The sequence below is a fragment of the Myodes glareolus genome, chromosome 7, assembly GCF_982192425.1.
Source record: "Myodes glareolus chromosome 7, mMyoGla1.1, whole genome shotgun sequence".
Taxonomy (NCBI): domain Eukaryota; kingdom Metazoa; phylum Chordata; class Mammalia; order Rodentia; family Cricetidae; genus Myodes; species Myodes glareolus.
In genome coordinates this window covers 97,458,609-97,530,697 of record NC_142032.1, presented here as the reverse complement: position 1 = coordinate 97,530,697, position 72,089 = coordinate 97,458,609, and the positions used below count along the sequence as shown (strand labels likewise).

The 72,089-nt window shown below is 41.3% G+C and overlaps 2 protein-coding genes and 1 pseudogene across 2 annotated transcripts; 2 read left to right on the top strand and 1 right to left on the bottom strand.

Moving 5' to 3' along the window:
- The first annotated feature begins 25,923 nt into the window (after positions 1–25,923).
- On the top strand, positions 25,924–37,488 carry Nlrp14 (NLR family pyrin domain containing 14). Its single transcript, XM_087908704.1, is given in 10 exon segments — positions 25,924–25,999; positions 26,405–26,443; positions 26,446–27,102; positions 27,105–27,524; positions 27,527–27,981; positions 29,738–29,913; positions 32,459–32,623; positions 34,425–34,592; positions 35,750–35,920; positions 37,314–37,488. Coding segments are annotated over 10 exon segments (2,502 nt in total).
- A 1,288-nt stretch (positions 37,489–38,776) lies between these two features.
- Positions 38,777–40,612, bottom strand: LOC148121520 (NACHT, LRR and PYD domains-containing protein 14-like; annotated as a pseudogene).
- Positions 40,613–50,370: 9,758 nt separating this feature from the next.
- On the top strand, positions 50,371–51,860 carry Rbmxl2 (RBMX like 2). Its single transcript, XM_085692591.2, has one exon. The coding sequence runs from the start codon at positions 50,434–50,436 to the stop codon at positions 51,595–51,597; it is 1,164 nt and encodes a 387-aa protein (XP_085548717.2). The 5' UTR covers positions 50,371–50,433; the 3' UTR covers positions 51,598–51,860.
- The last annotated feature ends 20,229 nt before the right edge of the window (positions 51,861–72,089 follow it).

Genomic DNA, 72,089 nt, shown 5'->3' with positions numbered 1-72,089 from the left:
CCTGGCTGTCAACCCTGCTCCCCACTATTATAGCTCCCCTGGTTGTTTTTGCTGTCCTTCTTTCTTTTGGGCCTTGGGCCTTTAACCGCTTAACCCGTTTTATTAAGTCTTTAATGGATTTTGCCTTAAAGCCTGCTGAGGTTCATTATCACCAAGTGGTGGTTGAAGAAGAAACTTCCTGTGCTGAGATGCCGCCTGCCTCTGCGATTGAAATGCAGCCTGCGATTGCTGATCGACTGCCAGAAAATTCCCTTCCCCCTCCTCAATCCTTCCCCCATTCCCCTCTTAGATTTACAACACCCCCTAACCCAGGTCCAAGATGGAAATTTTGGAAAAATTTTTAAAATTCGGCTATGTTAGATCTGTCCCCATGATGCCTTAAATTTGCATACCCCATGAGTAGAAGGCTGGAAAATCAGAGACGGAAGAATTGTCTAAGCCTAGGGCCACCTAAGACAGGGGGTCCCAATGGGGAGGATAACCCAAAGACGGGTAAAGGTCTAGCATCACTCTTCTAACAGGCTCAGTCTCTCTCATGTTGAGACTTCGACGACAGCCACTGAACAGCAGAGCCCCTGTACCTTGAGGCCTTGCACGCTGAGGGCTTGCTCCCATTGCACCAGCTTAGGCTCAGACCAATGTTGGGTCTGCTCCGGCATTAAACTATCATCAGTCTCGGGTCAAGTACTAGCACCTAGATCCTAAATCCCAATTGGCCTTTTTTAATTTAAGAGAGGGGGAGATGTGAGGGACTAAAAGACCCCCTAGGCCAGAGGAGCTAGCCAACTTTTCACACCTCCTTCATATTTTCACACCTTTGTTACATAACCAGTCTGCTGCAGAAAAGTGCAGACAGCTGTGGCATAGTTTTCACAGCAATGTGACCACAAGATGTGCCATATAGATTATAGAAGCAAAACAGTTACTTCCTCTTTGACCTGGGCACCTGGGGCTTGGTAGTTTTCCATTCCCCTCTGCCCTCACCCCCTCCCTGCAAAAACTGCCTTATAAAAATGAAACTGTGCCTGCAATAAACGGAGCCTTGATGCATCTCAGACTGACTTTGTCTTTCTTTACGCACTTGGCTCCCTTTCCCTTTCGCCCCCCATTATTTTCAGGTGATGCCCCTTCGAGACCCATAAATAACCTGGCCTGCTGGACGGGTCATATTTTTGCTGTGCTAAGGGATTGAGCACAGGGTTTGGGGCATGCTGGGCAAGCACTCTATTAACTGAACTATACCACAGTATTACAGTTTAATACTGTTGGTTTTGCTATTAGAACTATTCTCCCTCATGAAGTTTAAATGCCAACATATAAAATGCAAGCATATCATCCTCAACCTCTTGGCCTGCTGCCTCCATGATCTGCATGAGGTACTTCATTGGTTTGTGCTTTTCAATTCTGGGTCCTTCCAGCTGTACACACATGCATGATTTTCACTCCCTGGATTTAATATCTAATCATCTCCATTTTGGTTAAAGATGGCTAAAACTTAGCCACTGCCAAATGAAGCTTAGTTTTTGATGTACAATGCTTTGTTGTATTTAACTTTCAGACATTTTACCACTGTTCCTTTGATTTTTTTTTTAAATGAGGTTTTCATTTGGGGAAGGAGCAAAATTTTACATTTCAAAGTAATTGTTTTAATGCTTAGTGTTCATGAGTTTTCATTAAGGTAACAAATGACCTCTACTCCACTATTTTGGCTCACGTTCTATGCATTGAGGGTTTTCTTTTTGATGGCCAATAAGAGCTTTTGTAGACATTTCCTGTAGAGAGCTGCATCTAAAACAAAAAGGGGGAACTGTAGAGAGCTGCGTAGTGTCGCTCCTTAAAGATGGCGCTGGATTCCGCCTTCCACCTCCCCAATGGCGAGTGCTCTTGGTCGTAAACAACTCCATATATGGCTAAGGCTAAGGATCTGGCTTGCTTCCACGTTTCTGGACCTATCTGCGTTTCCCGCGTGGCATGCTGGGGTTGGCTACATAGAGGCTATTTAAGCTGTGGGGGGACTTTCCCCAGGGTCAGAAGATTGTTAAAGGGTCCTAAATAAACCGCAGTAAGAGTCTGTGTTGCGTCTTCCTTGCTGGTTGAGGCGGGCATGACAATTCCCAAGGGTATTTGAATAGTAACTGCATTCTGTCTAATTTTAGATAGCTATTAAATGGAGCATATTACCTTTATTCTCTGTTATTAACTTTTCTGTTAAGGTTTTTGAAAGTTGCTTAGTCTCCCATTTCTGCTGGATCATTTCTTGCTTCAGGGACTACTATCATGTGTTTCAGGGGTGTTACTTGACATGTTTAACGGTAGCTGTGTTTCATTAGGTGTTACGCTCTCTGCCATTTAATCCTCTCTCTAATGCATTCATTCTGTGTCTTAGTCCACTTGCACCATCATATCATCTGTTCTGTCCTGTTGTTTTAGGATGATCCTTTTATTTTCAGTCTTGGGAGCTTGCTGGGGTCCCGTGCTAGCCCAGACCCTAAGTTATTTCTCTAGACCAGACCCCAACATAAACTATCTCTCTCTGGACTGGCATGGATGTGCAGAAATAAAGATACAACTCACATGGCTTTATCGGGAGGGAGATTCCCAGTGGTCCCTCATGAAGTCCTGAGTTCACATCCTAAAGAATTCCTGCTGTTTATTCTCCAAACCAGTCTTTATACCAAAACGTAACTGAGGGGGGAAATACATTTTACATTAGTATTCTGTTTCCTAGGTAACCAGGTGAATGGCTTTCAGTCATGTCTGTAATGGATTATTTAAAATTACAGGCAGCAGAAACACTGCAGGTCCCCAAGTGGTGGGCAGGCAGCAAGTCATGTGGTGGCAGGCAGGGAGCAGCAGGTCCCAAAAGCAGCCAGTCCCAGGCAGGGATGACACATAAGACCACGGCAGATCTCCGAAGGTGGCTGGTCCCCAGCGGCGAGCCATGTGGCTGCAGCAGGTGAGAGACAGACGGAGGCACACCATGCAGAGTGAGGTTGGATATTTATTTAGTGGTTATGGAAGGGAAGGGAGAGGGGAGAAGAACAAAGAGGAGGAAGGTGAGAGAGTGGGGAGAGAGAGAGAGAGAGAGAGAGAGAGAGAGAGAGAGAGACCAAAGCTGCCTCTCCCATAGGGAGCAAAAAAGAGAGAGAGAATTGTGGCTGGAAGCTGGAGATCAGCTTGCCTCAGTGGATTGGGAAGGGAGTGGACATGGCTTGTCTCTTAAAGAGACAGAACAATCATTGCAACATCCGCAACTACCTGTCTGCTGTGTATGCTAGCTGTCACGTAGGCTTGAATCAGCATCTCTATAAGGCATCCTCCAAATTACAAAGAAAGGAACGAAACAACATCCTGACCTTTTGTTAGGTTAGCTACAGCCTGTCTGGCAGGGCTACGTGACCACCTCAGGTGGGACCTATGGCTAGATAGCTTGGCTGCCATGCCATATAGAAATATGGGCCTACAGAAGCTCACTTACATTTTCTGTCTCTTTTTTTTAAGATTTTACTTATTTATTAAGTATACAGTGTTCTGCCAGAAGATGGCATCAGATCCCATTATAGATGGTTGTAAGCCACCATGTGGTTGCTGGAATTGAACTCAAGACCTCTGGAAGAGCAGCCAGTGCTCTTATCCTCTGAGCCATCTCTCCAGCCCCACATTTTCTGTCTCTTGATTTTTTTTTTGTATGCACTTGGGACTTAAATTTTGATCTAATTTACAATAGAGAATAAGTATCTTTGCTATTTCTTCCCAGTATAAAAGATCTTAGCTGAAGCAAAATAAAGGTTGCTGTTCTTCCACCTAAAAAGAAGCCTCTGTGTCTCAATCCCAGCACCCCACGGCCAGTCTAGGCATCCAGGCTGCGCTGACTGCGACAAGTATTTGGTACCATAGTTCATTTTTCCTGGTATTCAATTACACCTCTTAGGGGCTTTTCTGCCTACAGAATTTTAAATTGATAAGTCAAATCTTGTTCACTGATACTTTTTTCCCATGACATTATGCTTGCTTGTTTTTTTTTTTGTTTTTTTTTACGTGTGTGTGTGTGTGTGTGTGTGTGTTTCCAATTTATCTTCTATGCCAGCAGGGGTCATGAGCCTGCCCAGCGGGCCTTCCACTTGCTGGGCACCTTTTCCTTGTGCATCCTCACGCAGTGATGGCCTTGATGGTGGATCTTTAGAACGGGTAGAGCGGGTGTTTGTGAACGTTATTGGTGACTTGAGACGATATAATTACATAAAACGAAAGTAGCTTGACAAACCTGGATCAACTGGTGAGGCCAGGTCACAAAACGATGGGTATTCATCAAGTGTGGCAGATTTAAGATTCTTCAATATGGGCCTCAGCCAATAGAAAGAAATATGGGATTCTATTAAGGGTTGAAGGAGCTACCCCAGGAGAGCTCATTGCACGAAGGGTTTATTCTGGGAGAGCTAGAAGAGAGTCCTGTTTAGTAGGATCTGGAAATGGTTTAGGAAGGGTACTGTGGCCAAGGTCTTCCCTAGTCATAGCATCCTGAGTGAGAACTTTCATAGAGAAAACACCACCCTCTGGACTTTCTACTTCCTGGAGGGTGCAGAACTAAGATGAATAAAGTTACAGGAAAATCAGGAGGATTGAGGAGTTCCCATATATCCAGCACACAGTTTTTCCTTACTAACATTTTATGTTGTTTTGTACATTTGTTACAAGATATGGAATAATAAGTAATATCTAAGCTTTTTGCAGATTTTCACATTTTTCTGTAGCACTTTGAGTTCTTTCATAAGAATGTCAGAAATGTATTCGGGTGCGTTGACTGAAGCCTGAGCCTGAACATCCTGTTTGAAGATCTGCTTTGTTTTGTTTTTAAGCAAAAACAAATTGTCAGCTGGCTCAGAAAGTATAGAATTTCAATTAATTTGTAAGTTTTTAATTTTTAAGAAGTGACCTCTTTAACCATTTGTTTCATCAGTGTTTGTATTTACAAGGGGTAGATGTAGTGAATGGAAACATAATTTCCCTATTCCAAGCAAAACATAGAAGAGTTGGTATTATTTTACTAAGTAATTTAAAGACAATTATTTATGCTGTCTTATTTTAAACATTATGTTAATAGATAAATTACCTGTAGGTCATGTTTGTTTTATGTTTTCAGTCTATGAGGAAGCTGTATATTGGCCCCATGTCTGAAGTTTCTAGAATTCCTTGACCTATTTTTAAATCATCCCCCCATGTAATAAAAAGATACTCATCCTCAGACGTGCTGGAATGTTAATGAAAAATGCTAATGAAAGGCAATTTTAATCACAGTGAACCCTACTGTTTCTATACAAGTAGATGGCTGTCACGAAATCTCAAAACCTTGCTCTGTGTAAACGAAGTGAGGTCCTAAGGGCATATAGAACTTGGAGATGCATGACTGCCATGGGCAGACATGATTCTGACACATCTAGTCAGAAGTTCAGTCACTTCCACAAAGGGCCGAGTGTGCCGTCTTTGTCTTTAGTGGCTAAGACCAGAGGTTCAAACAAAGGAACAGAAGCTACAGCTGCTGGTGCTGGAACAGCTCTTAGAAATCCTCCCAGAGAAAACCTGAGCTTGGTGAACTCATGGCCTCCTGAGGGCAGCAATGATGTGATGACCCGCAGAGAGGATGCAGTTTAAATACTTGGTTAACTAGGAGTAGAAAACCCTTCCAGCAGGAAGAAGGTACCTTCTTCTGACGCTAGAGGGCAGCAAGGGGTAACCCTTGATTTAAAAGTGGGGGGTGGTGGGAACCAGACAAGCAGCAAGGAAGCAAATATCTAAAGGATAGGGGGATGTAGTTTCAAACAGACTTACTACATACATTTTATTCTCATAATACTAAACAGAAAGCAATGGAGTAGACTGGTTGATTGTGATAACAAGAAACAATTATATAGCAATCTTGTCACTTTGCCTGCCGGTTTTGAAATGTATACTATAGTACTATAAAAATTTGAAGTAGAAAGAAATATAAGCCAAATAAAGTTTTCATTGGCAGTGCAATTATTTCGTGTGATCATTCACACTAGTCTGGGCTCACTTGGGCAGTAATTTGTATGTTTCACATATAGAAGGGTGGTCAGCAAATTTGTGTTCACAGTAAATTAGTTAATAGCCTGATGCATTACAACAAAAACAATGGAATAGCTAAAGAACAACCTAAAATTATTTCACATGAGAAATTATTGTGCAGATTTGGGAATAAGAATGTGCCAATATATCAAAGCTTTCAAAATAACAACTCTCGGGCTGCTAAGAGGTGGCTTAGGTGGTGACAAAGATCTGAAGGAATTTTCCACAAAGAACTTGAGACAGGACATGGGTACTTTGAGCCAAATAGGAGTCTCAAGGAAGACAATTGTAAAGGTTAACATAGGAAGGAGAATTAAGAAGAGAAAACTGTGTTCGGAGAGAGCAATAAGGTGGATATCAGAATACAGATGTTACTGATTTTCAAAGACACTGAATGTATTTTCAAAAAAGCAAAACCAACACTATATTGACTTGCATAGAGAATATGAGACTGAACAGCTTGGGCCCCATAAGGTACTAACAGCCCTGACAAAATGAGATTATAATTCTTTTTGTAGCATTTAGAAAGCATGTTGCAGAGAAATGAAGAAGTGTTTTAAAAAGCTAAGGTAATTTCAGTTTTCTTTGAGTCCAGTGTGCAGTAGAAGTCTATGCATGATTCACAAACACTAAGATCATTAAAAGTTTAAAAAATAGGGGGTGGGATGATGTAGATTTGACAATTGTATTTTCAAGGAAGAGGATTTTAAAAATCCATACAAGAGAAAAGACATGTTAACACTGAAATTGTCTTTTAAATAAATAATGTTACAGCACACTGAGTATATTACTTATTTTCCCTGAATCCCTAAATCAAGAATGATTTTTGTCATAGACCAGTATTAGTCTGTAGCCTGGCATTTGTAGATCACAGGTATAGCTTTTGAATCTTGGAGGAACTTAAGAATAGTGTACCTGGGATATACATCTTGGAAAAAAAAAAAGCTTTTGATAATCTCTAAATTTTTATGTTCTAAAAGTGTTTCTAGTTCAAGGTGACCTTAAATCATGGAGCAAGTTGAACAACTCAGTAGAATTCCCACCCCAAATGTCTGAGGAGGTGGCTGGTTGGATGCAATATTTTTAGCTACAGGTAGAATTGCTGCCTAAAGTATTAAGCCTTAGTTAGATTTCAGTTATGATGAAATCAAAGTTATTTTCTTGAACCCTCTATAACCACTTTACCATGTTATCTGAAAGCCAATAAGTAGGTGGTATTTTTTGATAGACTCTCAGACTCACTTTTAGAATTTTAAAACTATAAGACCTATTCCTTACCCCTGAGAATTCTGATCACTAAGCCTAATATTATTTTTTACAAATTTCTTTAGATAATTCTGATGAACAACATTTTGAAAAACTATTTTGTTTATTAAATGCTTCCCCAGAGCAAAATCTGTCTCCCTAAAATTTTTCCTTCATCTTCCTCAGATATATCCTGCAAGGATTCTATCCTCCATAAGGGAAACACCAAGGAAGAGCAGATGGAAACTAAGCCACAAACACACAAGTTCCAGGTGAATTAGGATCCTACACTTTAATGGAAATGTGTCACCTAGCTGTTTCTTAAAAGAATATACATTTTTGTCTTTGAGTTTTTGTTAAGCATATTTTCACACAAGAGCATGCGTTTCTTACTTTCTCGTAGGCATTAAACCTGTTTTAGACAGTGATAAAGTTTGGGAAATATTCTTTTAGTCTTAATGTGTTCTTTGTGTATCTATCTCTATAGAATGTAGATCAAAATTAAAGCTATAGATACTAACCATTAAATATTTAGAATTAAAAGTGGAAGGACCCTAAGGGCAGAATCCTAAGCAATGTTACTATAGAGGAGCAGAAGAAACCTCAAAGGCTATGGTAAGGAATGGACATAAGATAGAGAGGAAGATAGGCAATGCTACAGAGGACAAAGGAAGGGGCCACTTGATACAGAGACACTTAAAATTATCGGAGTAGTGCGCTGAAGCACTGCCCATTCATTTCTAATGGAGGTAGAAGCCAGGTTACATTAGATTCTAGAAAGAGGAGGAGGTGGAGAAGTAGAAAAAATTAGTGTAGACAACTTATTCATAAACACTGAAAGACAAGACTGGAAAGTTTGTACTAATAAAAACACAGTTGAGGGACTGGAGAGAGAAGGAACTGGTTAATTCATGCTGAGAGCCAAGAAACTTATTCATTTACAAATATTTATTCATAGTCTAAGTTGTCATGCCAGTAACTTTTCTAAAGACTGTATGTCTAAGAAAAGTAGCTATTCTGCATTGTTGCATCATCCAGCAGAATCTCTTTTTTACTATAAATACCTTTTAACTATAACTTGAATTATTTCTGTCTGGAATATGTACATTCTTTGTCTTGTGATTTGTCTTTTTTTTATTCCACAATTATTTTAATTATTACATTGTCCTCAAAGTGTGAGCAAATCTATACTAAGGACCACGTTCTTTGTAGCAATCACTGAGTATATCAGAATTAAGCTATCCTTTAATATATGATTATGTATTTATCACTGCCGCGCCAGCACGGCAACTGTCATTCTTCTGAGCGAGGGACGTCGGGATTAACACGCAACACAACTTCAGGTTCTGCAGACAAGCCTTTATTCCTCTTTCTCACACAGTATATATAGCCCTCAGCAGGGGAGGCCAAGACAGGAAAAGCAGGAAGCTCATCACTATAACTCAATGGCTCAGGGGTAAACATCCTTAGAAACATTGCTGAAAACAACAGATTGTTCCTGTTTTTGTTCCTGTTTTCAACCAAGTGCAAGAGTGCAAAACGGATCAAGTGGGGGTGCGAAGGCTTGCCCTCTAGGGACCCAACAATTCCCCCCTTTTTATTTTAAAAGCATGAGAGCCCCTGCCTTAGGACTCCCCCAGATAGAGACTCTTACCCGTCTACAGAGGCCTTAATCCCTGTCTTAGGCGAGCTCACTATACCAGGAGAGTTGCCCGTCGTAGGGATCCCTCATGACTTCTGCAATATCTGCAGCCAGACTTGGGGCACTTCCCGATTACTGGAAGACAGTCCAAGCAACACTTGTCGAGTGACAGTGTGCTGTATGTGGGATTGCCACATAAAGTGACAGAGAATCCAAAAACAGATAACCCCAATAGCAATATGAGTACAAGTGAACATTCCAGACAATCGCTGGACCCAACCCCCAAGCTGGGCCATGGCAATCTACTGACTGAATCCAGACACAGCAGGGACCCATGTGCTATTAATACTAACAATATGATAAACTGTCTGCAGGGTGAAATTCAAAAAGAAATTACAAGGGCCATCCAAACATGCATTCAACTGTTCATCCACATCAGAAGCATTTATAACATTAGCAGGTGTAACGTACAAGACACTTGTTGCAGGAGTCAAAGGGAATCTACGTGTTCTTGCAAAAGCACAGTTTGTTGATTTAAATTTAAAAGTCAAAGTCCAATATGAGTGTAGGGAGCCGCCAGGATGTCGCCTTGGCGAGATAGTGCCTACAGCCTGGAGGTATACAAATCCTTTGCTGCTGCTGTCCAGGCCAGTGTGCTTGGAGCCTTGTTTTGCATTTCAGAGATGTGGTTCCCTGCTTGGGCCCTAGCAGAATGGCATCAACCAATCAGCGTTCGAGCCTTTCACCCTAGAAAAGCAGCTGCCTTTGGGCTCTGCTTCCGCTCTCTGTCCCTGCGCTCTCTCATCTTTCTCTCTCTAAGCTCTCTGGCTAAGCTTTCTCTCGTCCCTGCACTCTCTCTTCCCTTCCCCCAATTTTCCTCAATCAAGTGCTCCGAATAAAGCGTGATAGAGAAGGAATCTCGTTTTCGTGGCCGTTCATTCCTGCTGGTCAGGAAGCGTGCCGCATATGAGAGTCCAGAGCACTCTGTGTCTACAGGGACTTGATAACCCTTCCAGACAGTTGATTCACAGTCTCTATAGTCACAGTTGTCTGCAAAATGGCAACTCCAGCAACTGTAACCGCAGTGGCAGTGACAGCAATAGCAGCAACAATTGCAGCTGTTCACCCACTGTTGATAAAGGATGATCTCCTGATGTTCTTGAGACAGCAGCACCAGCAGAGGAATCACAGCAGACACTCGAACGATCAAAGAACCATCAGAACTGTCCCAACAATTACTCAGCTTGCAGATCCTGGAAGAACAATTAAGAATATCGTCCCCCCCTTTCCACGATTGCTTATATGATGTGACAAGAATTAATGTTGAAGAGTAATCAATCTTGGGAGAGATTTTCCAGATTGACAGATAAAGTCAGCTATAAGGCACTGCAGCTATGAGGGACAGAAATTAAATTTATCACCATATCATTTTATTGTGATGTTAGCTATCCTTATCTTTTCTACTGCATACATACAATCTATAGAAAATTGATTTGATTACTGATGAGTCACACAATACACTTGATGTTGTTTTTAATTGAAAACTATCAGTTATTACAGGATAGGCATAAAAACTTAGTTTATGAGAGTGGGGAAATCATAATGACGAAGACTCCAGTGACATGCACCTATTCCACACCTACCATATCCTTAATCTTTGGGGACTAAGATTGGAGCGGAATTAACTACAATGGAAAAAAAGATACGATATTGTTCATTATTACGTATTATAAAATCTGCATTTTAAAAAGTACATTGTGTCACTTATGTTAGAGAAACACCCATAGCCCTCAGGAGCTCTCTCATTTATCCTAGATATTATAAAGTGTTCTAATACTCTTCACAGAACTGTGTCTACTGTAAACTACCTCAGGGTCCCAAAGTGTTCATGAGCCAAATAACATGTCTTATGCTTTCCAAAAAGATTCATACTGGAGACATCCCCAATGAAAGATGTTGGCTTGTTGTCAGAGTTTATATCATATTCCAAAGTACAAAAAAAAACCTTCCCTGAATATGTGCCTATGGGGGTTAATAAATGAAAAATTATTCTGCCCTTTTTCTTTTAACAAGGTTAAGAGTGTCTATGTAAGAAGTTGGTATAACAATTCTTACAAGTGTGAATCCACATATAGGTGGTCCTAATGAGATGTTCGGGCTATAAAAAAAAAGTTTTGGAATATAGTTAACTCAGCAAAATGTTTACTACATGTTAACTGTAATCGATATGTTTTAACAAACTGATCTTTGTTGGGTTGGTTCAGAGATAAAGAAAGGATTGTCATGTTTTCTCTTTTCTCAAAAGTTAGCTATGTGGATCTAAATAACATTTTTTTTCCTCCTGAATCCTCACACTTTATTTCTTAAAATATGCTTAGTAGAGTGTGGGGACATGGTTCCGTATATCAGAGCACTTGCTCTACAAGTAGAAGGACCTCAATTCAACTGCCTATCACCTACATAAAAAGTCAGGCACAGTTAAGTAGAGGGGAATGGATGCAGGCAGTTCCCGAGAGTTCAATGTCTAACCTGCCTAACTAAAAGGGAAAGCTACCAACCAGTTCAGTGACCCCTGCTTCCAGGTAATACAATAGACAGGGTTAGAGGAAGACACCTGATATCTTGGCTCTGGTCTCCATATGTGGGCATGTACCTAAAACACTGACATGCACACCATACACACACACACACACACACACACACACACACACACACACACACACGCACGCACAGAGAGAGAGAGAAAGAGAGAGAGAGAGAGAGAGAGAGAGAAAGTAAAATATTCTTGCTGAGTTCCCTAACCTAAGAATAATATGGCTTCAAATCATACCTTTTGGGAATGTGTTGAAGGAATGGTGTACTGCTTTCCCACCACCCGGATCCCGGCTAGCTTACACCCAAAATAGTTAAACAGAAACTGTATTCTTTTAAACACTGCTTGGCCCATTATCTGTAGCCTCTTATTGGCTAACTCTTACATATTGATCTAACCCATTTCTAATAATCTGTGTAGTACCACAAGGTGGTGGCTTACCAGGAGAATGCTAACCTGCGTCTGCCTCGGAGAGGAGAGTCATGGCAACTGCCTCATTGCCTTCTTCCTCCCAGCATTCTGTTCTGTCTACTCCACCTATCTAAGCTGCTGTCCTACCAAAAGCCAAGGCAGTTTCTTTATTAACCAATGAAAGTAACACATAGACAGCTAACCCTCCCCCATCAGGAATGCATTTAAATTTCAATTCTTGTGGAACATACAACTTACATCTTCCAGGCATTTTCCCATAACCTTACTAACATAACATTTTAAATTGAGTGTGTATCACCAAAGAAATGTAAGCTGATATGTGAACTAGTGGAGACAGGTTATGTGTGGCAGAGGTTTATGTGTAGTGAAGGCTGAGAATGTTAGGAAAGATGATAAAAGCAGGACAACACTACTGAGGAAGTAAGATATGATGGATTAGAGATATATAAGATCATTGGCTGAAATATACACTGGGAAAGAAATGAGCTTCCACTTTGTAGACAGATAAAGCTAGAAAGAAACCGTATCTTTTACGACACCTTTTAAGCTATGTTAGGAGTTTGGAATTCATAGAGGTAATGAGAAGAGAAACTTCACAGGTAGTACTTTGAGCTTAATGAGACAAAGAAATGAAAATTAGAAAGAGGGATGTGGTTGATCGTTCCAACTTATAAAATGAATGGAAAATGTTAGATTTAATAAATGAATCACGTTTTTGTATGCACCGACTTTAACTTTGTAGAAGGCACACAAAGTAGCTGTGGCTGGCCATTTTTAGAAAGAACCCTAAGAGGGACTTCACAAAGCACAGCGTGAAGCTGCACAGGAGCCGCCTTTGGTTTTAGTTTCTTTACTACTTTCAAAGCCTTCGCAGACTTTTACCACGTGAGCAAAGTGCTTTTCCTAAACTATACCCCTGCTTTACCTCGGTCAAGCTATCTGGCCTGAAGGAAAGAGCACAGAGCCTGTGTCACAGAACTTTCAGTAAAGGAGGCATGGGGCGGGGACATCTCTCTCTGCTTCTTCCTGGTGGGAATCCATGGGCCTTTGGCAACCACCCCGCAGTGGTCCTGTCTGCCATCACTGCCCTGGCCTTGCTTTCTCTGCACAGGCAGCCATTTGCAGGTCTCCAAGTGGAAGACCAACAGCTTTTCCTCAGGCTCCCCAGCACAGCAAGAAGGATTCAGAGCCCTAACTCAAGGTCAAGTCCCAGAACTGCAGCTCCAGGAAGGCAGCCTACCCTTGAAGGTCCTGTTCCTGACACTCAGCACCTCCACGGTCCTAAAGCCCCCCAAGTGCCCCAATATTGAGACTTAAGTGAACATCACTGGCAGCTGAGCAACCCAGACACTTACACCAGGGTTACTAGCTGCCTCCACTCGTGTCCCCAAGACCCTTAGTTATTGCCTGATCCCTGATTTAAAAAACAGAAACAACAAAATCCAGAAAACAAAAAGCCTTTTCCCGGACTAAATACTTCCCTTCTAGGCCTACTGGAATCTCCTTCCCGGCCCTGCTGGTTCTCAAGTCCTGAGTCCTGAGATGTATAGGTCCTGGCTCTACAAATCACCAAGCAGCATCTTAGGATGAGCACACCAGGAAACCAGCCTGCTCAGCATCCCTCCCTCCAGGCGGTCTGTCATCTGTTGTTGTTGCTGTTGTTTGTTTGTTTGGCTTTTTTTCCTGGTTCAAGAACCGCTAGAAGTACCCATAGCAACTCAGCAAACCACAGCCCCCACCAGCTGCTTCCCCCTGAAAAGAGAGTTCTCTCTACTTCTTCATTTGGATCAATTCTACTTTTTCAAATTCAATGAAAACTGTTTTTATGAAGTCTTCTTTACCAAACTAAAATTCCCATAGAAAATCCCGTGTGCCATATCCTGTCTCCAGACATACAGGTGAAGGGCAGGATCCAAGATCCATCATCTATCTCCTCTCAGATGCTGAAATTCTGTAGAGTCAAAACCACGAAAGCCTCAAGTCTTAGAAACACAATTCTGAAATGTTAACAGTTCTAATGTTGAGATCCTGAAAGTCAAAATTGTGAGAAGTATTTAATTCCCACAAAAAGAAAAGGCAACATAGAAGCAGAAAGTAAACAGTTGGGTCTAGACTGGCTGCGCCAAGCATTCCTGAGCAGACATTTGGTATCACTCTTCTGGCTTACCGGAAATGTTTCCTGTATGTATAAAAACCATTTTACTGGTAAAACTGTCAGTCATTCTAATCCCAGAATCCCGTCCCTTTCTTGTTTTATAAATGAGAATCATTCTGCACATTGTTTTTTCATCACAAACTGTCAACAGTGCTGTCATATTTTATTAAATTAAAATCTAGCGATTATATGCTTTATTGTCTGTGTGTTGCTTTGTGTTTGTTTATTTTTGTTTTTTGAGACAGAGTTTCTCTGCGTTGCCCCAGCTATCCTAGAACGCATTCTGTAGACCAGGCTGACCTCGAACCTCAAACTCACAGCTATCTGCCGGCCTGTCTCCCAAGTACTGTATACTGAATACCTGGTCGACTGGATACTTTTAACTGAGGAAAAATTTCATTTCTTTAGTCATTGCCAAGTGGACTTTTCTCTTCTTTCTTTTGAGAAATGATCTCCCAGTGTTAACCAGGCTGGCCTCAAAACCACATTCTCCCTGCCTCACCCTTCTGTGTAGCCAGATGACAGGTCCATCCCTGCAACCTCTCAGGTGTTTCCTTAGAAACATCCTTAATCCTTGCATTCTATCTGCATTCCTTGCTCCTCAAATCTCTTTCTCATCCTTTCCATCCCAGTTTCAAGTCTGACTCATTTACTCACATTCCAGTATCCATTCTGCTTCTCACTGCCCTAATCTGACACAAGTGTATCTGCTTCTCTGGATTTTGAGGACCTCTGAATTTATGGACGTAAACTGCACCTCCACTCAGGTTTCTGTTATGTTATGGAGGAAATCTCTTTTTTAATGTCTATTGTTAGAGACTTCTGAGACTTCAAAATGACATCTTTGGTATTAACTTCTTTTCTTACTCTAAATGGATCTATTAAACTTTTTTCTTTTCTTGGGAAGTAATCTAAATATATAAAAGGATTTACATATTCTTACTGACTCCATGTTTGTAATGTACAAATTCTCCTCTAATAGAAGTAGTATTTTTTATTGTTGTTGTTGCTGTTGAGACAGAGTTTCTCTGTGTAACAGCCCTGGCTGTCCTGGAACTAGTTCTTGTAGACTGTGGGGATCCACACGTGTTTGAGATCCGCCATTACAAGATGGCGCTGAGAACTGTGGTAAACAAGTCTGTTTTGGCACGAGTCTTGCCTTAGTCTGCCCAGCAACAGCTTTGCACCAATCCTAGCCTGACTAGTGTCCTGTTAGGGGGGAACATCTTTTCAGCCTGCATATAAGCCGCCGCTCCTCCCAGCTCAGGGCCCCTCACTTCCAGCTCTCCCTCAACCAAAGGCGCTTCAATAAACGTGATCAGAGAAGGATCCTCGTGTCGGTGGTCTTTTTCCCCTGCTGGTCAGGGGGCTCGCCACAGTAGACCAAGCTGGCCTCGAACTCACAGAGATGTACCTTCTTCTGCCTCCCTAGTGCAGGGATTAAAGGCATGCATCATCACCACCTGACTTTAGAAGTAGTATTTATAGTGATGAAAATACTTTTATTTTAAAAATATGGTGTGATGAGCATCAGAACCTGAGTGAATGTGTAATGTGGATATCAGGATAACCATATCAAGGGCCCCAATTCATCAGACAAACAGGAATGGCAAGGTCTTCCCAGGGGCAGAATGTGGATGTATAGAAAGTATGTAGTATACATAGAAAGAATCAAACACTGGTTCCTCCTCCTGGATGACTGCAGGCTGAGATTGCTCCCTGTAGAGACCCCCCTACTGAGATTGGCTTATTGTTAGGAAATCAAGGCTTGTCATCACTTCTGATAGCTACAGGATTTCTTTTCTAGCTGCTCATATTAAATTTAAAGGTTCAGCTTTGTAGTGGGACTTTCTCATCGGGATCACCAGCTCCCCAATAATAACATGGAGACATATTATTAATTATAAAAGCTCAGTTGATAGCTTATGCTTGTTCCTATCTTGCTCTTACAACTAAAATTAACTCATTTCTATTCATTTACCTGTCGCCACATGACTCATAGCTTGTTACCATATCTCCCACATGTCCTGCTTCCTCTGAGTTTCCTGATGACTCCTTTCTTCACAAGCAGTCTGGGTTATACCTCCTGTCTAGCTATTGACTGCCTAGTATTTTATTAAACCAGTCACGGTGACATGTCTTTACATAGTGTAATCAAGTATCTCAAAACAGCTTTGCTTAAGCTATTGAGCAAATAAACAAGACGTCAGGGGTTACTTCTGTGATTACTGTGGAGAAATAAACTCTGCTTGGATTCTTAACAGCTGCAGTGCTGTTAGCTTATAGATTTTCTTACCCACGTGACTCAGAAAGACCATGACTAAGCCCTGCCTAGGCCTCTTTCATATACTGCCCACACACACACACACACTCCTCTGGAGGGTGGAGCTCTCTGCCAGTGGAGAACCCAGGACTCAGCAGGGAAGTTGTGAAATTAGCCTTAGGTGCTTTGGGTCCTGAGTAAAGGAGTGAATTTTAAGACACTCACATCCTGCCGTTTGGAAGCTAGAAGAAACATTTGCTGAGCCATCTTTAAACGGCGAGGGTGACTGCACCTTCAGATCCTGACCGGGTCCCTTGCTAATAACTAGGCCCTGAACTGACCTTGAGTTTGGTGGAAAGGACCTTCAGAGTGCCCTGGTTCTCAGAAAGACTATGAAGGGCCTATTCTTCCGTGATGGAGTTTAAAATGGGGTCATAAAATTGTTGTTGTTTTACACTTTCAATGCTTTGCTTCGAACTTGACCTCAATCAGTGGGAAGCAAACATTTTAGTAGGCAAAGGAGCACTGGTTAGGGCAGTAAGTAAAAACTGCGGACCTCTTGGATTATGGATCCTATTATTGATGTGGCCTGGGCTGATTCACTTAACATTTTTGTGTCAGTAAATAGGTACAACAGTAAATGACATGGTAACAGTCCGAGCTCACAAGCTTGCTAGACTTAAAAGATTGGTTATGGGCTTGAAAGACGGCTGCTCAGGTAAAGGTATCTGATGACCTGAGTTCTGTTTTGAACCCACATGGTAGATGGAGAGAACAGCTGCCCTCTGACACACTACACACACGTAATCGCAATAATAATAATCATGGTTAGTTCCCGCTGCAGCTGTAGCCTGCCTCTGCAACCAAGGCAGTTAGTTTGGGGGTTTTGCTTCAAAGAACTGATTGCTAATTAAGAACACCCATCTATAAGACTAGCCGTGTCTTCCCTATACCAAAGTTGATGAAAACCGGGAAGAAAAAAGCAGAGCTCTTTCATCTATAAAACAAAGTGAATAGGTATCCTATCTCACGGGATCAATCACCAAAAAGCACAGACTCTATGTTAAAGATATGCGCACAGTGTGAAGGGCAGCCTAGGAAAAGGCTCCTTAAATGAGCTCTTGCACGTCCTGCACAGCTAGCTAGCAACTTCTAACCCAGAGAACTGGAGTTTATAGAGATCATCCTTGGGCTCTGAGCACCAAGTTAGAGACGTGGTGTGGCATGTCTTCCTAGCCTCTTCCTTGTGACTGGATACAAATATGGAGAATAGCGGGACAGACACTAGCTGTGAGGACTGAAATGTGGTTTTTCTAAACAAAAAACCAAACAAAAAAAACCCAAACCAAACAAACATCCTGGACATCAGATTTGTGGAATGCCTCGGAGACCTAAAATTTACCGGTTTCCTTGACTTTCACAAGATGAAGCAGCTGAAAGTACAGGCTGACTCCTCCTGTCCTCAATCTGGGTAATTCTAAGAAAAGCACAAGGGGGCTTTGCCCAGGTGTCCTTAGAGAAGAGTGGTGGGCATCCAGGGCTGTGATGGTTCATCAGGTAAAAGCATTTGATGGCAAACGTGAAAACCCGACTTTGAGTCCCAAAGTTCATACCGTAGAAACCGACAACCAGCTCTCCTGATCTCTACATGTGCACTGTGTCCCAAACACATAGATAGTAAATAAATGAAAAGTAAAATTTTAAGTCTCATCCCAAAGCATAGAAAGAGAAGACAGAGGAGTGTAAGAAAAAAAAGACAAAAAGTTAAAAGTATAGGTCTAAGAGTTCTGTGCAGCCACCAGAATCCTGAAGGAGAAAAGGATTGTTAGGGTGAAGAAAGCAACAGAAATTTCTTGGGGTTGAAATGTTTTGTTTTTTCTAAAGGTTTGATTCTGGTGATCTAAGGAATTTACGGGCTTCTTCTCCAGATAATGAGTAAAGGCGCACTGGATATATGAATGATAATTTCTACATTCTAAAGGTAAAGAGAAAACATGAGCTTCCACACGAAAAGAGTAAATTAACTAAAAGAGGGGAAGACATTTGATTTCCTGTTTGCAATGGGAAAGGTTATAAAACTCTGTTCAACCAAACAGGCTATTGTGATAAACTCATTACAGACCATGAGCCAAAATGTAAGCACCTGTCATGGAGATTAAACTATCTGAAGATATGTAGGGAGTGACTTCACATCAGTCAGGTCTCCTAACTAGAGAGAACAAAATCAAGAAAGAACTGTAATCAAATAACAAATCCCAAACACATACTTCACCCCCGACACACATACAAATGGGAAAGGAGGGAAACAGAAAGGCAGAAAATACAGACTCTAATGTAACATGTAAAAAACATAACAAGCTATGTTAACTATGAAATTAGAGAGTTTTCCCATATAAGGACAGGAATAGAGTGGGGGAAGCAGGAAAATCCATCTTTTTGTAGTTTATAAAAACACTTGTGAAGGTGCCATAACAGAATGATCATAGGCAGACAGATCAGAAATTTCATCTAACTGAAGGCTAACTTAAGAATCACAGAAAGTGATGGATCTTATGTACTGAGGAAAGCCACAATAGTACAACTTGGGAAGGCAGGAAGAGACCATCAATAGTCAGCAAATAAAATTGTTCATTTAGGAAATAAAGCAAAAATGAAAACTATTTCATGATAATATAACTCAAACTTTGTATATTAGCACACATTTGTGGTCCTACACATGTGCCGTGCACAGAAATGATCTCCTGGGTAGGAAGGAACTGCATCAGGAAGAGTGGGAGGCATAGACACTCAGGAGCAGTGATCTTACCCGGCCAGCCAATCAGAAGAAAAACCTGTGGGGCAGGGTGTTGAAAATCAATGGAGCCAGCCCACCAAGCTCTGCTGGAGTCCCTGCCCCGCCCAAAGGCGGCAGCAACACAGCAGAAGGGTCTTAAAAGGGTGAACTTCTCTTTATCACCCACTGAGGCTTCTCAAGCACCAGTCCCTTGCCTTGTTCAACTCGTGTTTCTCAAGGCAAACTTAACTTTCATCCCCAGTTCTGACTCAAACCAAAGGTATGACCTTTTTCATGTGTATTTTGCTAGTTCTTAAGACTAGTAAGGGCTCCGTGAGAGTCCTTCCAAAGCCCATATTGTACTTGCAAATAGGAAAAGGATGTGGCCTGCACCTGAGGACTGAGAATAAGGGTGGCCAGACCCCCTAGAGTGCCTGACACCTACAGCGTTAGCATGGGTGACAATCCTGCAGGAATATGTGTAGGGGCTATGTTAGTGAGGGTTTGCTGGCAGTTGGGGTCCAGGTGGAATGGGAAACTAGAACTGGGGTTCGTTCCTACTTAGCGGCCTTAGCATTGAGGGCTAACTGGCATGGCTAGGAACTCCCAGTCTGAAGCCCCGAGTTAAAATGGTATACATCCTAGTGCGGCAGTCCTGGGAGACCCAAGCCACCCTGCTCTGTTCCTGGGCCAAGTGCAGGTGTCTGTCCTTTCGTCTGAGGTTTCCTGGCATTTCTCAGTCCTGAGTATTCTCAGTCAATTTTCCTTACTGTTAGCAAAATAAGCCTCTTCAAAACATGGTGGTCCCTAGGCTACATGCTACCAGGATGTCTCTCTTTCCAGCAAAATTCTAGAAAGCTGTAGTTCGAGGCTTTGTCACTCACCCTCCCTCCAATCCAACAGTGCCCAGATTGGCTTTTGCTTCAGTGCTTACCAATGATTGTGCTTCTGACAAGTTAATTATGGCACACTTTTATGTCTTTAAGACTTGACAAAAGGGCTTTGCCTTTTTACCATATTGACTGCTTGACTGTGCCGTTTTAATGATCCAAAAAACAAAAACAAAACAAACAAACAAAAAAACAAAACAAAAAAAACAAGAGTAACTGGGCAGTAGTGAGCATGCCTTTAATCCAGCACTCTGGAGACAGAGACAGGTGGTTCGCTGTAAATTCAAGGCGAGGTGGTCTACAGAGATAATTCCAGAACATCCAAGGTTACAGAGAAACCCTGTCCTGAAAAACAAAAACAAAACAGAAATCGAGGAAGCACATATGCATTTTATGCATTTATTGTAAAACTAAAACCTTTTTGTAGGGTTCTTTGCATTGGATAAATCCTGAAAGGAAGTATTGACTGAAAAGTCACATTTTTTTAAGTTCTCAGTAGTTCCAGGCACTCACCCTTCCAAGACTATGGCATTTATTAGCATTTATAGGAGAGTATGTGCGTTACCATGTCTTATCACAGGCTGTTGGTCTCTGAGAATGCTGGTCTGCACTAGTTTCTCATCTGCTGGGATTTTAGAGTTTGAACATTTTCTGGGATGCTTAAGTTTGTCAGTCAGCATCTTGTGTATGATAGCTCTTCCTCACTTGCTCAAACTAAGTTTGTTTTCCCCATAACCCTGATTTGTTTCAGGCCTTTCTGATGCCATAAAGCTTTTTAAAATGATATTTTACTGTAGTGGAAATCGTAAAAGTGCTTATGGAACGTAAGTGTGAACTTTTGTGAGTGATTAACAAGTGATGACTCCTGCAACCCACGGAGGTTGAAGGGCTAAAATGCCAGCACCTGAGAAGAGCAGGGAGCCAGCGCCCTTCACCCCTCCCCCACTCACCATGGAGGTCACATGGACTGACTTTTGTAGAAGTAGAAGCTATCGCTCTTCCCACTAGCCCATTTGAAATATAATACATTTAAAAGCAACGCAGCCTGGTACATTCTCTTGTGCTGATCTTTGCAAATGGGCTTGTGTCCTTTATAATCTTGTTGGATTTGACCGCTCTCTCTCACAGTAAGCTTCATCCTGGTGGCCTGCTGCAGGCCCTATATTTTCATCACTTCATAGGATTTCACTGTGTGGTTTTTACCAGGGCTGTGAAAATAGTCCAGAAGCCAGGCACTTGCCTGGCATTTAGAAGGCCCTGGTTTTAATTTCTAATACTAGAGGTTTTGTGTTTTGTTTTTGAGAGTTTTTAATTAATTTTTTACTGATTAATTCTACAGTAGATGAGCTTCTGACGTGTTTATCCAGAACTGAGAAATTACGCGGTGCTAATGTGGCTCGTGTTTTCCTGCATATACACTTCTGACTGTTTCCTGAGGATTCATGTAGGTGTGGTCTTGAAGAAGGCCCAGGGAGGGGATGACTTTTGGTGGGCTTTGTCAGGGGCCAGGTTTGGAATGGGAGGAGTGAGACCAGAGGGTGGGTGGAAGGGAGCCTCTAGCTGGAGATCCCCAACATCCCAACCTTCTTGGGTATATATGGACCGTGGGAGGGCTTCCACCTAAACACCTTTGCTTTCCTTAATCATCCAATGCTACGCAGCTTCTCCTTTAGTTCTTGCTTACAGATAGATGGTTATAGTCAAAATTCCTTACCAGTTTCGGCAAAAAGCCCAAATGATGTGGGATACTGTTGATAAAAAGTAGCTTTTGTTGGCAGTAAATTGAGGTAAACAGGAGGTGAAGTAGAGAAAGACAACTCCAAAGAGTTCCTAAGAAGGCAGAGGGCATGTGGAGGAAAGGGAATGTGTGTTAAAAACAAGCTGGATTTTCCTGTGTTTAAATGCTAATGGAAGGAGGGAGAGACCAGGGAGAAACAGAAGATTGAAACACATTGGAGACAGTTGCTCTTGGTTCAGCTCACAGGTGGAGGCCTGAGCTATAGAACAGGGTAGAGAACTCTGCTGGTTACAAAAAGAAAAGGTAAAGAAAGAGCCTGAGGGAGTAAGGGCAGGAAGCTGAGGGAGCAGTCTGGATGCAGTAGGCAGGAAGCTGACAGTGTTGTGTTGTCTCCTTTCCCCTGACCATGTTCCTTGTAGCCCTGGGGGTACTTAGTGTTCCTTTAACATTTCCTCATTATTCTTTTCCCCTCATTTAAACTACAACAAGACTTGTTTTTGTCAGACTTCTTCCTTAAGATGAAATATTTCTAAAAGTAATTAGAAGTTTCTGTTTATTAAAGTCATTAAAAAGTAGCCTAAAATCGACCATGGTGCTGATTACTGAGGTACAAATTTACTATGTAACTTTGAGAGATAGTTGACCTTTGGTGTAAATGCTCTGTATGTTTTTACTTCCACTGTGTCTTTTCAAGTACCATTACCAAGAACAGAGGGAGAATTATGAAAGATTGACAGGAAACTTTGGAGGAAGATGGACAAATCACCAAAGAGGAGCTAAAATCAAGGTGCTGAAGAAGTATGGGTTAAGTATTTATCTGGAGTGCTCATGCAGAATAAGAAATTGAGTAAGGCTGTTAATAGGGGGGCCTTGGGCACTGGGGTTTAGCAAGCTTTAAAATACTATTAAAAAGGGAAGGCATGGGGCCTTGTAATTAAGACAATAATAAGAAATGCCTGTCTGTGGGCACGGGCGCACACGGGCGCATCTCTCTGTGTGTGTGTCTCTTTTCCTCTTTGTGCATCTGCTTTTGTGCATGTCTTTGAGTCTGTGTGTGTCTCTGCATCTGTGTTGGCTGTGTCTCTGCATGTGGTTATCTCTCTCTCCATCTTCTCTCTCCTCTTTCTCTCTGCCTGCCTTTCTTTCTCTCGCCCTCTTTCTGTCTTGCTCACTCTGTCTGCCTGACTCGCTCGCTTTCTGCATGTCCCTCTATCTCTGTGTGTGTCCACATTTCCTCTTTTATTTGCTGGCCTAGAATCATTTCCTACGGTTTGGTTATTTTATTATTATCGTTATTATACGATTTGGTTATTTTATTATTATGTTATGTTATGTTATATTATTTTTTTGGTTTTTCAAGACAGGGTTTCTCTGTGTTGGTTTGGAGCCTGTCTTGGAACTCACTCTGTAGACCAGGTTGGCCTTAAAGGCGTGTGTCTCCTAAGATTTTTGTGTGCGGTTAAACCTCTTTTGGTTGAAGTTTCCTTCTAGTGCCTTTTGTAGGACTGAACTTGTAAATGAATATTGATTAAATTTCATTTCTATCATGGAATGTTTTAGTTTCTTCAATTGTGATTGAAGTTTTTGTCCTGTATACCAGCCTCGGCTATCATCTTTGGTCTCTAGAGTCTGCTGAACAAGTGTCCAGGCCCTTCTGGCTTTTAGGGTTTCTACTGAGAAGCCAGGTGTAATTCTAATACATCTTCCTTTATGTTACTTTGTCTTTTTCCCTTGAAGCTTTTAATATTTTTTTCTGTACATCTTTACATTCAGTTATGTGCTGAGGGACCCTTCTTCTCTGATCCATTCTGGTTACTGTTCTGTAGCTTCTTGTCTTTCCTTCAGGTCAGGAAAACTTTCTTCTGTGATTTTTGTTGAAAGTATTTTCTGTACCTATGACCTAGGTTTCTTCTCCTTCCTCTATTCCTATTGTCCTTAAATTTTTTTCATAGTGTTCCAAATTCCTGGATAGTGTGCCAGAATTTTATTTTTTAGACTTTTTCTTTGTCCAAGGTATCCATTTCTTCTACCGTGTCTTCAATGCCTGAGATTCTTTCCTGTCTCTTTTACTCTGTTGGTGAGACATTTCTCTAATGTTTTGAGTTTCTAAATATTTTATGCACAAATTTCCCTCTGTTTAAGTTTTCTTTATTGGTTCGAATTCCTTGCTCAGATCTTAAACTGTTCTATTCACTTCTTCCACTGTTCTCTTGGTTTTTATATAATTCTTTAATGGGTGTCTATATTTTCTATTTGCGAACATCCGTAGGATGCTTTAAGGTCTTTGTCTTGTTTGTCATCTGTGCTGTCATTCTCAGGGCCTGCTAAGGTAGGGTTGCTGGGATCTAGAGCAGACATAATTGTCCTGACTGGTACTGCTTGTGGTTTTGTGCTGCAGTCTGGGAATCTGGCTTTGTTAGGATTGGGATTCTAGGTGTTGATATCTGGTCTTGTTTTTGTTAGGTAGGGGTTTTGTTCCTTATATCTGTTGAGCTCTTTTTCTTTGGAGGATGTGGTGACTGTTACTGGATAAGGAATTGCTCTCAAATCCTTCTAGGTATAGCCACTGGGTGGAGTTGGGGATGGGGTAAAATTTGTTTCTAGATACTCGGGAACTAAATTTAGGAATTGGGATGATCTAGGGGAGGGGCACGATGGATTCCATGGGAGGGGAAACCAGGGCATTCCACCAGGATCTCCTTAGTCCTCTGGGAATAGGGCAGAGAGTATGGAGAGGCCATAACAGGTAATCTGCTAAGATGGATATGAAATTGTGGGGTGGGATATATAGGAGAGGAGGGAGAGTAAGACCTAATGCTTGACTGCCTGCTTCACCGGCCTACTTGTTTTAGCTGGAAGCTTCTAAGGCAATGCTTACTGGAGTTGGGGGCTGGGATAACTGGATGAATGGGGAGGAAGGTTGGAGATCTTCCTGATGCAATGGAGGTAAAGGCATGGAGGAGGGACAGGCCACAGCAGGTAGCCAGACCCAAAGCTGGGGACAGAATTTAAAGAGGGAGAAGGAAAGATCTGCAGTTAGCCTACCTGCTTCTGTCTGGAGGACAAGGACTGTTTTATGATAGAGCATATGGCAGACTTGAGGTCAATGCTGAGCCTGTCCAGTGGATTAAATATATGATGGATTAACCTGTGTGTATAGAATGGATTTTCTTCTTACACACTTCATAGTTCTCATTAATTCTGTCTTTAAGTCACTCTTCCCCACAAACCTAAATCCAGACAATTCCTTTTCTGAATTTGGGCTATTTTATTTGGATCAGCTGAACAATGAGGGACTAAACAAATTCAAGTTACTCCTAAAGGGGAATGTAGATCCTGGATGCTGTTCAATACCAGAGGCCACACTGGAGGCCAAGTGGGAGAAACTGGTTTACTTGATGAACAAATACTATCCAAGAGGGCAAACCTGGAACGTGGCTCTTGAAACATTTTGTTAAGATGAACCTGAGGGATACGTGTAAAGAGTAAAACAGAGTCCAACTATGTTGCTAAGGAACTATCCGGAAGTAGGCACAAGCTGTTTTCGTGGGGACGTTGGATCATTTGAGGAACATTTTGTAATTTACAGTTTTGTATTGTAATCTGCATTACAATTGAAAGTACCTGTGCCTAAACTACAGATAAAGTCAAAACCTTTGAAGACTCTCAGATATGATCAACATATTTGCTGACATGAGTAATGGGCTAAAAAGGCAAACTCAAATAATACTGTTATTATTTTGTGAAATTTTATGTTTAATGTTTAAAATTCATGAGCAGCACCCAGTCTTCATATGTGAGGCTCTCGTGTGTGTGTGTGTGTGTGTTTGTGTGTGTGTACATACACATTATCTCCTTTGAACTTCGCTTTCACCCTCTCCGAAGTCAGAACAAGCAAGGGAGCTTTGCGCCTGATGATAGAGCAGAGAGAGGGCAAGAGGTCCACCCCAAAGTTTCTACCAAATTTTCTCCTCAGCTATGCTGTGGCAGCTTGAAACTCTTGGCTCTAGTTTTAATAAATCCCGATTGAAATAGAATCACAACACAGAAAAATTTGACCCTCATTCATAAAGCTCATCTTGGAACCTGTTGCAGGGACAACAAAACCATGGAGTTGGAGGATGCTGAGGTGATGGAAGACCAAGTTTCTGAAGAGAAAATGCTGTCTGAGGACCAAGACTTTGGTCAGTTTAGCATTAAGATGTCATTAAGGACCATTATTCAGTTGGGCAGTTTACTTCCAATGCACCACTGTTCTGTCATTCAAAGTCAATAAAACTGTATTTATGATCAAAGTGAAAATCAAAACCATGTTGACTTTGGGATATCAAGAAAACAGTATTCAGAAATGCCTAGTCAAAAGTTAGCCTAGGGAGCTGGAGAGATTGCTAAGTAATTAATAACACTTGATGCTCTTCCAGAAGATCTGAGTCCAGTTCCTAATACCTATATGGCTGAAAGAAAAAGGGAAGGTGGACAGAGAAAAGAGGAAGGATGGGCAGAAAGAAGAGCAAGGGTGGGAGTGAGAATCTTAACACTGAAATTAAAGATATTCAATGTGGATATGGGTCTTTTCTAACAGACTTTAGGTGATGGAACAGACTACAGAACTGTAATAAAGAAAAATTTTGTGTTGCATGGGATAAGAACTCTTTGTCTGGAGAATCTGCAACTTTATATCAGGGAATTATTCAGAAAGAACAAAAGCTGTTGGAGAATATATTTGATATGGATATCAACACTTACAAGATGCGACAAACAGTCATCCTTTATGGAGCTGCTGGAGTTGGAAAGACAACACTGTTGAGAAAGGCAATGTTAGAATGGGCAGATGGCAATCTCTTCAAGAAGTTTGCCTATGTTTTTTATCTCAGTGGGAGAGAAATTAGTCAAATGAAGGAGAAAAGCTTTGCTCAGTTAATATTCAAGAACTGGCCTAGTTCTGAAGTCCCCACTGAACAGATCCTGTCCGAGTCCAGAAATCTCCTTTTTCTGATTGATAGTTTTGATGAGCTGGACTTCTCATTTGAAGAGCCAGAGTTTGCACTATGTAATGACTGGACCCAGGAGCACCCAGTGTCCTTTCTTATTAGTAGTTTGCTGAGGAAAGTGATGTTTCCTCAATCATTCTTGTTAGTAACAGCAAGATCCACAGCATGGAAGAAACTGACGCCCTTGTTACATAAACCTCATTGCGTAGAGCTGCCGGGGCTGACTGAGAATGCACGGATGGACGACATTCAGCATTTCTTTCTGAACGATAAGAAATGGGCTAAGGGTGCGATCTATCAATAAGGAAGAATCCACGACTTTTCAACATGTGCCGTGTCTGCCAAGTGTGCTGGGTGGTCTGTACTTGTCTGAAGCAGCAAGTGGAGAAAGGTGGCAATATTGCAATGACCTGCCAAACCACCACAGCTCTGTTCACATGCTATGTCTGCAGCTTATTTTCACGAACAGATGGGAGCTCTGTTACTCTGCCCAATGAAACCCTACTGAGGAGCCTGTGCCAGGCAGCTGCTGAAGGTATTTGGACTATGAAGCATATACTCTACAAGAGAAATCTCAGAAAACATGAGTTGACCAGAGATGACATCTCAGTCTTCTTGAATGCGAAGGGTCTTCAGGAGGACACCGAGTATGAGAACTGCTATGTGTTCACTCACCTCCAAGTTCAGTTTTTTGGAGCTTTGTTTTACTTGCTAAGAGAGTATCCAAAGAAAAAGATTATCCCCTCAAACCTTTTGAAAGCATGTATCTGTTACTTGAAAGCAACCATTCTGAGGACCCTCATTTAGAACAGATGAAATGCTTTTTGTTCAGTCTACTGAATAAAGAGCTAGTACGCCAACTGGAGGAAGCGTTCAACGTTACAATATCCATGGACATAAAAGGGGACTTACTTATGTGTCTGGAATCATTGGGAAAGGATGACTCCTGTCCATCCCAACTGAGACTTCTGGATTTGTTTCAGTGTCTGTACGAGACTCAAGATAATGACTTCATAACTCAGGCACTGAGCTCTTTCCCAAAGATTGCTGTGCAGTTTGAAGAAGAAAGCCAGTTGCTTATATATTCATTCTGCCTTAAGCACTGCTGCTCTCTAGAAACTGTTAAACTGACTATAATGGCAGAGTTAAGAGATATATTGGACTTAGACCCACAGATGGAACTTGGTAAGTGTTCAGTTTACTAGTCGTGAAGTAAGTCTTACAGAAGGAAACATTGTTCAACTAAGGTAAAGTAACTATTTTTAGAAAATCCATTTGGAAGTCTTACTGAGGCTAATATATATAGGTCACCTATCTATCCTGTATCCCCCTAATCTCTGCTACTCTATGATTTTACCCTATCCCTTTCATCAAGTTGGCTCTTCTGATTTTCCCCATCTAAACCTGTGAGAAGATATGAACTATGGAATTTCTGTATTTAACTAAAATTAAGGGCTTATTCTGTATCATACAGTTATATAGTGAACAGGATGCTTAATGTATTAACCCAGTTTAATTCTGATGCCAAGAGAATTGTGAACTCTTACATAGATAACTACTTATGAGTTTACAATTCAAAAAATTCCAAAACTGAGATATATAGGTGTTTATCTAGAAAATAAGTACATAATTACTGATTCAAACATACATTGAACAATAACTATTATGCAGTGACTATTGCTCACATAGGTGCCAGTCATTCAATACAGAATGTATTTGTTCTTCCACTGGTCCTACAGGGTAAATGCTATCTTTTTCAATTTGACTTATGAAAAAGCTGAATTATACGAAGCCATTGGCATAACTGAGGTCACCATCAGATTTTAAGTCTTTGAGTTTCAACTTTTCTGTTGGAAAAACTGTTCCACTGGCATAATTGGAAAAGCATCCCTCTGCTAAGAGAACACATTTTGTTCCTTTTCCTCAGTATGGCTCATCATTTATGATGTTTGTAAATTAGAAGCTCAAGTCATAGTCTGACACGCTGCAGCATTATTTGTTACATTCTCCTTCACCAAAGGTGGAACTAAAATCTCACCATCTTAAAGCTTGCCAGATAATACCATGAAGGTGACATTCCAGCCTCGTTCATTTCAACTTTATTTCAATACAAAGGGATGGGTAGATAGTTCAGCATTAATTCATTTCAATAGCTAAACCCAGACTTTTTTTTAAAAAAGAACTTTTACAGAATGGACATGCATGTGTGATCACAGCGCAGGAGGAGGCAGAGTCAAGCAGATCCCTGGAACTCGCTAGCCAGCCAGCATATTCCATTTGCCAATTTCCAGGTCACTGAGAAAACTTGTCTTGAGACACAAAGCTTGCCACCTGAGAAACAACACCTGAGTTGCCCTCTGACCTCCGCATGAGTGCATACACCTGGAGGAAAACAGACACATAAGGTTGGATGTGGCTGATCACACCTTTAATCTCAGCACTCCAGAGACAGAGGAAGATCTATTAATTTGTGGTCAGGGGAGTCTATGTGGCAAGTTTGAGACTAGCCAGGGATACATAGGGAAGCCCTGTTTCAAAATTAAAGGTAAAGCAACAACAAAAAACCCCAAACAAAATAAAAACGGAACATACACACAGATATGTGGATGAGACTTCTTTATTCTGAGTGAGGTATCTGTAGAATATGTAGTGTTATATAATGTATGTATATATATATATATATATATATATATATATATAGAGAGAGAGAGAGAGAGAGAGAGAGAGAGAGAGAGAGAGAGTGTGTTGAGGAAATGGATGAGATTTTAGGGGAAGGAGGCTTGGGAAAATAAAATCCTGGGATAGTCAAGATTCGATGTCCTGATGGATTATTCATAACAAAGATGCACCTAAAACGCTTTCATCGCATATGCTTATCCAATAGCAACTCCTAAGGCAAAAGTGACTGATCTTTCCTTTTTCCAATTACACAGCCTCAAGGATAATGTTGCTCAAATCACTCACTACTGGCAAGATCTGTTTTCTGTGCTGCATACAAATGAATCGCTAAGAGAAATGGATCTATATGAAAGCATCCTTGATAAATTATTGATGATAATTATAAATGAAGAATTAAGTCACCCGAATTGCAAACTGCAAAAACTACAGTAAGTCTTAGATGGGGAATTGTTGTGTGTGTGTGTGGTTTTTTGTTTTGAGACAGGGTTTCCTCTGTGTAGCCCTGGTAGTCCTGGACCTTGCTCTGTAGACTAGGCTGGCCTTGAACTCAGAAAGCTGTCTTCCTCTGAGTGCTGAGATCAAAGGCATGGGTCAATGTCTCCTGGCACGGGAAATTTTAATGGAGTATTCCCATTGGTTTTCTTTGCCCTACTTTCTACTCTTGTTAGGGAAAATCAGTAGTAAATAGAAATAGTTATAGGACACATATAAAGACTTTTTGGTCAATGAAGGATGATAGTGGTCCCATAACACTGTTTTCTAGTGACCCAGACCAATGTTAGTATGTGTAAAGACAGCTTTTCATGTTTGCACAAGGTCCAAACCACAAAATGATATAAAATCTTCCTTCATTAAATGATGCGTGGATGTACATAAAATCATTGTGCAAAATATTCTAAGAGCATGAATAATGGAGATGCCTAAAGATATGGGAGCATGACTTCATTTGTTCTGGGGAAGATGGCAATGGTTGCAGAAGCTGTTGGCATGTGGTTCTGAGACTCCATTAGAAAATTTCTGGATGAAGAATAGCAGAGAACTAAGACCTTAAATTTAGGTCACAAAAGTACTTACAAAGATATTACACAGGACTCATTTTATATTAATTTTCCCTTGACTGGTTTATATTTGATAAGATCAATTTTATTAAATGTGACAAATAAGTTTTATGATAATCATAAACATCTTTAGAGCCAACACTCAAAATAAGGTAGAAGAGCATTGAGATGAAAATGCTCCATCCACACCTTCCTATTCAGTCATCCCATGTCACTAGTGTGAGGCAACCATCTTCTACTCTAGCTAGCTGTGTTTCTTTACAGAAACCATTTAACTAACATAGGATGTGTCTGTGTCTGTTTTCAGTAGAATGCTATCAAACTTTATCTTTGTGACTAGTTTGTTCTCATTGCCGACAGGCATTGTCATTGCATTGTGTGACTATATTGCAATTTTTTGCTCATTGTCTTTGTTAATAAAAACTCCTGTTGTTTTTTCTCAATATTTAGTTATTGGAAATGAGGCTGTTATGAATATTGTTTAAATGTGAGTTTTTTACATCTTTGGTTAAAATGTGAGTTAGCTAGTCCGTAGATATATGTTAAGAACATGCCAGTTTTGCAACACAGTTATGCCCCAATATATGAATATTCCACCTGCTCCTCACCTGTGCCCATGTTTACTCTGGTCAGTTATAAAATCTTAATTTGGTTCCAGATTACCTCAATTTAAAGCATGCATGATTGCACATCTCTTGCTGTTGGCTCTCCTGGAGAATGGAACTGTCTTTATACTCCTCTGTATTTAGAGCCTGTTATGTGCATAATGTCTATTTTGCGGTTAGTCATGTATACAACACCAAACAAATAGTACTTCCTTGTTCCTAGTATTGCCAAATAGATGTCATCGTGGAGACAAGCCTCCGGTCCTGTCAAATATTTCTCCTTAAAATCTCATTGTTGGGAGCTCTGACCTCAAATTTTTAGCATTATTTAAACCTGTAGATAGATGAGAAGAGGCCACTGGTTCATGAGATCTTTTCACTCATCTCTAAGCAGCTCCCTCACATTGTCTTTCCCATATGTCACCAGTGCAAATATTTGTTATTACAAATGCTACCTTTTGGCTAATGACTTTTATTAAAACAAAAGAGTCCCACCAAGGGATGATGCAATGGTGACTGTTCTCAATCTTAAGCTCCTTAGTGGTAAGTCCCTTTCTTTTGAAAAAATTGCTTCCAATTTATATTTACATAGTAACTTAGAAGGATGGTTAGCTTTGTAAATGGATAAAAGTATTTTCTTGTGGGTGCTTAGTTGGGGATAGATAGAAGAAATGGAGGAAGGAAGGATGATGGGTAATGAATTGAGGAGGGATGTGCTTTCCAGAGGCCTTAGTAGTTATGGTGTAGTATGGATAGATGAATTCAGAGTCAGAAGGGGCATTGCAGGAGAATCAAGTATGTCAAACACAAATGTGGTTAGAAGGAAGTAAGGAAAAATTGGGAGGTGACCTTTGTATTTCCTCTAGACTCATTGACGCCCAGCATAACAGCACATCTGCAACAGTATATGTTGCTAATGATATACACCTGATAGTTGATCCTAATTGCTCATTCGCTTTTGATTATGGAAAAGATTTAAGCCTTATAAGTTCATGTTGTCATTGAAGTATTTGGAGAGACCCTGATAATTGTGGTAGTCTTCCTAAATGTTCAGAGGCTTCTCTCTACCTTTCCTGGTGTTACCATCTTCACTTCCTGTAATGTCAAATGGTTGAGAATGTCAGTAGTCAGATTACAAATCCAAACTTACCTTGAGTTTCTCAGTACTTCTCTGGAACTCTTTTGGTGCCTTACCCACAGTATGAGAAACCCAGCTTCAGATAAAAGATGAGAATAATAATTGGAAGGGGACGATGAAGCTTTGCATGGAGCTGACTGTATAACCACTCTTGTATGTATTTCTGCTGAAGGTTTGGATCGGTCTGCTTTCTGAATAGCTGTCAGGATTTTAGTTTTTTGGCTGCCTGCCATACCCTGACACATCTCGACCTGAAACACACTGACTTAGAAGACAATGGGTTAAGGAGCTTATGCACAGCCTTGAAATGCCAACAATGTAAATTATGGGTGCTGAGGTAATTGAGCTTTCAGTATAACTTTTGTCTGCCCAATAGACAAAAGGTGAAGTCTGGGCTTGGTGTTCATAGAGATGTATAATTAATGAAAGCCTACTTTTTCTAGTTCACTTTTTTTCACAACAAGACTGCTCACTCCTCTCATTCCCCATGAAACACTTTTCATTGCATATAATTCTGTCTTTATCTCCCAGATGAAGGGAGGGAACAGACCAAGAACTGATGAACATTTGACATTTTTCTTAAGTTCTAGGATATATTATGTTTTTGACTAATGGTAGTAGGAAACTGTGTTTGTTAGAGAAAGCTCTATTTGATTATTGATAATGAATTGCTACTATCTTCAACTGTGACTCAGAACCAAGCCTAGAAGACTGAGGAAGAACAGTGTAGCAACTGTCAAGCGTCAAGGTGTGCATTGTCATGTACTGTCCCTCTTACTGGTGGCCTTCAGTTGCTCTTTAGAAATAGAAGCGCCTTAGCCATCAGCCCTGGTCTGCACATTGGATGACAGGTCTTAAGAAAACTCTTATTTTTCTTGTGAAAGTCAGTCAAATCGGTTACACACACACACACACACACACACACACACACACACACACATAAAATCAGAAAAATAGATTCATCTTAAATGTTTTTATAATCTCTGAACAATCTGAGTCAAGACTAAACTTTAATGCACAAAGGGCCAAGGTAAGTTGCTTTCTCACAAATAAGACTTATAATTCAGGAACTGGAGAAGTGGCAAAGCTTGGAGTAAGACCTTCTTTTTAAATAGGAAGGTGAATTTTGTGACTACTGGGGAGTTTTTGAAAATCTTAGCCAGGTTTTAAAATATGAAATTCACTTCATATACTACATCTTGGAAGTTGATGGACAATTCTTGAACATGGGTTATGTACAGTTGTGAGTGAGTCAGGTTGAGATAGAAACTTAACCATCAGGCAAGTAGATTTAGGATTAAACCTGTATTATCTGGGAGTCAAGTGAGATATATGCCACTGGTTCTTGTGTCGAAAAAGAAAATATCAATAGCAAAAAACTTCCAGTGTTATTTGGTTGTTCTTAAAGCATTAACTGTAGATCTAAAACAAAAGCTTTGGCACTGGAAAAGCAGAACTTGATAAGATCCCTTTCCTGTTGATATTTGGATAATGTCTTTTACCGATGATGCTCGATGGAGAACTCGCTAGCAAGTTTTCAAGTGGTAAACTTTGTGACATGACTTAGTAGGTCCAGACGTGACTGTTTTGTCACAAGTTCACTGAGGTGTATGGACCTTGGTTCTGACTAACCTCACTGGTGATGTTTCTTTTTATTTACAAGTTCTTTTACAATAAAGTGTTTAATAGTAAAGCAAAATTAGGTCCTTTAGAAAATGTGGGTTGATGCATGAATAAAAACCCATGGGAGACACAGATCTGGCTCCTGATTTGTGGTTCACCTTGGCTCCACAGATCGGTGTACAGTAACACCAACACAGCAGTCCTTCTGCCTTCTAAGTTGTAGGTGGAGAAAACTCCTTTCCTCTTGATGGAAAAAAATACCATTTAGGGGATTTAAAACTGCTTTCATTCATATTTGTAAGGCCCTAGAAGATGGAAAAGATGGTTCTCTCCGGTCCCGCTTATCATTCTTTCAGGGCTATGTGCTTTAGCTATTCAATATTTTGTTTTCTGTAGGGAAGCTGAATTTTCAGTCAAGATCTCCAGAAGTGGGAGACTGCCACCCTCTAGCTGAGTGAACAGAGGTTGTAACTCTCTGAAATGAGTTGTTTCCCTTGGGCTGTGTTGCTTTCCAGGTTGGAAGACTGTGACGTGATTGTGAACCGCTGTCTACAACTATCGGAGGCTCTGGAAAGGAACAGTAGCCTGGTATTTCTCAACCTGTTCGCCAACAATCTAATGAACTATGGAGTGAAGTCGCTCTGCAAGATCTTTGGAAATCCCAACTGTTGCCTAGAGAGACTGTCATGAGTCAGTTAATGTTTATAACTTATGAACTAGACAGGAATATTTGTGGGGTAACATTAGCTGGCATGTTTATCCATCCTGAATGACCTTCTGAGCTCTTCCCGTACTCTTCTCTGATTTCTTTTTTGATCCTGGGAGTAAACCCAGAACCTTGAATATGGTAAGCATGCAATATCACTAAGATGTCCCCACTCCTTCCACGTTTCTATCTTTGCCTGTGCTCCCCTGTACCCTACCCCCGTCTCATGTGCGTGCCCTGCGTGTGTGCGTGCCCTGCGTGTGTGCGTGCCCTGCGTGTGTGCGTGCCCTGCGTGTGTGCGTGCCCTGCGTGTGTGCGTGCCCTGCGTGTGTGCGTGCCCTGCGTGTGTGCGTGCCCTGCGTGTGTGCGTGCCCTGCGTGTGTGCGTCCCCTGCGTGTGTGCGTCCCCTGCGTGTGTCCTCTCTGTCTCCGCTTTTGTTTCTCTGTGTTGCTGTATTTGTGTCTCCCTCTCCATCACCCTCCACTCTTCCCCCTACTCTCTCCCCACCTCCCTCTCTGTCTTTGTGTCTGTGTGTTATATTGGATGGCATTTTCAATGCTTGTCCTTGCACAGGTACTATGTATAAATTCATGTATGTGTATGCGGAAGCCAACCCTGATAGTACCCAAGAGGTCAACTCTGGGTATCGTTCCTCAGGAGTAATCCACCTTATTTTTTTGAGACAATCTTTAATTGGCCTGGATCTTACCAAATAGGCTAAGCTGGCTGACCAGCACAGGTCCCAGAGATCTACCTGTCTTCACTCTCCTAGAATTGGGTTTATAACCACATTCTGCCATACTCAACTTTTTAGATGGTTCTGGTGATCAAAATGGTGATCCTCATGCTTGTGTGGCAAGGACTTACCAACTGAGCTATTTCCTCAGCCCAACTTTTTTATGTTTAACTTGGTTTTTAAATATTTTAAAACTATTTTTTATGTTCTTCTAGTCTTCTCCAGTTTTGTTTCATTCTCTCCTAAATCTAGATACAGCAGAATTCACAATTTAAATATCTGTCAAGGTTGATTCTATAGGAAAAGTGACTGGTATAAGGATCAGGTGATTTTCTCATTAAACATGGCAAGATGGTTTGAAACTGAATGGTTCCTTTCTCATCTGTTTTCTCCTTCAGCTTAGCAAACACTGGCTTCACAAAAGATGTTTGTGGCATTCTTTCCTTTGGTCTCACTGAAAGCAGGAGGCTGACACATTTGTGCTTGGCAGACAACCTCTTGGGAGATGAAGGGATAGAACTTATCAGCGATGCCTTGAAACATCCACAGTGTGCTCTCCAGAGCCTTAGGCCCCTTCCCAATACAGAATAGTTTAGAATGGATGTATATACATATATGTTTGCATATGCATATACATATACACTATTAAAATCTTTAAAAACACAACTTTTAAATCACTTGAGCATGGTTTGTAGATATGTAGGGCTTTTCGTATTCTAGGAATTGCTTCTTCAAAGACTCCAGCTTCCTCTGGATGTTTTCTATTATAAATGTTATGTTTGCTGCCCAGTGGTGGTGGCACACACCTTTAATCCCAGCATTAGGGAGGCAGAAGCAGGAGGACTCTGAGCTCAAGGGCAGCCTCGTCTACAGAGCAAGTTCCAGGACTGACTCCATAGGTATTGAGAAACTCTGTCTCGAAAAACAAAAACAAAAAACATGCTGTCTGATTATTATCATGAATACTTATTTTATATACTAGATGGTATCTGATTATTATCATGAATACTTATTTTATATACTAGAAATAATTTTCCTAATTTGTTGCTCTATTTCTAACTTTATGGTAATTTACAGATTGTTATATTAAAAATTGTTTTTAAGATACAGTCTTGTGTCAGTTGGGCTAGTTTTGAACTTGCCATGTAATCTAGGCTAATCTTGAATTTGACAATACTCCTGCTTCAGCCTCCCAATTGCTGAGATTATAGGCATGTACTACATTAACCCAGCCCAGATGAGTAAATTTTTTGAAAGTCATTCTGCCTCATGAATCCTAAATTTTTTTAGTCATAAATAGAAATACCTTTTAGAAAGGTAATTTTTGTCTAATTTTATTAACATTTACATGAGAAATTCCAAATTTTTCTGAATTTAACATTTACATATTAACCTTTTCAAAACTAATCTTAAGAGTTGTAATTATTTCCCCCCATTTATAATTATTTCCCCCCATTTATAAGGCTTGTTATACCCAAATTATTAATGGTACAATGTCGCTTTTACTGATAAAAATATCCCTATTTAATGTAAAGAAAGAACACTTTCTGTGACACAACTCATGCCTGCCTCTCTGTTCCATGGCTTCTCTTCCGAAAGTGCACTTTGAGGAAAACAAAGATCACCATTTGATTTATAGTGTGGAAAGCTGAGCCAGGTGCAATCCTAGAACCAGGGAGACTGAGCAGGAAAATTACTGAGTTTCAAACCCGACGGGCCCTACAGTGAGTAGTAGGCCAGTGTGCTGCAGAGTTGAGACCTTGTTTCAGAAAAGTGGAAACAGACATTGGAATTGGCTCTGAAGAACATGAGTCCAGTTGTAAGGGTTTGATGTTGACCTAAGTGACTCATACGGGGACGGGCTGGCAGTAAGAGGTCGGATCTGAGGATTGTGGAGCAGATGAGACCGGCGCTGGGCGGTAGAGACGACTCCGTCTTAACTCATTCTGTGCTTCCCTGTAGCTTGCGGTGTTGCCTTTTCACTCCGGTTGGTAGTGATTTCCTCTCCACTGCTCTGCTGAACAACAGGAATTTGGTACACCTGGACCTGGGAGCAAACAGGCTTGAGGACAGTGGGATAAAGCTTCTGTGTCACGTCCTTCAGCAGCCAACCTGCACTCTTGAAGAGCTGGAGTAGGTTTTCTGGGACTCTATTGTTGTGGACTTTGAGCTAGGAACTGTCTTGGAGGGCAAGGGAGAGATGAAAGGAAGAACTGAGTGAGATGATATCAGAAAGAATAGATCTGATTTTTCTCCCATTCTGTCAGAGATGAGCTAAAGACACCTGTTTGTTTGAAAGCAAAACTGAAACCCACAGTTACTGTGGTCCCCATGATGTAAAGGTCCAGAGGCATCAGACTGGACAGGAGTTGTTTCAGTCTGGATTATGCCCTAGTAGGTCTGTCTTTTATTGGCTATGTCCACAAAGCTGAAATTTCTCTTTCAAGTTTGTTTTTCAACAGGTATTTGCTTTTTTAAATTATCGTTTTATTGTATATTATATGTATATGAATGTTTTGCCTGCGTGAATGAGGGTGTTCCATGTGCATGCCTGGTGCCCAAAAAGGCCAGTAAGGCCTGGAACAGGAGACAAAGATGGTTGTGAACCTCCATGCAGGTACTGGTAATTGAACTTATGTCCTCTGGAAGAGCAGCCTGTGCTGTTAACCACTGAGCCATCTCTCCCAGCCCTCAGGTTTATATTTAAACTAATTTTTCTGTTAGGTCAGTATTCAAAGAAACTGGAGGAGGATTTTTTTTAAGTTTTTTTAGATTATAATATAATTTATATATTTTTCTTTTTAATCCTACAATACCTTTTTTTAAAAAAAAAGTTATTTATATTTCCATACAAAGTAATGTAGTTCTTCTCCAGATGGATGTGTCATTATATTCTGTTTTCATTTGTTTTCTTGCCCCGATTGACCTCCCCAGGGCCCTATTCTAAATATTTAGGTATCAAAATCTTGGTCATTAGCCAGAGGTGCTCTGAGGAAGAGATAGAAAGAAACATTACCTAGGTGCAGCGTGGTTAGAATAAGCAGCTTAGTGGGAGGGCTGTCCTTCCCGCCCCCCACGTACTATCCATGCCTTTCCTGTTTCTTAGGGTAATATTCTTTGTACAATAGCATAACTGTAACAAGGGTAGAAGGTAGGGCAAAGAAGACCAATGGGAATACTCCATTAAAATTTCCCCTGTGCCAGGAGACATTGACATGCCTTTGATCTCAGCACTCAGAGGAAGACAGCTTTCTGAGTTCAAGGCCAGCCTAGTCTACAGAGCAAGGTCCAGGACTGCCAGGGCTACACAGAGGAAACCCTGTCTCAAAACAAAAAACCACACACACACAACAATTCCCCACCTAAGACTTACTGTAGTTTTTGTAGTTGGCACTTCGGGTGACATAATTCTTCATTTATAATTATCACCAATGCTTCATCAAGGATGCTTTCATATAGATCCATTTCTCTGTATGAAAATGTATGAAAATAGGAAAGTTGAACGTTTCCTCCAGGTGGCCTGCTTGCTCTTTATTCAGTAGACCGAACAAAAAGCATTTCATCTGTTCCAAATGAGGGTCCTCAGAATGGTTGCTTTCAAGTAACAGATACAAGCTTTCAAAAGGTTTGAGGGGATAATCTTTTTCTTCTGGATACTCTCTTAGCAAGTAGAACAAAGCTCCAAAAAACTCCTGAACTTGGAGGTTAGTGAACACATAGCAGTTCTCATACTCGGTGTCCTCCTGAAGAACCTTCACATTCAAGAAGACTGAGATGTCATCTCTGGTCAACTCATGTTTTCTGAGATTTCTCTTGTAGAGTATATGCTTCATAGTCCAAATACCTTCAGCAGCTGCCTGGCACAGGCTCCTCAGTAGGGTTTCATTGGGCAGAGTAACAGAGCTCCCATCTGTTCGTGAAAATAAGCTGCAGACATAGCATGTGAACAGAGCTGTGGTGGTTTGGCAGGTCATTGCAATATTGTCACCTTTCTCCACTTCTGCTTCAGACAAGTACAGACCACCCAGCACACTTGGCAGACACGGCACATGTTGAAAAGTCGTGGATTCTTCCTTATTGATAGATCGCACCTTTAGCCCATTTCTTATCGTTCAGAAAGAAATGCTGAATGTAGTCCATCCGTGCATTCTCAGACAGCCCCGGCAGCTCTGCGCAATGAGGTTTATGTAACAAGGGCGTCAGTTTCTTCCATGCTGTGGATCTTGCTGTTACTAACAAGAATGATTCAGGAAGCATCACTTTCCTCAGCAAACTACTAATAAGAAAGGACACTGGGTGCTCCTGGGTCCAGTCATTACATAGTGCAAACTCTGGCTCTTCAAATGAGAAGTCCAGCTCATCAAAACTATCAATCAGAAAAAGGAGATTTCTGGACTCGGACAGGATCTGTTCAGTGGGGACTTCAGAACTAGGCCAGTTCTTGAATATTAACTGAGCAAAGCTTTTCTCCTTCATTTGACTAATTTCTCTCCCACTGAGATAAAAAACATAGGCAAACTTCTTGAAGAGATTGCCATCTGCCCATTCTAACATTGCCTTTCTCAACAGTGTTGTCTTTCCAACTCCAGCAGCTCCATAAAGGATGACTGTTTGTCGCATCTTATAAGTGTTGATATCCATATCAAATACATTCTCCAACAGCTTTTGTTCTTTCTGAATAATTCCCTGATATAAAGTTGCAGATTCTCCAGACAAAGAGTTCTTATCCCATGCAACACAAAATTTTTCTTTATTACAGTTCTGTAGTCTGTTCCATCACCTAAAGTCTGTTAGAAAAGACCCATACCCACATTGAATATCTTTAATTTCAGTGTTAAGATTCTCACTCCCACCCTTGCTCTTCTTTCTGCCCATCCTTCCTCTTTTCTCTGTCCACCTTCCCTTTTTCTTTCAGCCATATAAGTATTAGGAACTGGACTCAGAGCTTCTGGAAGAGCATCAAGTGTTATTAATTACTTAGCAATCTCTCCAGCTCCCTAGGCTAACTTTTGACTAGGCATTTCTGAATATTGTTTTCTTGATATCCCAAAGTCAACATGGTTTTGACTTTCACTTTGATCATAAATACAGTTTTATTGACTTTGAATGACAGAACAGTGGTGCATTGGAAGTAAACTGCCCGACTGAATAATGGTCCTTAATGACATCTTAATGCTAAACTGACCAAAGTCTTGGTCCTCAGACAGCATTTTCTCTTCAGAAACTTGGTCTTCCATCACCTCAGCATCCTCCAACTCCATGGTTTTGTTGTCCCTGCAACAGGTTCCAAGATGAGCTTTATGAATGAGGGTCAAATTTTTCTGTGTTATGATTCTATTTCAATCGGGATTTATTAAAACTAGAGCCAAGAGTTTCAAGTTGCCACAGCATAGCTGAGGAGAAAATTTGGTACAAACTTTGGGGTGGACCTCTTGCCCTCTCTCTGCTCTATCATCAGGCGCAAAGCTCCCTTGCTTGTTCTGACTTCGAAGGGAGTGTAAGCAGAGTTCAAAGGAGATAATGTGTATGTGGACACACACACACACAAACACACACACACACGAGAGCCTCACATATGAAGACTGGGTGCTGCTCATGAATTTTAAACATTAAACATAAAATTTCACAAAATAATAACAGTATTTGAGTTTGCCTTTTTAGCCCATTACTCATGTCAGCAAATATGTTGATCATATCTGAGAGTCCTCAAAGGTTTTGACTTGATCTGTAGTTTAGGCACAGGTACTTTCAATTGTAATGCAGATTACAATACAAAACTGTAAATTACAAAATGTTCCTCAAATGATCCAACGTCCCCACGAAAACAGCTTGTGCCTACTTCCGGATAGTTCCTTAGCAACATAGTTGGACTCTGTTTTACTCTTTACACGTATCCCTCAGGTTCATCTTAACAAAATGTTTCAAGAGCCACGTTCCAGGTTTGCCCTCTTGGATAGTATTTGTTTATCAAGTAAACCAGTTTCTCCCACTTGGCCTCCAGTGTGGCCTCTGGTATTGAACAGCATCCAGGATCTACATTCCCCTTTAGGAGTAACTTGAATTTGTTTAGTCCCTCATTGTTCAGCTGATCCAAATAAAATAGCCCAAATTCAGAAAAGGAATTGTCTGGATTTAGGTTTGTGGGGAAGAGTGACTTAAAGACAGAGTTAACGAGACCTATGAAGAGTATGAGAAGAAAATCCACTCTATACACACAGGTTAATCCATCATATATTTAATCCACTGGACAGGCTCAGCATTGACCTCAAGTCTGCCATATGCTCTATCATAAAACAGTCCTTGTCCTCCAGACAGAAGCAGGTAGGCTAACTGCAGATCTTTCCTTCTCCCTCTTTAAATTCTGTCCCCAGCTTTGGGTCTGGCTACCTGCTGTGGCCTGTCCCTCCTCCATGCCTTTACCTCCATTGCATCAGGAAGATCTCCAACCTTCCTCCCCATTCATCCAGTTATCCCAGCCCCCAACTCCAGTAAGCATTGCCTTAGAAGCTTCCAGCTAAAACAAGTAGGCCGGTGAAGCAGGCAGTCAAGCATCAGGTCTTACTCTCCCTCCTCTCCTATATATCCCACCCCACAATTTCATATCCATCTTAGCAGATTACCTGTTATGGCCTCTCCATACTCTCTGCCCTATTCCCAGAGGACTAAGGAGATCCTGGTGGAATGCCCTGGTTTCCCCTCCCATGGAATCCATCGTGCCCCTCCCCAAGATCATCCCAATTCCTAAATTTAGTTCCCAAATATCTAGAAACAAATTTTACCCCATCCCCAACTCCACCCAGTGGCTATACCTAGAAGGATTTGAGAGCAATTCCTTATCCAGTAACAGTCACATCCTCCAAAGAAAAGGAGCTCTACAGATACAAGGAACAAAACCCCTACCTAACAAAAACAAGACCAGATATCAACACCTAGAATCCCAATCCTACCAAAGCCAGATTCCCAGACTGCAGCACAACACCACAAGCAGTACCAGTCAGGACAATTATGTCTGCTCTAGATCCCAGCAACCCTACCTTAGCAGGCCCTGAGAATGACAGCACAGATGACAAACAAGACAAAGACCTTAAAGCAGCCTATGGATGTTCACAAATAGAAAATGAAGACACCCCTTAAAGAAATATATAAAAACCATGATGATAGTGGAAGAAGTGAATAGAACAGTTTAAGATCTGAGCATGGAATTAGAACCAATAAAGAAAACTCAAACAGAGGGAAATTTGTGCATAAAATATTTAGAAACTCAAAACATTAGAGAAAAGTCTCACCAACAGAGTAAAAGAGACAGAGGAGAAAATCTCAGGCATTGAAGACACGGTAGAAGAAATGGATACCTTGGACAAAGAAAAAGTCTAAGAAAAAAAATTCTGGCACACTATTCAGGAATTTAAACACTATGAAAAAAATTTAAGGACAATAGGACAATGAAAAAAATTAAGGCCTAGAGGCTGGCAGCAGACTTGATTCCCCAAAAGCAGGCACATGTTGTTCATTGACCAAAAAAAAAAAAAAAAAGTATGTGAACTAGGGGAAACATTAAAAAAGATTCCATTAGTGCTCAGTAGTCAAATGTATTAAAGTCAAATGGAGTAGACAGAAGCTGGGGGCCGAGTGTTTAAAGCTGCTTGACAGATTTTTCATTTTGCAAAGCAGAGTTCTCAAAAGTACAATGTGGATGCACTTAGCTTTACTGGACTTCGTACCTAAAATGGGTAAGAAGGTAAACTGGTGGGCATTTTACTACTTTAAACACTACGTTTTAAACATAGGAAGGGCTGATCTCTTCATTGTCAGTGAACTTGGGGCCCAGAAAGGGCCATACGCGTGTCTAGGTGGTTGGACCAGAGGTCAGTCCTAGAAGAAACTGGAAACAGCATATCCCAGGTCATAATAGAAGGGTGAAGTTTTAACTGCCTTGAGGCTTTGAACTCAGGAATAACCCTGCAGCTTTCTAATTGTTCTTGCCCAGTACAGCCTACTACAGAGGTCCTTTTAAGAGTTTCCTTTAATGATGATGGGGCCAGTGTGGCTGGTGAGAGAATCTGTACCCACTCCAGCTTACAGGTTCACTTTTGACCCTGATCTCTGACGCAGAAGGCTTCCTCCTTTCTGGTTTCTGGTACACTTAAATAACGATAGTATCATCTCTTGCTCCAAACCTCTCAGGCTGTTAGGATACTCCAGGTTTTCTCCATCCTAGAGCCTATAAGTAATGATAGAATCTAGTCTCTACTTTAGAGCAGCTCTCCCCATCTAACAGAAATGGACAGGCACCCCACGGGTGCACTGCAGACAAGACTGCTCCCCTGGAAAGAGAGTTAACATCAAATGGTATTAATGCTAAGTTATCACGTCACACTAGTCCCTCATAGAAATCAGAGAACGTGGCTGCAAACTCCTGTTGAAACCTCGCACCATCCTTAAAAAGTTATCAATAAGAGGCTTAGAGGCTCCTTCCTCTTCTATAAGGGCCTGATTCTCTTCAGAGACCCAGTAATGGTGTCCTTCTCTGGCACTGGGTCTGAACTCTCCATCAGAGCACCCAGCACAAGGTCTTATTGCCCAGCTATTCATCTCAGTGTTCTCTTGAGCCCCCCATCCAAAACATAATAGCCTATTTGTTCGTTTCCTTTCCTCATTTACTATTCATTCTTCTATTCACACATAAAATCTCCCCCTTTAAGTAGTAGTTACCTGAAGTCCAAACCACCATGCAAGACTAGATTTCAGAGAAAAATATTAGACTAGCAAACACTTGGCTTCAATCCATTCCTAGAGAGTAGGGTTACACACAGCAAGCAACAGTAGGTCATTTCTACCCACAGGAAACACAGCTGTGGGCTGGGGAGTTGGCTCAGTGGTTAAGAGACCATACTGCTCCATGTTCAATTTTCATCACCCATATCAGGTGGCTCACAACCACCTGTATCTCCAGCTCCAGGGGCATCCAACTCCTCTGGTCTGTACGGATGCTGAACTCACATATATATAACATACAGACACATACACAAAGACATGTATGTTTGTAGGTGATGAATATTTAGTTTTTTTTAATTCTTTTAAAAATACAGCTGTTTTGTTCTTTGTCCCAGTTTTATCAAGTAGCATGAAGGTACTGTGAGGAACTGACTTTCAAACTCCATTTTAAAGAAGGGCTTCATCTGAAACTGAGATCTCAGCTCCAGAAATGTGCTGTGATAGTCAATTAAGGAGCTGGGGAGCAGGGCCATAAAATTTAACGAGGTCCAGCTGTTCCTAGGAAGTCTCCTGTCCTTTAAAATAACTTGTCAGTAATTTATGCCTCTTTGTTAAATGTCTCACACCCAAAAACTAACTGATGGTTTCAGAAACTTACCCTACGTCCCTCCTTCTTACCCAACCCAAGACTACAGGACAAGAATTCCCCTGATTATGGTGTTTCCCCTTTAAAAGCTCTCCCCTCCCTGGGCTCAGCACTACACTTTCCTCACCTATCGCACTGGAGTGTTGGAAAGAGATGGTCCAAACTTGAGTTTGGATATTAAATACCCTTACGTAATTTGCATCGGAAACCAGGCTCCATGAATTCATTTGGGGATCACTTGGGCATAACAGTACAACCTGCCTCACTGGGTCATCAGGAATTCTGACATAAAATTTTAAAAAAACATTTAAAATGACTTGTATAGTAATCATCCATCCTCCAAAACCTGACTTTGCATCCCTGTGAGCATCAGATAGTGAAAACAAAATTGAAGTGATGGGGTGGGCGAATAGCACAGTATGTGTTCCCACTCTTCTCCAAAACACCCACCCATAAAACAGGGATCTCTGTGTGGCTTCTCCATCGGCCTCCCTGTGTAGGGAGGATATGAGCATATGGGTGAGTCAGCTCTTCATGTTCTTCTGCTTTACACAATGTCTGAAGCACCTGTCTCTAATCTCTATCAAACTTGTACTCCTAAAAGAGCATCTCTCTGTTCATTGCTGGCATTATGTGATGTAAGCATGCCCCTAGTTTGAAGCTCACCATTACTTTAATGTCCTACGTTTCTGTTTTTCATAGCACTCTCAGCATTTGTATATCTTTCTATCAAGAGAACATGGTGGGAGTCAAGAACATAGTTCAATGGCAGAGGTCTTGCTGATCATGTGTGACGCTCTGGATTGAATCTCAAACACAAGGAAAATAAATAAAAATAAGAAGAAAGAAAAAATTCCAAGCCAGGGGGTGGTGGCACAAGTCTTTAATCCCAGCACTTGGGAGGTAGAGACAGGCAGATCTCTGTGAGTTCGAGGCCAGCCTGGTCTACAAGAACTAGTTCCAGGATAGCTAAGACTGTTACACAGAGAAACTCTGTTTCAAAAAGCAACCAACCAAACAAAAAACAACAACAAAGAAAAAATTCCACTTCTGGCCCAAATCAATCCTACCTACCGGTTATGTTCTTTAACTCCTCGCAAGGAATGGGGCATATGGACAAACTCTGTCTCCTCTACTGGCCAAAGAGTCTTTAACAGTGATTTCTACCTCAGCAATACAAGATGAAGAGATCTAACTTTCTCCAATTTCTGCATTTATTGTAATTATGACAGGGCAATGTAGTGCAGGGTTCCTACCATCTTATATTCTTGATGAACCCATTTCAGATTTAAGTAGTATTTGATCTCCTTGATAGAGACTCCCATGGAAAATTACCCACCTCTATTCTAGGACCCTAGTTCAGGTGCCCCAGCTAACTTACCTCAGCTTCTGTTAAACTGCCTGCTTGTGCAAACCTCCTTCTCCTGCTAATGGCTTATGTTTGTACCTGTTAAACTACTTGCTTGTAGAAAACCTCTCCGGGTGGCAGCAGCAGAATGAGACACCAGGATGTGGTTTTTGCCTTTAAAGACCCCTTGCTCTAAATGCTTGGGACTACACTTTGGTCCTAAATACCTGAGTGCAGTTCCAATCAATTGGAACAAAGACTTTCACTCGGCTATAAACTATGTTTGTGTGGTCCTCTCTAGTAGGTTCCCTGTGACATAATCCCCCACTCATTTGGGTCAGTTCACAAATCAGAATGTCACTTCAAACAAGTGTATAGTTATTATTCACTGGTAAATTCTACCCACCTTTTGAAGCTACATGTAGTTTTGACTTTTCTTCCCCCTTTGAGGTAAGGTTGCCCAGGCTGGTTTCAGATTCCCAGGCTCAAACAATTCTCCAGCCTCCACCTTCCAAATGGAGACTACAGGTCTGTACCACTTTACCTAGTTCCCATGTTAAGTTCCTCTTATGGACATCAACATATTATATTTTAATGTACCTTCAACATTCCCATGATGATGTTTCCCTTTAAGGTATCCCCTTAAAGCCAGGTATCTATTGTTCCTCTACTTAACCATATAGTCAGGCTACTTACTAGCACCATGGAAACAGTAAAAACCCATGCATAAAAGCTTGTACCATTGTTTAAATTCTTCATGACTGCTAGGAAAACAGCATTTTATTTAGACACCCTGTCTTAGGGTTTTATCGCTGTGATAAGACACCACAGCAACTCTTATAAAGGAAAGCATTTAACTGGGGTCGTTTGCAGTTCAGAAGTTTAGTCCATTGTCAGCACTGAAGCAAAGCATGGTGGCATGCCAGCAGACATGGTGCTGGAGAGGCAACTGAGAGTTCTACATCTGGATCAGCAGAAAGGAGGAAGAGAGTGTGAGCCACTGGGTCTGACTTGAGCTTTGAAACCTCAAAGCCCACCCCCAGAAACACACTTGCTCCAACAAGGCCACACCTCCCAATAAACCCATGGGGGGCATTTTCATTCAAACCACAGAGCACCTTTCTTTAAACACAGTGATGTCTCTCCAAAAAGATGCTGTCCAATAGTCTTAGAACTCCAAAAATATAACTATACAACTCTTTACTGGTCAATTGAGTTCTGTGTACAAAGCACTGTTCATACAATACAATCTATCATTATTTTATACTATTCCAAAATCAGTTCTAAGGGAACTTAGATAAGTCTTCTTCTTAAGACTTCTTGATAAGTCTACTAAGTAAGTAAGTATGTTTTCCTTCAGTTCCATATTCCCACTGCAACTCAGTAAAGATGGATATTATATATATGTATACATATATATATATATATATAATTTGCCAACACCATATCTATATCTATATCTATGGTTAACTGCCTGCTTGTGCAAACCTACACACACACACGGTGCTCAGCAGTTAAAATGCCCACACGAGATTTGTCTTTTGAATATGCTTGGTTTATTCACACAATCACTCCTTATAATACCATGCTAGTAAAATGGATAATAGTTAAACAGACATCTCACCAAGCAGGGAACAGTTAGTTGGGCAGAAAACACTACTGCAGAGATCTTCTCAGGTGAGGATGCTTCAGAAGCTTGGCAGGCTCAACCCATGTCCACTGTGAAGTCTTTCAACTGTGGCTGGCTGGGAGGATGGTGCTAGCAGATGTCAAGGAGGTCACTGAGAATGTCAGTCAATGGCTAATGCTGACAAGCCAGCACGTGTGAGCTCAGCAATGACGCTAGAAGTGCAAGGGTCACCAAAGGCAGGGTCACACAGAGGCCAGTCTTAAAGCCTCCTTGCCAGTGTGTATCAGTACAGAAGATTGGGAAACCACATTTGGGAAATATGGCAATTTGGTCATGTTTTAAACCGACAAGGGACCAGTTTAAAAGTTCCGGTTTTTCTGTTATTTCAATTGGCTGTGGCTGTACTAACAAATCAACACCACCTAGGGATTAGTTCATTAGCATATCAAGACTTGTTTTGGGATTTAGATAGTATCTGAGTTGCTTGGTGGCAGATCCATTAACACTACAGAGCTTGCCTGGGACAGGGCTTGGGGCAGGGTGCTTATCTCCAAGTCTATCTGAGCTGCTTGGCTGTAAGCACCAGTCTTACAGCATTGCATTATTCTAAACCACACAAAAATGATTTTCACTAGTGTTCCTACCAATTCTGTTCTACTTTTAAAAACTTACCACTTCTGTCTTCTGTGGAAGTGAGCTCAATTTATGTAGTTTAAACTTAAATCTGTGCTTCCCTAACAAGCATAAGACCTTGACGATTCTTGAAACTCCAATAGTGCTAGCACTCAAATCTGTTCAGCATGTCTTCTGTCTCTAGGCTGTTTGGCCTCTGAGTTCAACTCCTGAACCAATGTTCTTGAAGCAGAGCGAACAGGTTTTGATTTTTAAATTTTGAGTACACTCTTGAGGTAGGAATAAATCTGCCCTATGCCATTAGGAAAGTATATTGTAACATGCCATTAGGGAAGGAGAGCTACCTCTTTCTTTCACAATCTTCTAGGCTATAACTGTGGCCACTTTGGCCCTAAAAGAATCAGTTTGCTTTCTTTTTCACTAAACTTCTAGTAAAGACTACTGAATTGCATTGACCCCTTTCAGGCTACTGAGACATCAAAACTAATCTAAGAGGAGCCTTAGAACGAAAGAGAGCAAAAGTTCCAGGCACACAGGGCTCTCCTCTTTCCTTGGCATGAGTAAAGTCTAGAAGTAACTCAATCTGATCGCTTCCTACTCCTCAGGAGCACAAAAGTTCTCATGTTCTTATTGCTGGGTTGGCTAAGTGGTCAGTTTCCACACTGAACCCATCCGGGTCCCCATCAGCATTTACATGGTTAGCATAAACCCAGCTCTCTTAGTTACCCTTGCACTGTTGTGAAGAGATACCATCCAAGGCAGATGGTATAGACAGAGCATTTAACTGGGTGCTTGCTTACAGTGTCCAAGGGTTAGTCCATTATCATTGGAGTGAGAAGTGTGGTGGCAGGCAGCAGGCAGCAGGTATGGTGCTGGAGAGGTGACAGTTACATTGTGATCCTCAGGCTGCAGACAGCGAAAGGGAGACTGGGCATGGCATGGCCTTTTGAAACTTAAAAGCCTATGCCCAGTGACAGGACTAGTCCAAACAATGCCACACCTTTTAACCATTCTCAAATACTTCCTGGTGAGTAAGCATATGATATTCTATAGGGCCATTCTTATTCAAACCACCAGTTATGGGCAAAACTCATTGGCGGTAGATGAAAAAATAGTGACTACAGTTGTGAGGAAGGAAGGCACCAGGTGCGAGTTTCAGTGAGAGAAATGTTAGGCATCTTGATGTATGGATCATCCTTACATAAATACACACATGAAAGATTAAGCAATAAATGTAATACTTGGTAAGCAAATTTATAAACTTAGACAAGGTTAAGAGAAAATAGAAGAATAAAAATAGAAAGCATAACTTTTTCCGCTGCTGAGGAAAAATAAAGAGAAATCATTCCATAAGAAAAGTAAGAAAAATGGAGGAAAAAAGACAAGATAATCATGATTATTACAAAGCACATTGCAACTGGCAAGAAGAAATGTGAAAACCACTCTACTGTATACATGAGACCAAACAGACTAAGGTGAACAAACCAACAAAAAAGCCCAACAGAATGTGCAAAAAATAAGGAGTAAATCCAAACCATGACTCCCTCTCTCTGGCACTTCACTTCCTTCCCCTCCCGGCAAAAGCAAAAATAACGAGAAAAAAAAAATGAAGCGAGCCCTCTCATCTTATTACTAAACTTTTTATACAAATTTCGTTCTAAATTTTCTAAACGACTACTAATTTCATCTTCCAGGGTTTTTGTTGTTGTTGTTGTTTGCTTGTTTTTGAAAATCATTTTGGTCACTAGGCTTGGAATGCCTTCGAATTCTTCTCATTAAGATCAATGGAACTTCATTTCCCTCCCCTAACGGCTTCTCGTTCCGCCGCGCTTCAGGGAGGGAACCCCCTCCACGAAGCCAGGGCCACTGAGTGGCTCCGAACCCGGATTCCGCATCCCCGCGACAGCCGCTTGAGGAGCAGAGCGGCCGACCAATCACAGCCAGGAGCGCCCTGGCTGAGGGTCCGCCCGGCCCACCCTCCGCCCTCCCGCCTGCGCACTGCGCCACCCGACCGGTAGGAGGCTGCGTCGACCAGCAGGCAAGCCGAGCCCGTGCCTCGCCGCGTCTCCCGCGTCCCGCCCTGCGTCTCCACAGCCTCGCCACCGCCGACATGGTCGAAGCCGACCGTCCGGGAAAGCTCTTCATCGGAGGGCTCAACCTGGAAACCGACGAGAAAGCCCTCGAGGCGGCCTTCGGCAAGTACGGCCGCATCATCGAGGTACTCCTGATGAAGGACCGGGAAACCTCCAAGTCCAGAGGCTTCGCGTTCGTCACCTTCGAGAACCCCGCGGACGCCAAGGCCGCCGCCCGCGACATGAACGGCAAGTCCCTGGATGGTAAGGCCATCAAGGTGGCCCAGGCCACCAAGCCGGTGTTCGAGAGCGGCCGGCGCGGGCCCCCGCCCCCACGCAGCCGCGGCCGCCCGAGGGGCCTGCGCGGTAGCCGCGGTGGCGGCGGCCCGCGGCGCCCTCCGTCCCGGGGCGGGTCGGCCGATGAAGGCGGCTACGCGGGGGATTTCGACCTGCGCCCCGCGCGAGCCCCGATGCCGCTGAAACGCGGGCCGCCGCCGCGCCGAGCCGGGCCCCCGCCCAAGAGAGCCGCGCCGTCGGGCCCGGCGCGCAGCGGCGCGGGTGTCCGCGGCCGGGCCCCGGGCTCGCGGGGCCGAGACGGCTACGGGGGCCCCCCGCGCCGGGAGCTGCCACCGCCGCGCCGCGACCCGTACCTGGGCCCGCGCGACGACGGCTACTCGCCCCGAGAGAGCTACTCGAGCCGCGACTACCCGAGCGCCCGCGACCCGCGCGACTTCGCGCCCTCGCCGCGCGACTACAGCTACCGCGACTATGGCCACTCGAGCGCGCGCGACGAATGCCCTTCCAGGGGCTACTGCGAGCGCGACGGCTACGGGGGCCGCGAGCGCGACTATGCCGAGCACCCCAGCGGAGGCTCCTATCGAGACCCCTTCGACGGCTACGGGGACCTGCGCGGCGCCGGCCCTGCCCGAGGTCCGCCGCCATCTTACAGCGGAGGCCGCTACGAAGAGTACCGCGGCTGCTCGCCCGACGGCTATGGCGGCCGCGACAGCTACCGCAGCGAGCGCTACTCGAGTGGCCGCGAGCGCGTGGGCAGGCCGGAGCGTGGGCTGCCGCCGTCTGTGGAACGAAGCTGCCCGACCCCGCGCGACTCCTACAGCCGCTCGGGCCGCCGGGCGCCCCCCAGGGGCGGAGGCCGAGTGGGAAGCCGCCTGGAGCGAGGTGGAGGTCGGAGCAGGTACTGAGCCCACTGGACTCGGACTCAGGACTCACGTCCAAGTCAAGAAAAGAAGAATCAGTTTCTTGGTAACTCACACAAGGACTAGGACTAAGAAGAATTGCTTTCCTTATTTTTACCGTTTTAAGATTTTTCCCCCGTTGTTAACTACCTCTGCATTTTTATGCTTTTAAGAGGCGCAAAAAAAAAAAAGTTAAAACTCGTTTAATTTCATTTTGGAATTGTTAAACGTTTCAACAAGCTCATGTTAAAAGTCTGACTTGAACCTGAGTAGTAGTCTTCCTTGTCGTTCAAAGTAGTTCTCATAAAGGCTTCTTTCTTCCAAATTTGCCCGATAAAGGAGGCAAGTGGTTCTAAGGTGTTTTCACAGAAATCTTGCCCACCTAAAGTGGAAAAAGGATCATACTGCCCCTTCAGACCAAACTGGGGTTTGGGGAGAAAGAGTTGGGGGGAAAGTGGTGTTGCTACTGGATTTTAAAGTGTCTTTCAAACCCCATCTCTGTTCCCAACACTAAAAGCAAACCAAACGGCAGCCAAACCCACTGGTCTAGACTCTCGGTAAAGAAAGTGCCATCTGCTCAATGCTCAATGAGTTTAAAGCAAATGGATGCTGACCTTTAATTTTTTTTGACTGTTTTTGCCTTTTCTTTGGGGATCTGCAGAGTCTCCTGTCACCTCACTCCCCAAAATAGCATTTACACACGACTGGAACAGCGATGGAATACTAAATTTAAAATTTGGCAAACCAACCTCAAAGCTGAAAAACAAAACAGCCCAAAATTATCAATTGATAGTGTTTATTTTTACCATTAATTACACATTATTAAGAGAGAAGTGTGCCAATGGTGGATTTGGGAATCGAAATGATTTCCATTCCTAACTCTGAGGTACTGGTTCAGGTGGAGAAACTTGGGCTTCTTTCCCTGGGGTGAAGCTTCTCAGGAACAGAGGTCAGAGAATCCCTGAAAGATTGCATTTCAACATCTGAGAATCTCAAATGCTTTGAAGGGACAGGATCAACTGTCTGAAAAGGGTTTGGTGAGTGTTCCCCACAGAAAAGGAGGGGTTGGGCGGAGAGAGACCAGAGAGGCTTCTTTCAAGATACTTCAGGAGAGACAGAAGTCTCCTTTTCACCCTAAACTTAGGTCAAGAAATATCTCGTGGAATTCCCCTGCTTGAGTGAGAAAAAAAGGTATAGAACTTATTTTCAGTGTAATTGCTCGAGGAAACAGATGGACACATGAGCAACTGCAACAAAAAATAGAGTTCTGAGTGCAACACACACAACCCTAGAGAATGTTTGTTTGTTTTTTGACAATGTAGTAGATGAATTAAAGAATATGCCATATAATGGCCCAGAAGATGAAATACAGCAAATAGAATTTTTAAATGCAGGAATTATTCTAGCAAAACTACCTGAGATTTTTATGGGGAAAAGTTATTTATTAACAGAAGAAGAACTAAACAAATGGAAATTTGTTTGCTCATGATTGAGAAGACATAACCATAGCTTCTCAATCTTGCCAAATTAACTTGAAAAAACAATGCAACTTCAACTGAAGTCACAACACATTTTTCTCATAGCTCCCCTCTCCTCCTTAATAACACCATTGATTGCTGATAAGTTGTGATGCAATATTAATAATTGGCAAGCTAAACCCAAAATAAAACAGTAGGTTTATTTCATCAACAAATTATGAAGGACCTCTAAGATAATGGATGTTATAACTAATTTTAAAATTTACATGACGGAATAAAGGGCAAGAAGAGCAAAAACAGTATTAAGGAAAAGTATTAGGAGATATCAAGATTTATTACAAAGCTCTAACAATCTAAACTGTATATTAACAACAGACAAGAATAGACCAGTAGACCAAAACCAGGAACCTAGAAACAGTTCCACTTACAGATACAAGCATTGTTATATGATAGAAGTAGCTTTAAAAGTCAGTGGTGAAAGGATGGACATTTTAAAAATGACTGTTGATTTGCAAATGATAAAGTCAGATTCTTTAACTCACACCATACACAGAAATATGTTCTAGATGGTTTGGAAACAGTTCTGAAGAAGAAAACTGAAAGAAAATTAAATGCATTCACCATAGGTGGGTAGAGAATTCTGTTTAAAGACAAAAGTACAAACCTACAAGGAAAATGTTGATACAATTTCCACACTATTAAGATATTTTGTGATAAAAGGTTCTATTAACAGTGAAATATCAAATAAATTGGAAGCATGTTGAAGTAACTTTCAAAAGAATACTTTGCAAGTCACTTTCTAAAAAATGACAAGAAATAAATGAGCAGAAGGATTCATGCTTTTCCTGGTAGGTGTAGAAGTTGATGCAGATTCTTTGGAAGTAAATTGACAGTGCCTGGTAAAGCTGAAAGGTGTGTCCTTCATCCAGAAATGTCAAGAAAAGACCCTAGAAAATGCACAAGTACACAAAGAGTTGTGCACAAAACTGGCCTTTTAGAGCCCTCTGTGTTTAAAGGGTGTAAACAGCTTATCAGGAACAGTTCACTCAGAGGATGAAGGTTCATCCAGAAGCTAAGGTGAATTGACCAGATTCAGTGATCAACGTGGGTAAGTATAAAGTATGTAGTAGAAGGGGGAAATTGTATAAATATAAATTATATAAATATACAAAATCAAAAAGCATTATAGGAGTGATAACAGTGATATTTAGTATGAGGAGGAGGAGATGGGAAGAGGAGTAAGTTTTAGGTGTATCTTATGCTCTGTGCTTTTTTTTTCTGAATGATAGATTTTACTGGGCATGATATCCCTTGAGATGAAGGCAGAGGATTATGAGTTGAGTACACCCTAGTTCTATATGTGAGACCTTGTCTCAAAACTAAATTTTTAAGAATTAAATTATATGAGGAGCTGGAGAGACTATGGAAGAAGTTGCGGGTTGGGGATCATTATCAGAATATAGTGTATGAGAGACTATATTTTTCCAATATAAAAGGAAAAACCTGGGCAATGGTGGTGCATGCCTTTAATCCTAGCACTTGGGAGGCAGAGCCGAGGGAGGCAGCTTTCAGTGAGTTTGAGGCCAGCCTGGTCTACAGAGTGAGTTGCAGGACAGGACAGGGCTATACAGAGAAACTTTGCCTCTAAAAGCCAAGAAAAAAACTAAATTATTTCAATGGTTTGTATTTAACACAGTTTCACAGTAAAAAATTTTAATATGAAAATTAGAGGTTTGCACAATACATGGTGTGTAACCAAACAATAAAATGTCATTTTTACAGCAATGGGCCTCTGTACTCACGTTAAAGGTGATGCACCTGACTAAGTGGCTAGAAACTTTCCGAACTGACTTACCCCTAGTTTATGATAATCTCAGCTCTAATTTCCATATCTGAATTCCAAATCTTAGGAAGTTGCAGGTTTCCCCCTCCAGGGCTTAGTTTTATCGTTTGAGATGGTATCCTACATTCTTCAGCAGTCTCAGACTCTAGCAAGACCTTGAATTCTTTGTCCCTGTCTAGTTGTCACTACCTCCTAGGTGCTTAGACTGTAGGCTGACGCCCCAGTCTAGTCCCAGACTTGTTCTGGAAGCAATGAAAAACTTCTGCAGTAAACATCACATCCTGAATAGTAATCTTAATGTTGAAGACATTTGTAACACTGGGGCCCTTGTAACATTTCTTTATATGGCTCCCAAACCCACCTTCCTTTTAGCTTCTATTTAAAAGCAATGTGATTGTTATTTTCTTAATATATTCCTTTCCAGGGACAATGACTCTGCTCTCAGTCTTTTCCTCCTTGGGGCAGATGTAGCAGTCATCAAGCAGAGTCAGCCTGTATTGCATACATACATTCCCTGTGGAGGAAAAAAGAAAAGTTTTTAGAATCTGCCTGATGCATATGTAGTGCTACTGATTCTAAAGACAATTTCTGTCCCAGGATAGCCCTTCTAAGAATATTTTTTTTCTGAGACAGGGTTTCTCTGTGTAACACCCAGGCTGTCCAGGTGCTCACTTTGTAGACCAGGCTGGCCTTAAAAGACCCAGCAATAAATATGTATAGATAATGTGGAACGTCATTATCGAGCACAAAACTTAACTTTAGAGGAGCTGCACTGCAGCAATGACCCCATGAGCTGAGGAGACCTGTTGGGATGTTTGAGGATGGTGCAGGGGAATAGCAGTACAGCTTCCCCCTTTGCCCGGGAGAAAACATTTGCTCACAGGTGCCATCCTCAGTCTGGAGTTTCCCCTACATCAGCTTTCAATATTGGGACCACACTAGTGTAGCTGTGAGCAACTGGTTAAAGCAGTAGAATGAGTTGTGAATTGTCTTAAAAAGCAGGCCTAACAATTTTCCTACTAAACTTTACAAAAATTAGGTGTCTTCTAGGAGACCAATCTGCCAGGTAGTCATTCTGGAGAAAGTAATCCTTAGCCAGGCAGTTTTAAACAAAATATCAGTTGAGCTTCTGACCTATGGTTTCATGTAGTCCAGGCAGGCCCCAAACTCTGCATTGTATCTGAGAATGATCTTGAGCTCTGGAGCTTCTTGATTCTTCCTTCCAAGTGGTGGGATTATGGGCATATGCCACCACCCACAGTGCTGGAGACTGAAGACAGGACTTTGTGCACGCTACCACTGAGTTAACATACCCAGCCATAACTTAATCCTTAGATTCAAACAGGATGATAGGCTGATTAAATTATACAAAAGCATGCAAATTTAATTATGCTACAGTTAACTATGAAGTAATAGCAGTAAGAGATTGTCACAGGACACCAGAAAATGCAACCTTAAAGAAGTAATAACCAAAATAAGATCTAAAGATGAGTGCCAGGTTGCTATGAGAGTAAATTTTAAATGTAGGACATAGGAAATTTTCTTACTGCTTTTCTTGAGCTCTGAATAAGAGTAATTTTACTTAGAGATGAAGTTAAAGGGAATTAATTAAGGACATACCTTGAGGTTGATTACCAGAAAAGCAGAAATGAGGAATGCCAATGAGAAAAAGGGAATGGAAGCAGGCACGGTAGCACATACCTGTATCCTCAGCACTCTGTGGCAGAAGGGGGGTGTGGCAATCTCATTTTGCACTTGACTGTCTTATCGTTGGCACCTGAACTATGGACCAGAGGAAGATTGGAGGTAGAGAACTGTCGTGTGCACTAAGGGCTAGATTTTCAGTTTGAAAAAGCTGAGTAGTTAAGTGTGCTTTCTGACACCAAACAAGGTTACCCTATAAGAATAGTCCACTAGATGTCACCAAAAGCTCAGCAGTTCCTGCTGTGCACCTGTACCATAGCATTGGGGACAGGGCCTGAAGCATATGCCTGAGATGGTGCTGATGCCTTCCTTCTAGATCAGATGAGATGAAATGAAGGCAGGTGGCCATCTTCAACACTCCTGAGGTGAGTACTGTATAACTTGAGAAACAGAAATAGATCCACGTACATATAAATACTAACAATTGATAGGGAAAGGTGGGGAATTCATGCTAACCAAATTGGGTAACTACTTTGAAAAAATCAAATGTAAAGTGCATATAAACATATCATTGTTCGCTAAAATAAGTTCCAGGTCTACTAAGTTTTACTTTAGTTAGGAATCTCTTATAGGTTTAAGGAAATGTTTTTAAAATTACATTTATTTAGTGTGAACACATGTACATGCCATGCCATGCCTATGGAAGTCAGAAGACAGCTTGTGGGAATCGGTACTCTCCTTCCATCATATTGGTACTGGGGATTAAACTTAGGTCATCAGGCTTGATAGCAAGTACCTTTCTTTACATGCTGAGCCATCTTAACCCTACAGGATTTTTCTTCTTATATGACAAAATTTATTATCATAATCATTTTTCTTTTTCAAAATGTTTTAAAATTCACTCTTTGAGAGTTTGATACAGCATGTTTTGATCACATTTAGCCCAGTACCCCAAGTCTTCCCTGATTGATCTTCCTCTTCCTTGCCTGGTGTTGTCCTTTTATTTTTTAAATCTTTCAAGACCAAGTTTAGTAGCATCAAAGCATTGACATTTTAATGCTAACTACCATTTATTCATTTATAAAACTATTTCATCTTGAAAAAATTATTTTCTTAAATGTAAAAAAAACCCAAAAGTTGAGAAGACACAGGTATAGTTTTATGTAATCAAATTTGAGAAGATTCTTGTAATTCAACAGGAGAGGGAAATGAAAGTTTTATACTAACATTTTTATATAAAATTTAAAACTTTCCATTTACTTAAGTTCACTAAACTTCTCATTATGTGAATATCCTATTTTTATTAATTAAATTTATGTATTATTTTACATTCTGGCCACAGTTTCCCTTCCCTCCTCTCATCCCATTCCCTCCTCTCCCAGTCTCTCCCTCCCCACTCTATTCCCACCCCCAATCCACTCCTCTTCTGTTTCTATTCATAAAGGGAAAGGCTTCCCATTGATATCAACAAAACATGGCACATCAAGTTGTAGTAAGGCTAAGCACCTCCCCATGTATTAAAGCTGGGGGTTTTCTTGTGATGACTTTGACCCCTCTTACTCCTAAAATCCATCCTTCCTCTCTTCAGCAGTGTTACTTGAGCTCGACCTTATGTTTGGCTGTGGGTTTTTGCATCGGTTCATCAGTTACTGAATAAACCCCTCTGATGACAATGGGGGTTTGCATCAATCTAGTCACAAGAGATGGCCAGTTCAGGCTACCTATCCACAATTGCTGGGAGTCTATGCTGGTTTCATCCTTGTAGATCCCTGAGAGTTTTCCTTGCACCAGATTTCTACCATACCTCTACCAGACCCTTCTCCAGTCATCTCCCTCAGACTCTCCCCATCCAGTCCGTCCACCCAACCTAATCTCTCATGTTCCCATCCCTACCCACCCCAAGTTTACCCACAATATCTTTTCTGTTTCCCCATCCCAGGAAGATCCAGGCATCCACTTGAACCCTCCTTGTTAACCTAAACTCTTTAGGTCTGTGGGTAATAGCGTAGTTATCCTTTACAGCTAATATCTGCTTATAAGTGAGTACATACCGTATTCCTCTTTCTAGGTCAAGGTTATCTCACTCAGGATGATTTTTTCTAGTTCTATCCATTTGCCTTCAAATATCAAAATGTCATTGTTTTTAACGGCTGAGTCATGCTCCACTGTGTAAATGTACCATATTTTTTAGGCATTCTTCAGTTGAGGGACATCTAGGTCATTTCCAGTTTCTTGCTATTACAAATAAAGTCACTATGAACATAGTTGAGGAAGTGTCCTTGTGGTATGATTGACCATCCTTTGGGTATATGCCCAAGAGTAATATAGCTGGTCTTGAGTTAGATTGATTCCCAATTTTCTAAGAAACGGCCATATTCATTTTCAAAGTGGCTATATAAGTTTGCATTTTCTGCCAGCCATGAAGGAGTGTTCTCTGGCTCCACATCCTCTCCTGCATAAGTTGTCATTTGTGTTTTTGGTAAATATCATATTTTTTAAACGTATTTTTGTTGTTTGTTTTAATTCTATGAATAAGGTTTGCCTGGATCTTTGTTAGTGCACCATGTGCATGCAGTACACATGGGGGCCAGAAGAGGGCTTCAGATACCTGTGACTAGAATCACAGAACCACATGGGTACTGGGAATTGGACCCAGGTCCTCTGGAAAAGCAGCCAGTATACTAAACCACAGAGCAACCTCTCCAGTGTCCTAATATATTCACTTCTAGCTGGATATAAAACTGTTCTTTTTGGTATTTTTGTTTGTTTGTTTGTTTTTACAAAATTCTGTACCTTTGCCGGCTCAACTAGGGGCTGCTCTCATCCATATGTGGACGGATCTCCTACACTTGCTATAATATATCTCTGTATCAGGCCTTTTCAGAGCCTAGTAGCTTATTTCTTTAGAGCCAGCAAGATGGAATCTTTTTTCTAGTCTGTTAATGCTGTCGTCTCTGCCCATATTATACCAGTCTTTACAATACCAACATAGTTATTTCCTATTTTATACAAGTTCACCATGAGTGTTCCCATCCAAGTCATGCTTATCATATGGAAAAAACACAAAATTTGAGTGGTGATTTGATACTAAAACTTTAGCTGAGGATCAGAATTTTATGAGGATTTTCTAATTATATATAAGTGATCATTTTATTTGTTTTGAAACAGGGTCTCACTTATCCCAGGCTATCCATGAACTCCCTATGTCACTGAGTATATCCTTGAACTTCTGATGACCTTGCTTCCACCTCTAGAGGGCTGGAATTACAGACGTGCCCCACCACACCTGGTTTTATGCAGCATTGGGAATCAAACTGCTTTGTACATAGAAGACAAGCACTCTGCCAACTAAGGTACATGCCCAGAATTTATCTGCACGTTGGTTTCCTGGCCACCCAGACTCAAATAATCACACAGAAACTATATTAATTACAACACTGCTTTGTTGATGGCTCAGGCATATTTCTAGCTAGCTCTTACATCTTAAACTAACCCAGTTTCTATTATTTTATATTTTACCACGAGGTTTGTGATTTACCGGTACGGTTCTGGTGTCTTTCTCCTTTGGCAGCTACATGGTATCTTCCTGACTCTACCTTCTTTCTCCCTGCATTCAGTTTAGTTTTTCTACCTAGCTCTATTCTGCCCTGCTATAGGCCAAAGCAGTTTCTTTATTAATCAATGATAGTAAAATATATTCACAGCATACAGAGGGGAATCCCACGTCAATGATGTGAAAATTCACACTACAGTATCACTACAACGATGCTCCTCAGGGGCTTGGGATATAGCTCAACTGGTAGAACTCTTGCCTAGCATACGTGTGACCCTGGGGTTCAATCCCCTATAATGCATTAACCTGGGGAGGCAGCGTTCTGTCTAGTTCCAGTACTTGAGAACTGTAGAGAGGATTAGGAGTTCAAGATTGTGCTTACTACATAATGGACTCAAGGCCAGCCTGGGATAAAGGAGACTGTTCCAGAAAGGCAGGCCTTTTATGCTTAGTATAAAGAAAAAGTACTAATGGAAATTAGGCAACAATTTTGTCCCTTTAAACCAATAATCTTCAGTTTGAAAAATGAGAGAGAGCTTCCCCGCCAGCCATCCCAGCTTCCATCCAGAGGGCCTTCGGAGTGATCCTTCGTCTGGCGAAGGACGGCTATGCAGTCGGAGGCCCACATTGGAGCAACGGATTGAGCCCCCCGAGGTCCGGAGGGGGAGCGGAAGGAGGAGGAACATGAAAGACGAAATCAGTACTGCGAGGGATGCTATCACCCACTGATACAAGGGAATGGATCTGATGAGAATTTACCAGGGCCAGTCGGACTGGGACTGAACGAGGACGATCTAGCCAGATTCTCGGAATTTGGCCTGATTCTCTGACTGTGACTGGCCCGGGGTCTTTCTGAAAAGCCATTGACTATGACACTGGGACCTGTTTCCTCTGCATATGCTGGATTTTGGGGATCCAGTCTGTTTGGACGCTCGCCTTCCTGGACCTGGAGGGAGGGGGAGGGAGCTGGAGCTTCCCACAGGGCAGGAAACCCTGACTGCCCTGGGGGACGGAGGGGAAGGAGGGGGGGAGTGGGGGGAGTGGGAGGGTGTTGGGAGGGGGGGCGGAAATGGAAACTTTTACAATTTAATAAAATTTACTAAAAAAAAAAAAAGAAAGGAAAAATGAGAGACTTGGGTACTAAAATCATTTTGATTTGTCTGATTTCTATATTTCCTTCCTGGCCCCCCTATTAGAAATAACTAATATTTGTAAGCAATTTCTTTGAGCAAACAATGAGAAAATACCTAGTTTAGTGTTTACAATAACTCTAAAATAGGCGTCATTTTTATACCTACGTTACAGATAAGATTTGGGCCCAGAGAAGTAATTTCCCCAGGGCTGAAATAGTGTTATTTTAGTAAACTATTAATTTCAGTCAGAATAATTGGTCTCTAGTGCCTGGAGATTTACTTGGCTGTTCCATCAGAAGGCGCCTGTGCTAGAGCAGTCATACATCTGTTTTGAGGGAGAATGTCATGTTGTTTGAAGCTGCATGTGTACTCTTAAGCTAGCTGATTCTATGGCATTCTCCTGTCTCCACTCCCTACCAAATGTAGGTATGCTGGGATTTTAAATCCACCCACTCTGTCTTTATATATGGGTTCCACGGATCTAAAGTCAAGCAGGCTGTCGAGTTTGCATGACAAGCACTTTTACCTCTTGAGCTACTTCACTGACCCTGGCCTCTGCTTGACTATGTTTACCATGAGCAACTTTTTCATTGCTTTTGTCTTGTCAGCATGGTAGCATGTCAGCATGGTACGAAATCTCACAATAAATCCCGAATTGAAGCTGATATGTTTAAAGCTACAGTGGTTTTTGGCTAGAGCTATAGATCAGTTTGTAGACTGCTTGACTGCCATTGCACAAAGTCTGGGGTTCCAAACTTGCACTGCATAAGTCGATTTTGGTGACTGATGCCTGTAAACCTAGCACTCCACTACATAATAAGCTTGAGGCTAGCCTCTGGGATACCTGAGAGCTGTCTCAAGTGAATAAACAAAGAATATAGTAAGTTTTTATTATCATATCCAAAGTCAAGTTCATATTTGTTATGATGTGGGGAACACAGCCTTTATGATGACTGCTTTTTGGTGTCATTTGTCTGGATATAAATTGAAACTTCTCTCACTGTTTCTTTTTTTTTTAAAGATTTATTTATTATGTATACAGCATTCCTCCCATTTATGCTTGCATGCCAGAAGAGGGCACCAGATCTCATTACAGATGGCTGTGAGCCACCATGTGGTTGCTGGGAATTGAACTCAGGACCTGTGGAAGAGCAGTCAGTGCTCTTAACCTCTGAGCCATCTCTACAGCCCCTCTCACTGTTTCTTAAATCTATCATGCTGATATTTGAATTTTCAAACTACTTCACTGTCATTAACCTATTGACTCCATTTATATAAGATGTATCCTAATTTCCCCATTGCATCAAGACACCATCTACTCTCATATTGTCCACTATCATATTTTTTCAGTAACATTTGCATATAAAGCAATTTTACCTCCTTTCCTGAGTCTGTGCCAGAAAATTCATTCATTGCAACACACGTATTTTTGTGTTTTATCTCATTGACTCCACAGGTAGTGTGTGGTTTGAGGCTTGGGAAAGTTGCTCATTTAGTAAATTGCTTTCCTAGCATGCATAGACCCCAAGATTTGATCTCTTAACACCTCATGCACATGTACTCACCACATAAGAGTGCTCATACTCATACACATGCTTGTGCACACACCCACACACACACATACACACAAAGCAAGAGAGAGAATGTGTATAGTTGTAGTTATCTATCAATCCATTGGATAATATTCTTATGATAGTAATCGCTATAGGTGTTTGGGTAATCTTGGAATACATTTCTACTTCTCAGATGCTCATTAGTTTCTAAGAAAGTGTCCATCCTTTTGACAGGAAGCCATCTGTGTGTTTAGTGTTATCTTAAGCCACTCTCCACTCATGGAGTGAACATTAGCACCGTATACAACTTGAGCATTATTCAAAAGACAAGTGCAACCAAGACACTAATTTTGTCTCCATTTTAGTATTTCTCATCCCAGTGAGAAACAACACAACAAAATTGTAATTCAAATTGTGTGTAAGACTGAAAATGAAACACTTTGCACTGACAGCAGAAACAAGTGTTTGCTTTGTTATAGAAAAAAATTGAAAACTAGAAATGAACCTAAAAAGAATGCAGAAGTAAAGTAGGATTTTGATAAATTTGTGTGTTTAGTCTTTTATGGTGCAATGCAGTATTTTTGATATAGAACTCGAAAAATACACCATAACAGAGAGTTGAAAAAGAGGCAGGTAGATTATAGGCGGAGGCTGTTTTTTTGTTTCCCAGCCTCCCAGACCCAAAATAATTACATAGAAACTATTTAATTGCCATACTGTTTGGACAATAGCTTAAGTGTATTTCTAGCTGACTCTTATATCTTAAATTAACCCATTTCTATAAATCTGTGTATTGTCATGTGTTTGTGGCCTACCAGTAAGTTTCCATCTGGTGTCTAGTGTCTGTCTCCTGCAGCGGCTACATGTCTTCTCTTTGACTCTGCCTACTCTTTCCTCCTCTATCTGTTTGGAATTATCCCTTTGTCCTATTCTGCAATAGACCTAAAGCAGCTTGTTTATTAACCAATGGTTTTCACAGCATATAAAGGGGAATCTTAAATCACCTCCCCTTTTCTATCTAAAAGAGGAAGGTTTTAACTTTAATATATCAAGGTTACATACAACAAAACAGTTATCAAGCAAGAATTATAGTTGCAATATTTATGTATCTTTTATCATAACTAAGGAAAAATATATTACTACCCATTTTTCAGCTCTATCAAAGACTGCAGAAGAGTATCCTAAGTAAACAGGAAATTCATTGTAAGTAACTTCCCAAACACTAGAATTGACAGAGACATTTTTGCTGCCTGGACAGTCACCCAAAGTTCTTCTGTAACATTGGGGCACACATCTTCAGCCTACAGACCCATAGTATCCAGCAGACTTTTCCATGATGCAGGAAATTTCAAAGACAGTTCCGCCTATATTGGCAGTTTGTTAGTCACTTTCTCCTGTGTTCTACAGAATGTCTGGCAGACTCTTTCATGAAACTGGAACCCCAAAGGACTGTCTCACCTTTTGGCAACTTCAGCAGTCATTTTTTTGTGGGTCCTGTGTGTCCAGCTCATACATCAAGCAGTCCAGGCAAGAGTAGTTTCTTGCCCAAATGACTAATGCCCAAAAGAACCTTTTCAATGCCCATCATCCTCTTGAAGTAGATTGGTGCTGCCAGGAGCAGATGGATCTTATTGTCATGAAAAGTTCTAAGTTCCTAAAATATTTTAAATGACATATTCTGTAATCTTTGAAAGGTTTGAAGAATAACTATCTATCTGAAATATATCTCTATACATCCAGAAACCTAACTAACATGACTACAACCTTGACTATTGTAGATAACTATCTAGTAACATATATTTTTAATTATACATTACATTTTTAAATGAGCTACACAAAATACCTTTGTCAAAAACAGAAATTATATGTAACAAAATTGGCCTTAAAATTGCATATCAGTAGACCAAGATCCATACTAATGCAAAATATTTATATCTATAACATATATTCCTTTAAAGGTAAACAAACATTTATAGACAATGTTTGGGAATTTGGGTGTAGTTCTCTCCAAACTGCTTCCTACTTTTTGTTGGGCAAAGTTATTTTGGGGTTTATGAAGACCTTTCAGGGGGTCTTGGTTCGAACCACATTAGTCTAGACGGAATTCACAGGTTCTCATCCTCTGTGGAAATAAAAACAGAACCTTTTTGTTCCAAAGCAGCATATCTTTAGACCCAAATTTTGAAGTCAAGATACCGTGTGTGTGTGTGTGTGTGTGTGTGTGTGTGTATGTATGTATGTATGTATGTATATTGGTTTATCTTAGAGCCCATACAATGAAATGTCTCTCTGTACGTCAAAAAATTAAAAGAAAACACAATAATATACATAATCCAGACTCTCTGTGTATATTCCATCTTACGTGGCTTATTTTTCTTACTCTATTACTTTTTTACAAATTTAATATTCATTTTATTTTCTTTACTCCTTTAATCTATGACTGTACTATTTTCTCTTTCTCTCTCTCTCAAGCATACATACATTTATCCAACACTGTTGCCCATTTAGAGGTCTTTTCCATCCATCCAGATTTTTCTTTATTGCGTGCGTATCTATAATTATTTTTTGACCAGGAGCACTTTTTTATCTTTTAAATGCTAAGAGGACCAACTCTTAGGTTTCCTCCACCCAGTCCAACATGGCAGAGGCATGTTTACTCCCTCTGAGAGCTATACACATTGCCCCGGCTCCAGGGTCACAGTGGGTCTATGTCATCATTAAGCACTTTGTAACAATCTGCTCACAGCCCCCATTTAAATGCTTGGCCTCTGAAAAGCCCCACTACTGTTCATACAACTAGAACAAACCAGGAAACTGCCATTTTAAAACCTGGAGGATTTTTACTGCTAATGCTGAATCAGGAAAACCTCTCTTAAAGAGGCCTCGGCACCCCGGCTTGCCACCAGCAAGCAGAGCCCATGGTGGTGGTGGTGGGAACGGAGATGCAGTTACTAAGAAGCTGTGTTTAGCTCCTGTTTTTTTTTCCGTGGGTCTAAAAGCCCTCTGTCTTTTTTTTTTCTTAAAGCTTTTTTAGGCTTTATGTGGACGTACATTGATGAACGTTGGATGTCAGTCTGTAGGAAAAGGCTGCTTATTCATTTCTGGCCACCCAGGCCTGAAATAATTACACAGAAACTATATTAATTGCAATACCACTTGGCCTATTATAGATGACTATCTCTTAACCTATGGTGGATCACTGAGTTTGAGCCCAACCTGGTCAACAAAGGAAGTTGCAGGACAGCCAGGGCTGCATAAAGAAACCCTGTTTAGAAAAACAAAATTAATAAATATTTTATGACTATATTGAAATACTGAAATTGCAGATTAAGAAAATTAGTTTTTACCCAATGGATCTTATAGCCTTAGTTAGTCCAGGAATACTTTTTTAAAATTTTTTATTGTTTTTATTGAGCTATATATTTTCTCAGCTTCCCTACCTCCTCTCCCCTCCCCTTCTACCCTTTTCCATGATCCCCACACTTCCAATTTACTCAGGAGATCTTGTCTTTTTCTACTTCCTATGTAGATTAGATCCATGTCTGTCTCTCTTAGGATCCTCATTGTTGTCTAGATTCTCTGGGATTGTGAATTGTAGGCTGCTTTTTCTTTGCTTTGTGTCTGAAAGCCACTTCTGAATGAGGACATGTGATAATTGATGTTCTGGGTCTGGATTACCTCCCTCAATATGATGTTTTCTACATTCATTCATTTGCCTGCAAATTTCAAGATTCATTATTTTTTTATGCTGTTACTAGTACTCCATTGTGTAAATGTACCACATTTTCCTTATCCATTCTTCGGTCAGGGGGCATTTAAGCTGTTTCCAGGATCTGGCTATAGCAAACAGTGCTGCTATGAACAAAGTTGAGCACATGTCCTTTTGGTACAATGGAGCATCCTTTGGGTATATACCCAAAAGTGATATTACTGGGTCTTGAGATAAGTTGTTTTCTAATTTTCTGAGAAATTTCCATACTAATTTCCAAAGCGGTTGTACCAGTTTGCCCTCCCGTCAGCAATGGAGGAGTGTTCCTTTACTTCACATCCTCTCCAGTATAAGTTGTCATTGGTGTTTTTGATGTGGGCCATTCTTACAGGTGTAAGATGGAATCTCAGAGTTGTTTTGATTTGCATTTCTCTGATGGCTAAGGATGTTGAGCATTTCCTTAAATATCTTTCAGCCATTTTAGATTCCTCTGTTGAGAGTTCTCTGTTTAGTCTGTACCCTGTTTTTATTACCATTTTGTCTTGTTGACCATGTCCTTTGTTTTACAGAAGCTTCTCCGTTTCAGGAGGTTCCATTTATTAAGTGTTTCTTTCGGTGTCTGTGCTACTGAGGTTATATTTAGGAAGTGGTCTTCTGTGCCAATGTGTTCAAGTGTACTTTCCACTTTCTCTTCTAGAAGTCCAGTATGGCTGGCTTTATATTGAAGTCTTTGATCTATTTGGACTTGAGTTTTGTACATGGGGATATGGATCATTTTCATTCTTCTACATGTTGATATCCAATTTTGCCAGCACCATTTCTTGAATATGCTTTCTTTTTTCCATTTGATATTTTTTCTGCTTTGTCAAAAATCAGGTGTTTGTAGGTGTGTGGATTAATATCTGGGTCTTCGATTTGGTTCCATTCGTCCTCTTATCTGTTTTTATGCCTTTATTGTAAGGATTGTTTTGGCTCTCCTGGGTTTTGTACTGTTCTTTCGAGGTCTGTTAAGAATTTTGTTGGGATTTTGATTGAATCTGTAGATGGCTTTTGGTAAGATTGCCATTTTTACTGTGTTAATTCTACCTACCCAAGAGCATGGGAGATCTTTCCATTTTCTGGTGTCTTCTTCAATTTCTTTCTTCAAAGATTTAAACTTCTTGTCATATGGGTCTTCCACTTGTTTGGTTAGAATTACTCTGAGATATTTTATGCTATTTGTGGCTATTGTGAAGGGTGATTTATTATCTGTGTAATGGAGGGCTACTGGTGGTTTTTTTTTTTTTAGTTAACCTTACATCCTGCTACATGACTGAAAGTGTTTATGAGTTGTAGAAGTTACTTGATAGAATTTTTGGGGTTGCTTTTTTAAATTATCGTATCATCTGCAAAGAGTGAAAGTTTGACTTCTTCCTTTCCAATTTGAATCCCCTTGATCTCCTTTCGTTTTCTTACTGCTCTAGCTAGTGCCTCAAGAACTATATTGAATAGATATGGATAGAGTAGACAACCTTGTCTTGTTCCTGATTTCAGTGGGATCACTGTGAGTTTCTTTCCATTTAGTTTGATGTTGGCTGTTGACTTGCTGTACATTGCCTTTATTATATTTAAGTGTGTTCCCTGTATCCCTGCTCTCTCCAAGACATTTATCATGAAGGGGTGTGAATTTTGCAGAATGGTTTTCAACATCTAATGAGATGATCATATGGGTTTTTTCAGTTTGTTTATATATTGTGGATTACATTGACAGATTTTCATGTGTTGAAACATCTCCGCATTTCTGGGATGAAGCTGACTTGATCATAGTGCATGATTTTTCCATTGTGTTCTTGGATTCTGTTTGCCAGTATTTTATTGAGTATTTTGCATCAATGTTCATGGGTGAGATTAGTCTGTAATTCTCTTAGTTATGTCTTTGTGTGGTTTGAGTATAAGGTTAATGTAATCTCATAAAAAGAATTTAATAATGTTCCTTCTGTTTCCATTGTTTGGAACAATTTGAGGAGTATTGGTGTTAGTTCTTTGAATTAGAATTCTGTGCTGAAACTATTTGTCCTTGGGCTTTTTGTCCTTGGGAGACTTATTTATTTATTTATTTATTAAAAATTTCCACCTCTTCCCCACCTCCCTTTCCCTCTCTAGTCCTAAGAGCAGTCAGGGTTCCCTGCCCCGTGAGAAGTCCTAGGTCCTCCCCCCTCCATCCAGGTCTATAAAGGTGAGCATCCAAACAAACCAGGCTCCTACCAAGTCAGTCCATGCAGTAGGATCAAAACCCAATGCCATTGTCCTTGGCTTCTCAGTCAGCCTTCATTGCCAGCCACATTCAGAGTGTCCAGTTTGAGCACATGCTCCATCACTCCTAGTCCAGCTGACCTTGGTGAGCTCCTTGGGAGACTTTTGATGACTGTTTCTATTTCTTTAGCAGTTCAAGGTCTATTTAATTTGCTTATCTGGTCTTGATTTAAATTTTTTATTTTATTTATGTATTTATGTATTTATTTATTTATTAAAAATTTCCACCTCCCACTTCCCTCCCCACCCCTCCCCCGACTCCTCCTCCCCCTCCTTCTCCAGGCCAAAGAGCAGTCCGGGTTCCCTACCCTATGGGAAATCCAAGGTCCTCCCTGTTCCTGCCAGGTCCAGGAAGGTGAGCATCCAAATAGACAAGGCTCCCACAAAGCCCGTCCATGCAGGAGAATCAAAGCCCAGCGCCATTGTCCTTGGCTTCTCAGTCAGCCTCCACCATCAGCCACATTCAGAGAGTCCAGTTTGATCACATGTTCCATCAGTCCCATTCCAATTGGCCTTGGTAATCTCCCATTATATCTGTCCCACCATCTCAGTGGGTGAACACACCCCTCCCGGTCCTGACTTCCTTGCTCATGTTCTCCTTCCTTCTTCTCCTCATTAGGACCTTGGGAGCTCAGTGCAGTGCTCCAATGTGGGTCTCTGTCTCTATCTCCATCCATCACCAGATGAAGGTTCTATGGTGATATGCAAGATATTCATCAGTGTGGCTATAGGAGAAGGCCAATTCAGGCACCCTTTTCTCTGCTGCTCAAGGAACAAGCTGGGGACATCTCCTTTGACGCCTGGGAACCCCTCTAGAGTCAAGTCTCTTGCAAACCCTAAAATGGCTCCCTTAATTCAGATATCTACTTCCCTGCTCCCACATCCAGCCCTCCTTCATCCCAATCATCCCATTCCCTCAAGCTCTCCCCATCCTCCTCTTCTCCGTTCTCTCCCCCATCTCTCCTTATCCCCAACTCACCCCCACCCCCGTGCTCCCAACCCCTGCCCGGCAATTTTGTCAACTTCCAATATCCAGAAGGATAACTATATGTTTTTCTTTAGGTTCACCTTCTTATTTTCTTCTCTAGAATCACGAATTGTAGGCTCAACGTCCTTTATTTATGGCTAGAATCCACTTATGACTGAGTACATACCATATTCCTCTTTTTGGGTCTGGGTTACCTCACTCAGTAAAGTGTTTTCTATTTCCATCCATTTGCATGCAAAATTCAAGATGTCATTGTTTTTTATCGCTGAGTAGAACTCTAAAGTGTATATGTGCCACACCTTCTTTATCCATTCTTCTATTGAGGGGCACTTAGGTTGTTTCCAGGTTCTGGCTATTACAAATAGTACTGCTATGAACATAGTTGAACAAATGCTTTTGTAGTATGATTGGGCATCTCTTGGGTATATTCCCAAGAGTGGAATTGCTGGATCCTGAGGGAGGTTGACTCCCAGTTTCCTGAGTGATATTTAGCCAGAAAATTACCCACTTCCTTTAAGTTTTCTAATTTTGTGGAATACAGGTCTTTGAAATATGACCTAGAGATTCTCTGGATTTCTTCCATGTTTGTTGTTATGTCCTTCTTTTCACTTCTGATTTTGTTAATTTGGATATTCTCTCTCTACCTTTTGGTTAGTTTGGATAAAGGTTTGTCTATTTTATTAATTTTCTTGAAGCACCACCTCTGTCTCATTGATATTTTGTATTGTTTTCTTTGTTTCTGTTTTGTTGATTTCAGCTTTCAATTTGATTATTTTCTGTTGTCTAGTCCTCCTGGGTATGTTTGCTTGTTTTTGTTCTAGAGTTTTCAGGTGTTCTTAATGTTAAGTATCTAGCGTGGGATTTTTCCAGCTTCTTTATGTAGGCATTTAGTGCTATGAACTTTTCCTCTAAACACTGCTTTCATTGTGTCCCATAAATTTGGATGTGTTGTGTGATCATTTTCGTTGAATTTTAGGAAGTCTTTTATTTCTCTCTCTCTCTCTCTCTCTCTCTCTCTCTCTCTCTCTCTCTCTCTCTCTCTCTTTTCTAGTCCAGGACTTTTGTGACAAGTACTCATCTGCTGTTCTGTGAAAAACAGATGTAGTCCTTTCCTAATCATTTCCAGTGACTCTAGCTGGGGAGAGAACTCAGTTAATATTAAGAGCAACCACAGCAGGAAGTGCTGTGTTGGTGATCCAAAATAGGTTTCTGTATTTATTGTGACTGGTCAAGTTGGGAGGCTGACTACTCTATCTCTGTCCCCCTCATTTAGTTTTCTCTTATTGTTAATTGAGAAACAATTATACATTCAGAAACAGTGTCACAACTAATAATTAAAAGTGTTATCACAACCGGGCGGTGGTGGAGCACATTTTAATACCAGCACTTGTGAGGCAGAGCCAGGCAGATCTCTGTGAGTTCAAGGCCAGTCTGGTCTACAAGCTCCAAAGCTACTGAGAAACCCTATCTCGGAAAAACAAACAAACAAACAAACAAACAGAAGTGCAATCACTAGATCAACATGACCTAAAAGGTAAACATTACCTGTCCCAAAGGAAACACCTCTCCCTTCCTTGATGGAATCACTTTCTTGACCTAAAAACAATTAAGTTCTTTCTTTTTCTGTATTGAATTGTTGTGCCCAAGTTGAGACCCCCAGAGTAACCACCAGAATCCAATCAAGTCCAGAATGCAAAAGCAGGGTTTATTCTTTCCAGCTAGCTGGGAGCTCCCCATTACATACTACACAGTACAGTGGGGAGAGCTCCCGTTCCCACATTTGGGGTTGACATATATAGGCAAAACCCACAAAGATCAGTGAAGGGGTGGTTTTGCTAAACAAAGGGTGTGGGCTAGCTTCTGTGCACAAGCTTGGGTGCACCACCAGCCCCCAAGCAGTTACTCCTGCCTCTGCCTACACCACAAAGCTGGTGTCGACGGTTGGCTAGCTGCTAGGAACATTTTTGCAGAGGTTCCTGCTTTCAACTTGCTCTTGATGTTGCACAGTTCTTGAACCCAGTGTCTTAACCAGGTCCTGATCAAGCAAAGTTTCTTAAAATTTTCCATGTTCTTACATAAAAATGCAATTTTACTTTTAAGTATTATAGTTTGTTCAAGGACAGCCTGGAAACAAGAACATCCGAGGGATGTCTGAAACCATGGAGCTTGTAAAGGGAATCTATGAGGAAAACTACTGAAGAATGTGGAAGAAAACTAAGGATAGTCAGAAGCCAACTTATTCAGACTGATTTCTTACCCTAAAGTACTTCTGGATACCTCCCCCTATTTCTCCTAGCTAAATTAA

Bases quoted from the DNA above. Each gene is read 5' to 3' on its own strand.
- Rbmxl2 (XM_085692591.2), top strand. From the start codon at position 50,434: ATGGTCGAAGCCGACCGTCCGGGAAAGCTCTTCATCGGAGGGCTCAAC.